This window comes from Lissotriton helveticus, chromosome 1_1 (genome assembly GCF_964261635.1).
Source record: "Lissotriton helveticus chromosome 1_1, aLisHel1.1, whole genome shotgun sequence".
Lineage (NCBI taxonomy): Eukaryota > Metazoa > Chordata > Amphibia > Caudata > Salamandridae > Lissotriton > Lissotriton helveticus.
Window position 1 is genome coordinate 904,741,036 of NC_136057.1, and position 72,089 is coordinate 904,813,124.

Consider the following 72,089-nt stretch of genomic DNA (forward strand, 5'->3'; position numbering starts at 1 on the left):
CATTTACATTCCATGTCATGATTTTCAGAGATCTAAGATTAACTTGGTCTGCCATTCCCAACACTTTTTTGAGTACCTCCAAATCAAAAAATACAGCCAAAGCATATCAACCTAGAAAATAAATTATTAATGAAATCTGAGGACTTTTTTTGTTTTTCTTCCACATCCTCCCCCACCCTTTGCTTAAAATTTTTTTTGTTGCTTTTTTATACAGTTTAAGTCTATAGCCGTGTCCCAACCCACCCTCCCTGGGGAACCCTCCCTGACATCTTGAGGTATACTAGTAATACCTCTTTTTTAAGCTCTCCTACGTCTTGATGGACTTTATCATATTACTTGTTAAATCTGCATGTGCTCTAATCTGATTGTTTGGATCCCGGAAATTGTACATCTTATTATTCCTCATTACTCCTAGGGATGAGGGAAACCGAATATTGGCGGTAGCGCCGAGGTCTCTCAATTCTTGGATATACTTGCCAAGCTCCCATTGTCTGTCCAGTGTCATACGAGATACATTGGACCTTATGCAAAATGACCAGTCGTTTTTCTTGTAGGACCCTGCTTTTAGTGCTCCTGTAAGAATATTTTCCTTCAATGAGTATGTTTTAAAGTTTACCAAGATCTTCTTGCTGCCTTTCTACCTGTACGGATTGTAAGAGGGCCCGATGAATTCTCTGTATATCCTCCTCCAATGATCCTCGATTAAGATCTTTGTTATGCTCCATTATTAAGGACACTATGAAAGCTTTGATATCCCCCCCCCCTTCTGAACCCTCTGGGACATTCAACATTCTGAGGTTGTTACGTCTCGCATTATATACAAGAGTTTCTAACTTCGCTCTCAATTCTTGTTCATTTTTCTTTCATTTCAAAATCTCCTCTTGATTGTCCGTCACCTTCGGTAAGAGGTGCTCGTGTGCAAGTTCCATAGCTCCGACTCGTTCCACTAAGCCATTTATATTTTCCTCCATTGATTCACAGTGTCCCTGAATTTTTTGTTGATTATTTTCAGAAATGACGAACCTCTGCTTTATTTCAGCAAGCATTGTTGTCATTAGCTTCTCTATATAGGGGGTAATTGGGAGGGCCAGCAGTAATTCTGTTTCCCCCTACATACCAGGGTGCTCTGGGGATGGTTGTGAAATGCTTGGACTCCGCTCAGTGCTAGGATGTATACTATCCGAGCACAGGTCTGGAGCATTCTCAAGGTCTACTAGTGGGTCAAAACTATTTTTTGGTGTAATTTGAAATATAGAAGCTTCCTCAGATCCCTATAGCTGTTGCAGTTATAGTATTCATACTCTCTGCCCCCAACTTCCGATTTTTTAAGTTAGCTTTGGGGGTTTGACTTGGTACCGGGTTATGTTTAGGATTAGGATAATCTTTTGTTCTGTTTGACTCCTATGTTTTTACCTTAAAATATGAGCTCAACGAGGGGGTACATTTTATTTTCTTTGGCTTCCCCCTCTGTCCTTCTTTAGAGATGTTATGCCCTATAGCCCCTTTGTGCACATCTAGTGCAGCAACAGAAGTAGTTGGGTTATCTAAAGAAGACTCAATTTGCGTAGGAGAGATCACCTGGATTTTTATTTTGGAAGTTACAGCACTTAATACGCGATCCTTCTCACCCCAAACGCCTCTGCTCCTTAGGGTATATCTCCTTATTGTGTTTTGGTTGGTCACTAATTCCTTAGGTTTTACACCCTTGCCCTTAACCTCCTTTTTCCCCTTATTCCCTGTATTAACAGTTTTTTTTTGTCAAGAAATTCTGCCCCTTCTCGAAAACACCCACCTCTGGTAAAGTCTGCCCCTGTCTCCTTACCGGCGTTCTTTCCCTGCTTATATCACCCAGCTCCTGCTCCTTTGGGGTAGAGTCTCGCTGAAAATTCTCATTTGTGTGTTTAAGGAGGTTTCCCTCAGTTTTGGTTTTTACCACCCGAATTCCAATTAAAATTCCCGTCACGTCAGAGCCCCTGCACGGGAACCCTTGCTGCAGCGCGGCAAATCCTCTCGAGCCACGCTGCTGCTTCTGCCCACAAACATCCCAGTGTCTTCGCAGCGGCTCTCCTCTACCGCATAGCCCCGTAGCGTTGGGACCAGCGCGGGAAGGAGAGCAAGAAGGCGCTGAAAAACCACAGAAAACTGCCAATAATGGAGGAAAATCCCCCCTCCTCTGACTTCTAGTTCCTTGCATGCGGTAGGCACAAAACAACTGCTCCTAACTATGCACGTCCGCCATCCAGGCAGGAGAGCTCACGGCCGTTACCAGTTACCAGTTAGCGGCTGTCATGTTCCCCCTTGCAGTAATGGTAGCAATTGTTTTCATCCTGTGACTCCCATTAACTATTGCTAAGCAGTCAACATCTTGCCAACTGTCTACTGAGTACTGAGCATGTGCTCAGTGTTGATATGAAAGGACCGTACACCACAATGCAATTCCCTGTGACACCAATTGGTTTCTCATGCTCCTCGGCAAACTCCAAAACCCTGGTTTACTCTAACAATTCTGTCTACTCTCCTGTAGGATGTGTGTTATTAGAATTCCATTCAAAACTTCCATTGGGTTTAACCCTCCACCAATGTTAATAAAGACATGTTAAATCCAAGATCTTGAAAAGGTTCAATCTTTTCGGGAATGTAAAAAAAAAATCAGTATGGGCTATTGCTAAATGTAATTTTTTGACATTATTTGAAAATTAACCAAATTGCATGAAATGTTGCAAAATTCATTTTGTCGTATCTTTTGTAAAAATTAAAAGTGAGGGCATATCTCATGTTCAAAAGGCATGCAAGTTATGACAAAGGAGCCTAGTTTGGGGAAAACCTGTCTCCTGCATGATATGTTCTGCTCAAACCAGTTTCCTGCTGAAAGAAATTGAAAAATATTGTGAGAATTTCAAAGCCACTAAATTTGCGTGTTTTGCAATGGCATGTGTTGACCAAGGCGCAGCGGGCTGACCGGCGTTGCCGAACAACGCACTTTTTTGGTTGAGACTATTTGTAATTTACTAATTGTGTGTGCGAACCGGGAGACACGCTGGTTCGCTATATGCAGTTGACCATACACAAGACTGACATAAATTGAGTAGTGTTGGACCTGGGACTGATATGACATTGCTGCTTGCAAATTTTACTGTTACCAGCATAAGACTCCCCATTCTTTGCCCTGAGGAAGCCCTTGTTTGGGGGCGAAATCCATTGGTTGCGTCTGTTTGTTTTACTGTTAAGACTGAGAGGAAATAAAAAAAAATATTTAAGCAACATTGGACTCTTCAAATAATCTTGGAATTAACTTAGTTGGTTAATTTGATGTTAAATTGACCTTGCTTTCTTATGTGATGCCTCTCATTTTTTGTGTTTCTTCAAATTTGCGAGTTTCATGCATTTCACAGACATATTAAAAATGTCTATCAGACCTAATTACTCCAAGATATCACTTAAAACACCACCATCTTACTTGAGCAGAAGGCTCGCTGCATTTATGTATTGTTTCAACGAATATTAATTGAAAATGATTTGTTTAACCAAAAATGAAATTTTTCATACTCTGTTCGCTTTTGATCAATTTGGACAGGATGGGCTTAATTAGCTTTGTACACTCATGAGTGGCTTACTGGTGCATAGTGTGAAGAATATTGCACTGTTATTGACGATTTTAGATTTTCGTGCTCTTAATCTGTCACCTTTCACACAAGAAAGAACATTTGAAGTTCTGGGAGATCTTTGGTTATTAGGGCTGAAAAAACTCTAAACCTCATTATTTGTCTTCAATAAAACAGTGACAAGAAAGGCAATGATTTGAACTATATGGTTATTTTATATAGCACAAAAACCCTAAAGCAGGCTTTGCAGCGAGATTGTACAATTATCGTATAATTGTAGGTGAAAATATCAGTTGCAAACGTATCGTTCACGTACAGATAAAAAAGATAGACTTGGATAATACAATGAGAAAAATAATACATGTAATTCTGATTTTAAACTTGCATACACACACAAATATATTTATATATATAAATGTACATGTATATACATATATGCATATCCAACAGAGAGAAGATTCCAATCCCATGCGCTCTCAGCAAAAATAGGACCGCCAGCTCAGATCCATTTCGAGGGGGTTTATTCAGAAACAACATGTTTCGGCTTGCGAAAAGCCTTGTTCGTGTTACTGAAGTGAAATGCACACAAGCCTAATAAAGTTGCAGGCTGACAGGGTTGAACATGAAAAGAGGACTGCATTCAGGCACCAACACCATCTATTTCAGCCGCCAGGTTTAAATGTGCAAAAGTAGTGTCCATACATCGAATTGCAACCGTAGAATTGAACAGTTCATGCAACGATGATTCCCAGTTAACACAATGGGTGTACAGTCATAATATCGAGTCAATTATTTCGACTGGACAGAATATCGAGTAAAAAATATAGAATGGACATAATATCGACTAGACATAATATAGACAACAAAAATATCGACTAGAGAAAATTAATATCGAATAGAATGGACATAATATCGAATCAAAAATATAGAATGGACATAATATCGACTAGACATAATATAGACAACAAAAATATCGAATTTAAGGTAAGTTAATAATAATTTTTATTTTTTGTGTAATATAAGTCTGTAGCGGGTTGTGGGTTTATAGGGGAATAGGGTGGGAAGTAATTTAATTCTAATTAATTAAATATGTTAATTTATTTATTGATATATATTTAGAATTAATTGTTAATTAATTATTAATTGGTAATTAATTAAAATATAATTGGTAATTAATTATAATTGATTAATTGATAAATATTTTAATTTTAGTAATTTATTTTCTGTAGCGGGTTGTGGGTTTATAGGGGAATAGGGTGGGAAGTAATTTAATTATAATTAATTAAATATGTTAATTTATTTATTGATAATAATTTAGAATTAATTGTTAATTAATTATTAATTGGTAATTAATTAAAATATAATTGGTAATTAATTATAATTGATTAATTGATAAATATTTTAATTTTAGTAATTTATTTTCTGTAGCGGGTTGTGGGTTTATAGGGGAATAGGGTGGGAAGTAATTTAATTATAATTAATTAAATATGTTAATTTATTTATTGATATTTTTTTAAAATTAATTGTTAATTAATTATTAATTGGTAATTAATTAAAATATAATTGGTAATTAATTATAATTGATTAATTGATAAATATTTTAATTTTAGGGTTCAGGGTCAGTTTTCAGTTTTTGGGTAAAGGGGTATTTTTAGGGTTCAGGGTCAGTTTTCAGTTTTTGGGTAAAGGGGTATTTTTAGGGTTCAGGGTCAGTTTTCAGTTTTTGGGGTAAAGGGGTATTTTTAGGGTTCAGGGTCAGTTTTCAGTTTGTAGGTAAAGGGGTATTTTTAGGGTTCAGGGTCAGTTTTCAGTTTTTGGGTAAAGGGGTATTTTTAGGGTTCAGGGTCAGTTTTCAGTTTTTGGGGTAAAGGGGTATTTTTAGGGTTCAGGGTCAGTTTTCAGTTTGTAGGTAAAGGGGTATTTTTAGGGTTCAGGGTCAGTTTTCAGTTTTTGGGTAAAGGGGTATTTTTAGGGTTCAGGGTCAGTTTTCAGTTTTCGGGTAAAGGGGTATTTTTAGGGTTCAGGGTCAGTTTTCAGTTTATGGGTAAAGGGGTATTTTTAGGGTTCAGGGTCAGTTTTGGGTTTTTGGGGTACAGGGGTACTTTGTAAAAATAAAGTAAAATTACATTTAAATTACATTTATTTAATAAAATTAAATTATATTAAATTATATTATAATATTTTTTATTAATTTATATTCAAAAAATTATTATATACTTACCAATACTTATGTTGTAATGGTATGCGTTGTAAAGGTATATGCGTTGTAAAATCTTGCGTTGTAAATGTATGCGTTGTAAAAGTTTTTGCGTTGTAAAAGTTTTGTTGTAATGGTAGGCGTTGTAAAAGTATGCGTTGTAACGTCATACATCCCTGGAGTGGGAATAGTAATTTTAACCTCTACGCTATCCAGCGCTTTCCCTACTGTTGCACCCACTGGAGTGGGAGTAGTAAATTTTACCTCTACGCTATCCAACACTTTTGCTAATGTTGAACTCACTATAGTTGTAACAATAAATTTTAAACATTTTCTAAAATGTTATATATGTTTATTTAATAATATGTTTAAATATATATATATATATATATATATATATATATATATATATATATATATATATATATATATATATATATATATATATATATATATATATATATATGTGTGTGTAATTTTTGGTGATGTAATTTTTTTAATTAGATAAATTATTTATTAAAATTATATTTTTTTAATAATTATTTCTAAGTTTATATTAAATATATTTATTACTATATTAGTTTTAACTTACTTTTAAGACATTTTAAAAAATCGATATTTTGACAGTCTATATTTTTGTAAGTCGATATTTTGGAGTCGATATTTTGGTACTTACCTGTTTGAAGATAGGGAGTCGATATTTTGTCAATCGATATTTTTGACTCGATATTTGTGTATCTCGATATTTGTGTCGTCGATATTATGTCAGTGATCCAACACAATGATATGGGGCAGGTCATACAATTCGCGTGTATACAATACATGTAAGTGGTAACATCCAATATCAGTAAATGTAACAGCTGTCCCGCTGCTGTGAATTAAAGGGCAATACCCCGTCAACTCTTGTGCACTGCCCATTGTTGACAACACTTCCTCGGTATGGGAAAATGCAAAAGATACGGTGAGTATTTATCACCGGCCACCAGTTAACACGTACAATACATGATGGCGGACCCAACTCTCTCACTATTGCTCACAATTGCATGATTCAGGCTGATCGAGAGCTGTAGAACATAATAATTGTTCTTCTGACCTGGGTCCCCAGTTACCACGTAAAATACATGATGGCACTCTCAGCCAGTTTATCCCGAAGTACACAATTCATTGTAAAAGCATTTGGATATGTGAAATACATCGTAAATACTGTGAACCTGTGCACTATTTATTTACGGCTCATTGACACTTTATCAGTCATTCTGGCTGAACCCAACATCCTTCTGTGGCATTCATACCAATGTAGATAGAAGTGCAACATGGGGCAACATACTGCTGTAACAGGCTTGTAGCTGTGGACTATGGTGCAAATGATGTTAAAGCGCAGTCTTCCTATTCACATAAGTTCAACCCGTGCTAAACAGTGCTGACGTGTTCATTGGTGACATGATAAGAAGAAGGTGGGTTGCCCGTGAAAATTGAGTGAAGTGAATGGGCCCCTTTCTCTTCTCATGAAACAAAATAAAGATACATATTACTAGACAATTAAAATCATTAAAACACAAGAACAACTGCTAGTGCACATCATCATATGGGAGGAAAAAACTGACAAAATAAAATGCAGGCTTGTAAATAACCACTGAACATCAGCCATACACAGTGTAGTGGGTAAGATTGTAGCTGAAATGTACATATCGAGTGTTAATTGTCCCTAAGGTGTATTGACAGCTCCTCATCTTGGTTGAGGCCACCCGGGTGTTTCGATTGGAAGTCCACAATCAATTTTGATTCCCTCTGTATCAATTTCAATGTCCTATTGCCCCCTCTGGGGCTTCAGACAGTTTGCTCAAGAATCAAATATTTTAACTGCGATGCATTAGAAAAGTGTATGTCTCTAAAATGGCGTGCCACTGGGTATTTCTCATCACAGTGGATAATTGACCTACAATGCTCTAGCACACGTTTCTTAGCAGGTAGAGTGGTGCTTCCGATGTACCACATTTCACATGGACATATCAGTGCATAGATGACATCAGTGGTACTACATGTTAAAAACTGTTTTATGTCCTTGGTGACCCTGTTGTACGAGACTTAATTGATGAATGAGCTGCTCTTGCACGCTTTACAATGGCCACATGGGAAGAAACCCATGAGACCGTGTTCGTGACCTGCAGAGTAGGTGGTAATGTCGCTATGTACAAGCATGTCCCTAAATTTCCTACCTTTTCTGTACCTGACACTCGGTCTACTGGGGATAGGTTCTCCAATGACATTGTCACATTGTAAGATGTGCCAATTTTTGGAAAGTATACCATAGATTTTTTTGGATTCTGTATTGTAGGTCATGATGAGCCGCATATCGTTCTCATTATTCTCATCAACTCAATGCTTTTTACAGATAAAGTCTGTGTTCTAGGTATCGCGTCTGCTCTTTCCCTTGCCTTACGTAGAACCGAATTGGGATAGCCCCTGATTTTAAAACAGGCAATCATTTCTTTACATTCTAGTTGGTACGCTGTTTCAGTGTTGCAGTTCCTTCTAGCACTCAGCAGCTCTCCGTAGGGAATACTCCATTTAAGAGTTTCAGGATGGCTGCTGAGGGCATGGAGGATGCTGTTCCCTGCCGCATTTTTTCTGAAAAGTGTGGTAAACAGTTGATTTTCTACACTTTTCTAATGCATCGCTGTTAAAATATTTGATTCTTGAACAAACAGTCAGAAGCCCCAGGACATAGGACATTGAAATTGAGACAGAATGAATCAAAAATGATTGTGGACTTCCAATCGAAACACCCGGGTGGCTTCAACCAAGATGAGGAGCTGTCAATACACCTTAGGGACAATTAACACTTGATATGTACATTTCAGCTACAATCTTACCCACTACACGTGTATGGCTGATGTTCAGTGGTTATTTACGAGCCTGCGTTTTATATTGTCAGTTTTTTTCTACCATATGATGATGTGCACTAGTAGTTGTTCATGTGTTTTAATGATTTTAATTGTCTAGTAATATATATCTTTATTTTGTTTTAGGAGACGAGAAAGGGGCCGATTCACTTCACTCACTTTTCACGGGCAACCCACCTTCTTCTTATCATGTCACCAATGAACACGTCAGCACTGTTTAGCACGGTTTGAACTTATGTGAATAGGAAGACTGCGCTTTAACATCATTTGTCCACAGCTACAAGCCTGTTACAGCAGTGTGCTGCCCCATGTTGCACTTCTATCTACATTGGTATGAATGCCACAGAAGGATGTTGGGTTCAGCAGAATGACTGATAAAATGTCAATGAGCCATAAATAAATAGTGCACGGGTTCACAGTATTTATGATGTATTTCCCATATCCAAATGCTTTACACTGAATTGTGTACTTCGGGTTAAACTGGCTGAGAGTGCCATCATGTATTTTACGTGGTAACTGTGGACCCAGGTCAGAAGAACAATTACTATGTTCTACAGCTCTCGATCAACCTGAATCATGCAATTGTGAGCAACAGTGAGAAAGTTGGGTCTGCCATCATGTATTATACGTGTTAACTGGTGGCCCGGCGATGAATCCTCACTGTATCTTGTTGTATTTTCCCATACCGAGGAAGTGATGTCAACAATGGGCAGTGCACAAGAGTTGACGGGGTATTGCCCTTTAATTCACAGCAGCGGGACAGCTGTTACATTTATTGATATTGGATGCTACCACTTACATGTATTGTATACACGCGAATTGGACATGGACTGGGAACTGTGTGATCCCAGTGCAACAGAAGAAAAAGTAACCCAACGCCATCACAGAGCCGCTGCTTGCATTGTGACCTGTTGGCACAGCACGTCGCATCGCCTCACTTCACTTCGCAGCCCTGGTATCACCGATGACAACATTCCAAGCTGACATCAATGATACTGCCTGCACCATGGCCTCTGGACACAGCTCGCGAGGTACACAAAGCATCCCCCGCCACACTGATCTTCCGACACCAGCGCCATCGACGCAGTACGCTGTCACTGAACTGCTGCCTGCACCATGACCTGTAGGCACCGCATGTCATATCGCCCGACTTCGCATCGCTGCTCTGACGCTACCGCCACTGGTGCTCCTGACTTCAACCCCAGGGAGTTTGATCTACAATGCACGTGACTTCAAGGGCCCAATGACTTCTATACCGTCCTCCGAAGCCGACACCTGCCAAAGCCTGCTGACAACACTGCATCTTCAGATCTCATCGCAAGGTCCTCGACGCCCTGCATCACCAAAGGTACCGTTTGTAGGCCTTCATGACACCATAGCTCGCCTGCCATCTCACGTTGGCATGAACTGTTGGTTTTGTTGTGCACCGTGCTGTGATAGCCTTGAACAGATTTACTGACTTCAAGGAACTGAATTCTTAGTTTGCCTTTGTAATATTTGCATTTTTATTGCTGTATGTTGGATTTTTATCGTTTTGGTCTTGTTTTACACATTGAAATATTGGCAATTTATCTAAACCTGGTGTGGTGTCATTTTGTAGTGTCTTCACTGTATTACTGTGTGTTATGTGCAAACGCTTTACACATTGCTTTTGACATAAGCCAGACTGCTCGTGCCAAGCTACCAAGTGGGCGAGCAAGGGTTATTTTAGGGGTGTAACTCCCTTATCCTGACAAGGAAGGGTCCCTATTGTACAGAGTAAAAACCTGCCAATGTCCATGTTAAGCAGATTAAGTTGATGTGCCTGAGACTTCCAACAGGAGGCAAGCTCTACCTCAAGTCCTTGGAGAAATTTTAAAAGCAGTATTCAAGAAAGTTCAGTCCAGTCCTTTCACTGATCAGGACAGAAGCAGCAACTGCAGGCCAACACAAAAGTAACACCACAATCTTGCAGTCCCTCTTCATAGTTTCTTCTTCTTGGCAGGTTCCTTCATCCAAAGTAATCTAAGAATCTGAGGTTTTAGGTCCAATCTTTATACCCCTTTTGGCATTTGAAGTTTGGCGAACTTCAAAGAAAGTCTTTTTTTTTTTTTGGTCCTCATATATGCCGCCAGTAGATGTAACCTCTAAGTGGGATCACTCCGCGCCACTTACACATTTAATTTTTTCTTCGATTCTGCCAACCCAATGTGCACAGCATACAGAGATCGCCCAGAGGCAGGCTATTTCTTAGTCCAACTCCCCCTTCGAGACGTTACCTGGGAGGACCAGCCCAATAACCTCTGGCATAATCATTGGACTTTGATTATTTTTTGACCCATGCTCTTAAAGCTGACCACACTTTGCTAGCAGTTTCACCACCACACATCATGTCTGACTGACTTACTATCATGATATTTCTCAAGCACTCTGCGAATTTTGGAGGGGCCACCGACTTCCACTCTCTACATATTTCTCTCCTTGCAATCACAACTACATAGAAGATAAATTGAGTGGCCGGGTTGTTGAGCGAGTAGCCAGGTGGGAGCCCAAAAAAGATTAATCTGGGACTACAGGTGATCGATGTCAACAACACCTCTTCCAAAAATCTGCATACCTGTCTCCAATAGCTGGTAATTTGTGGGCATAAAAAAAACATATGAAAGTCGTCTGCTGCTACCAACTTACACCTTGGACAACAATATCTCTCTGCTGATATCCCGGAGAGCTTAGCCGGAGTCCAATATACCCTATAAACTGTGAACAAATGATTCCTTCTAAGATTTGCTGGTTTTATTGTCTTTTGTGATATTAGAAATGAATCTGTCCAGATTTTCCTGCTCTCTTCCGGATTATCAGGTAGATCTCTACTCCAAAGAAGAGATACTTCAGAAGTTAATGTGTCCTCTGCCCCAATCAAAGTGTTGTACCAAAAGGCTACCTCACGTTTCCAAAGATTACTCCTTTCGATAAGATCTAGGAATTGGGGTTCCTCCCGCAAGTCCCATTCTTGTCTCCCCCACCAAGCGGACAACTGATAAAACTTAAATCTTGTGAGGGAGCCCCCCGTTAAATTTGCTAATGATTCCCAATCAAGCAATTGTGAATTCTTACAAACATCTGCCCACTTTTCAAGGCCCACCTCTTTTAACGGAATTGCCAATCTATCTAGCAGGCAATCAGGGGTGCCGGGTGATTCCCAGATGGGGGCATGCATATTATAATAGGGGATTTGCGAAATTTTCATGAGATACATCCAAGTTTTTAACGCTGCCTGGAAAATTTTCAGGCGGACTTTTTTGTAAAATGTTTGGTGGCCAAATTTATAAAGGAAAAATTCCGAACTAAGTGACTGATCAGATAACATTGCATGAAATAGGCGACCACGCAAGGAGGAGTCAAGTCTGTTCGCCAAAATTCTAAAGTTCTTAAGCTAGAAGGCATAACAGTACATCAACAAATCTGGTAAAGCAAGGCCACCCAGCTTCAGCCCCCTTCTTAACATCCTCCAAGCAATTCTAGGAGAGTTTGCGGCCCAGATAAATGAACCTATTTTCCCTTGTAGGTTGGCAATGTCTTTGATACTGAAACATAATGGTATATTATTAAACAAAAAGGTTATTTTAGGGAGAATGGTCATTTTTATAAGGTTTACTCTACCATAAATGTTCAAAGGTAGAGACGCCCACCTTGTTAATAGTTTGCTGACTTCTTTTACTACCATGTGCCAGCTGGTTTTGGCGGTGTCTGCTAATTTCTGTGTGATTTGTATTCCCAAATACCTCATTTTTTGTTTAGCACCCTGTATAGGGGGAGTGCTGTTCCAACTCATGATTTCAGTCTTCTCCCTATTTATTTTGTATCCCGACACCCTCCCAAATTCTTCAGACAGTTTAAATAATACGGGAATCGATTCTTTGGGGTTGGTAGTATATAGGAGAAGATCATCCGCATATAACGCAGTCTTAAGTTCGACATCCCCCATTTAAAAGGGCAGGATATTGGGGTCTGATCTTAGGGAACACACAAAGGGTTCAATATAGACATCAAACAATAAGGGGGACAGGGGACAACCCTGCCTTGTACCCCTTGAGATGTCGAACCAGTCTGTCATGGCGCCATTAATCAAGACTCTAGCACGGGGGTTCTTATATAGAGTTTTAATTTCCTCAACAAACGTGGATGGAATCCCAATCTTAGCCATTGTCTCCCATAAAAAAAAACAATTTACTAGGTCGAACGCCTTAGCAGCGTCTATCGCCACTATTGTGAGGGGAAGACGTCTTTCTTCTGCAATATCTATAGCCCCTGACACCTGGAATGTAAGCTCAGTAAGTTGTCGACCTGGTATGAAACCTCTCTGATCTTGATGTTTTATTGATTTTATTACTTTTGCTAACCTGGAAGCTAGTACCCCCGAAAAGATTTTCAGATCAGAATTCAAGAGAGAGATTGGCCTGTAAGATTCTATCCTCTGGGGTCTTTATTTGGTTTTGCAATTAATACAATTGTAGCTTCGAGCCAAGAGGGGGGTGTACTTTCTCCTTGGATGAGAATTTTGTTAAAAAGTGATACTAGGGTGGGGAGAACCAATTCTAGATTGTCTTCGTAGACTTCTATTGGTAAGCTGTCAAGGCCATCCGCTTTCCCTCGACTCATCTTCTTCACTTGCATTCTAACTTCCCCTTCCGTGATCTCGCTAGCCAACAGGCCCCTCTCCTCCTCGGATAGTTGGGGCAGAACAATCTGACCCAACCATGAATTAGCTGCCTTTGATTCGATATCTCCTACCTCCTGGTATAGGTCTTTAAAGAAGTCCCTTGCCTCCTCCCTAATCAGATCTTCTCCTGTTAGCATGATCCCAGATATTCGATGGATCTGTGAGTCTATGTTGTTTCTACTCTTCTCTACCCTCGCTTTCCACGCTAGCAAAGCCCCACATTTCTCCCCATACTCGAAATTCTTCATTTTGCTGACCTCCCATCTGTCCTTAATGATTTTATCGCTTTTTGCTTGAAATTGCGATTGAAGATCCAGGAGATCTTTTTCTAGCCTTGGGATACTTTCTCTATCTAACTGGACTGCAAACTGCAGCTCCAATTCCTTCTTTTTTATCCCATCAAGATCAAGAGTTTCACTTTTCTTCAAAGATTTTCTCTTAAAAGACATTAGAGAACTGAAAGTTCCCCTTAAATAGGCCTTAAAGGAATCCCATACAAGTTGTTCCATACCAGAGCCTATATTGAATAGAAAAAACTCAGATATATCTTCTTTGACCCTGGACTTAATCTGGTTATCCAGCAAAAGAGTTCTATCCAGAGTCCATCTGCGCACTATAGGCTTAATCCTAAAGTTCAATATAAGCTCTATCGCTGAATGGTCAGAGAGGTCGACCGGTAGATGAGTTACTGATACCAGGTCCGGAATTAATGTACGATCTATCAAGAAAAAGTCTATTCTTGAATAATGTTTGTATTTCTTGCTTTAAAAGGAATACTCTTTAACAGAACCATGGTTCGCTCTCCAAGCGTCCTGAACATTAAAGTCTTTCATGATATTTTTTAAAGCAAGGAGAGAGTTTTTGGGAGTTGAGTATTTTACTCGAGATGTACGATCCAATAAGGGATCGAAAACTAGATTGAAGTCCCCTCCTAATATTACTGGAGCATTATACTGTAATAGTAGACTTTCTTCCAGCTTCCGAAGGAACTTAGAGTTATCCTCATTCGGGCCATAATATACTGCACAGATATAGGGAGCATTGTCTATTAACAGATCTGCCACTAGCCACCTTCCAGATTGATCCGTTTCCCATTTCCGAACTTTTATTCCCTTATTGGCCCTTATGATAATGGCAACCCCTCTTGATGTCCCTGTCTGCCTTGAACACAGTACCACTTCTGCCCAGCTTAATTTACTGAAACCTTGTTTACACAGTTATGCATCTAAATGCGTTTCTTGTAATAGATAGACTGATGCCTCTGAGTTTTTTAAAAATTCACATACCCTTGCTTGTTTCTTTGTACTCCCGATACCATTGAGGTTCCATGACAGAAATGTTTTACTATTTAGCCTACTATCAGCCATATTGGGCTTTTTAATGAAAAAACCATTCCTACCATCCTATAGACTGACTGATTTACTGGTTTTATATTATATGAGGATTTTTCATCCCCCCCCCCCAGAAACCATCCCTAACCCACCCCCAGGGAACCCTCCCATTATACAGGCGCTGTTCTCGCCTATATGGGCCCCCCGCTCTTGCAGCACTGAAGACTCTGATTATGTATGAGGCAGGATTTCGATAAATTTTCTCCTTATCCTCCTCCTTCCTTTCTCATGTTTATTCATTTATTGTTGATTTATTTTATATAATTTTTTCCCCATTACTGAAAATACCTTAAACCGGTGTATGTGCCTTTTTTTTTATTTTTTAGCTTAGTTTACACTATCATACCATTGTCTACCATTGTCTTGTGCATCTATATTTTTTATTTTTTCTATTTTTTTTTTTTTTAGGAATTTACTCATATCCCAGCCCCTTCTACTCCTTTTATCCTTCCATAGAATCACATTCCCATTTCAGTAGCTATTTTCTCATTTTAATTAAAAGGTCATCTACCTCCTCTGGGTGGTTACAATTATACATTTTATTGTTCCACATAACCTTTAATAGTGCTGGGAACTTCATCTGGACCTGAGCCCCTAGTGACCTGAGTTCTGGCATTCCGGATCCCAGTTCCCACTGCCTCTGAGCGGTGCGACCCCCTATGTCAGAACGAATCAGATATGGATTGGCTCGATAGTGTAAAGAAGTTCTAGAAGGCACCTGCTTAAAATGAGTTCCTTTATGCTATAAGTTTGGAAATTAACCAGTATTTTCCTTGGGGCCTTCCGATCTGGATGTAGCCTAAAGGGGTCTCTATGTACCCTCTGGATTTCAGATTCCAGGTCAATATCCAGTCGATCCTTCATGACACCATCTCGTAAAAGCTTGCACACGAAACCTTTGATATCCTCGACTTCCTCTCCCTTCGCGATTTTCAGAATTCGAAGGTTGTTCCTGCGTGTGTGCATTTTGAGTTTCTCAATGTCCATCGCTAAGGATCGATTTTGTGTCTTTAACGAAGATATGTCTTTGGTGTTTCCACATGAAGCCTCTGCTATATGGGAGACCTTAGATTCCAGTACAGTTGTGTGAGCAGAAATATTTTCTAATTTTGCCTCTAATTGGTCGAATCTATCATGGAGACTCTTCTGGTTACTCTCTGACACCTCAAATTTCTTCAGGAGATCCTCTCTGAGAGATTTAAATAGGGAACCGATCATTTCCCCCTCAGACTGGACTTTTACGAGACCATGTTGTGTTTGTGTTTGAATTTGAGAGGCCCTGGAATCTTGAGAGGGAGCAGCTGAGGCTTGAACCTGCATAGACAGTGATGACTGAGACAATGCCGGGAGACTCTGCACTATATTTACTTCGGACTCAACAGACTCTTCCCTAATATTTATTGTTAAGGGCGCAGACTCAGCATCTTTTAAGGCGCTGTCTTGAGAGCTGTCCAGGGGTACACATTGATTTTCTAGTGTAATAATCGCTGACTCAGGCGCAGATACAGAGGTCGATGCGAGCTGGGGCTGGAGCTGAGACTGGCCCGGCCCGCTCACCTTTTCCTTTGGACCTGCCACGCGTTCCATGATTTTAAAGTATGCCTCAAGTGAGGGGGTACTTCTCAGGGGCTGCTGCTGCGGACCAGTTACCATAAATGCCCCTGCTTTTTTGACTCCTGACTTATTTTTCTTTTTGATCTGGGTTACCGGGGATGGACCGTCTCTCACAAAACTATCGGCAGAATTTAAGACCCCCTTTAATTTTAGCTCCTGCTTGGATCTCAGCTGATACCTATTTCTGTTGCTGCTAACTTGTTTCTCTGAGTATATACAGAGACTGTCCTCAACCGGCAGTACAGAGGTGGATTTTGCGCTGGACCCACTGAACCCCCCCAGCCTCCTCTAAGGACGACAGCGTTTTACTCTTAGTATCTGACAAGGACAAGGACTGGGCTGATTGAGCAGATATCCCCTGTTGAAATTCCATACAGCCCCCCCTTATCGGAAACGCCTTACCGGTGGTTAGAGAGCCGGCTTTACTTGCTTACTGTTCTGTTATTTCAGTACGATACTGATACCCCGGTCCACGAAACTGGAAAGTAGAGAGTGCTGCTTGTGCACGGCTCCACAGCCGCTCTCTAACTGACCACGCTGACTTTACTGAGACTGTTCCTGGTAGCGATCTTCCACTGCAGGGCTCAGCTCCCCCGCCGGCGCCGCCTCCCATTGATCCTTAGGGTCCTAGTGCAACCGAGCGCTATAATCCCCTCTCTGCAAGCAATAAAACAAAATTTGTCGAAACCGCCCGGAGAGGAAAAAATAACGAAACATAATTCCCTCACCGCATCCGGAGATCGAAACACGCGTCCTGCGATTCCACCATTCCGCCCGTCTTGTCTACAGTGCCGCTGTGCTGTGGGGCTCCGCGACGAGCGTTAGCCTGCCGCCGCCATGTTCCCCCTTCGTCAACCCTAACTTCAAAGAAAGTCTTGGTTGTTCACAGGTTCTTGCCTTGCTCAGCCTTGGCTCCAGACACAATCCACGGGGGTGGAGACAGCACTGTGAGACGACAGGCGAAACCCTATTTGGGTGTCAGTAACAACTCCTCCCACCACTCTAGCCCAGAAAGTCCCATTATCCTGCTGATGGCTCTGCAGAATTTGCAGGACACACCTCAGCTTCCACTGTGTGACTGTCTTAAGTGAATGCACATACAGGCCCCTGTCAGTCTAAGCCAGACGTGGACAGGCAGGCACAGAATGGTTAAGCAAGAAAATGCCCACTTTCTAAAAGTCAAAGACAAGAAAATGGAGCCTCATCAGGTTCCAAACTAAACTGCACTGCCCAAAGAGAGTAGCTTCAACAAATTCATTCTGAACGTTTTTCAATTTGATTTAATGCATTTTTATTTTATCCAAATTTTCACTTTTAGCCATACATAATAACTTGTTCCACATACAACAAATGCCCATCCAGACTTTAGTCAACACCAGGGGATTCACCTCTCCTTGTAGCGTGACATTAAAAATAGATGTTAAACCCAATGTCTTTCAGGCAGCCTGTGCCCTTCATCAGGGGTAAACAGTATCTAATAAAGTCAACAGTCATAGGAATAATCATGGGAATAGATCAATCACTGTTCCTGTTTAGTGCTTTGATGTAATCCAGTAGGTCTGGATTACATTAAACTGCCAAGTCGACCTGGCAAGTGCACCCACTTGCCAGGCTTAACCCTTCCTTTTTTTACATGTAAATCCCCCTAAGGTTGTCCACAGCAGCCCATGGGCAGAGTGCAGAGTATTTAAAAGGTAGGGCATTTAGTTGTTTTTCACTGGTGCAATGCTATCTCTTCTATAGGTTAACATTGGGTCTGCATTGAAACATCTTTCAAGGGCAGATTTCCATTGGAAGATGATAGAAAGTTGGAGTTTGGGATCTCTGAACTCAGAATTTAAAAACACTTATTTTAGGGAATATGGTTTTTAAATTGTAGGTGTGAAAATGGCACTTTCAGAAAGTGCTTATAGGAGAGACTTGTGCACTCCTAGTTATCAAATCTGCTTATTATTAAATTTTTGATTTTTACATGGTTACGGCGTGCAGCTCTGTAATGTGCGTTCCATCAAAGCGCACAAATTGTAAAGACAAAAAAATGGAGCCTCGTCAGGTTCCAAACCAGACTGCACTGCCCAAAGAGAGTAGCTTCAGCAAGTTCATTCTGAACGTTTTTCAATTTGGTTTAATCCATTTTTATTGTATCTAAATTTCCACTTGATGCCATACCTAATAACTTGCTCCACATACAACGAATGCCTATCCAGGTCTTTCGGTCAACACCAGGGGCTTCACCCCTCCTTGTAGCATGAAATTAAAAATAGATGTTAAACTCAATGCATTTCAGGCAGCTAGTGCCCTTCCTCAGGGGTAAACAGTAACTCTTCAATCTAATAAAGTCTACAGTCATGGGAATAGAGTGATCACTCTTCCTGTTTAGTGCGTTGATGTAATCCAGTAGGTCAGCAAAGAACTTGTAGCCACCCTTGAGTACACACAGAGTCACAATATGATGACCTCCCATGTCCTTCATGATATCCCGAGCCAGCCTGTCAGTCCTTTCCATTATAAGCCCATGAAGAATGTAGACTATTTCCAAATCATTAGCATAATGTTTAGGTAGTCAAAACAAGTCCAGATCATAACCTGTTTATCATCGCTCAGCACAATGCAGGGACTCGCCATGTTCGCTTCACATGCCTGCTACTGGACTTACTAGTACATTAGGGACTTACTAGTAAATTAGATATGCCAATCATGGAAATACCAATCCATAACAACTTTTACAGGGGTTCTTTAGCACTGATCAGCAGTGGTTAAGTGTGCAGAGACAACAAACCAGCAAAAACGAAGTCCAGTGTACCATCAAAAACAGGTCAGTAAAGTAAATTGGTTCAATAACTTTTATAAGGCACAAAGGCTTGGTGATATATTGGGCCACGGTACTAACACGGTATACCGCAGTACACTGCAATGACAAAACACAATATTATTGGTTAAGAAAAGCCCTTCCAAAACGAAAAGGCAACCATGTTGATTACACCACACTTTTGCCATGTTGTGTCTTTCAGTGTGAAATATAGGTGATTACAGATGATGTCGAATAGAGGAAGGAATCATCCGATCTAGCTAAATCTGGAGTGGCAGGTTAAGTTGGTTTATAGATTTATTGTTTAATAAAACATCTTATGGAGTACTGTGGTTCTATTACAAAAGTATCTAGAAATTACTGGTGCTTTAAGAAATAAAAAAAACACCTTATGGGGCCGTGGCTAAGCCGCGAAAAGAAATGGCCGCTACTCCGTAGAGCTCCGGCACCCGTGTTCCCCACCTGACGATCCGCTACAACTATCCGGCTCCAGAAGCATTCTGAAAGGCGCACACAAACTCAAAGACACGGCCCGCACCGGCACAAAGATCAGTGAGCGGCGTTGACCGCTGCGTTGCGGGCAGAAGATTAAGGCCTAGCGACCCTTCCTGGCTACGGGAGATCGGGACGCAGCGCGCTGGGTGTGACTGCCTGATCCCGCAAGCTGTCGCCTACGAGAGGCTGGGGTGGAGTCCTGCTGCCCGCTTGGTGGAATACTATGCCCACGACCCGCAGGAGGCGGGACACAACTCTTGGCAGTAGCTCCGGGCATGGAAGAGACCCCGGGCCATCGACTGCAGTGTAGAAGGTGAGGTGCACAATTCCGGTGGGAGCGGTGGCTGAGACGCTGGGGCCTGGCTGCTGGTGCCCCCCACCTATGCCTCGTGACTGCCCGATACAAGTGGCAAGTGAGAGATTTCGGTATTTGGGCATCTTTATTGCAGCCGACCCTAGGCTTCGCTATGAGCGTAACCTACTCCCCCCTTTGATGAGGCTTAAACAAGATGTCGGGGTATGGAGGAAACTCCCACTCTCGCTCCGGGGGAGGGTGGCATTATTCAAAATTATGTCTTTACCGTGCTTCTTGTACACCCTGGACAATTCCCGTGATCTTGTCCCGGCCAGCTATTTTAAAGAAATAGACGCCCTACAGAGGAATTTGCTTGTGGGAGGGTAGGCCTCAGGTAGCACTCCAGACGATGGCCCTGGGTTGGTATGATGGGGGAATTGGTCTACCAGATATAAGGAAGAATTTTTAGGCAGGGCATCTGGCGGCCATAAATCATTGCATCTACAAACCTGAGGACGACCCTGATTACAGGATGAATAAATGGTTACTTCCTGGGGGCACATATCACAGAGCACTATATTCCAGACCACGCCAATATCATCTTACGGGCCCGACCAAACACTCAGTGGCCGTGTGGCACACGGTGAATAAAAGCCTGGGGTGGGATGGAAAACTCTCTCTGGCAACCCCTCTATGGTTTTCGGAAAAATTGGGCAAACTCTGCACTTCGAAATGATTCAACAAGTGTGATCTGTTTGGGCTCTCAACTATAGGTGACCTGTGGAAGGGAGGGGGAGTGGTACCTTTTGCAGACCTGCAGCAAATTCAGGACCTCGCAGATTCAGAGTACTTCTGTTATTTACAAGTCAGGCATGCATTACAGTCAAATATATCTGTTAGCACCTCCTTAACAGACGCCTCACCGCTTGAGGACAAACTGTTGGATGGCTATTTACCAGATAGAGCCATATCTATGACGTACAAGAAGCTGGTCAACAACACGCCCAACCCCCTGCTACTCCTGAGACAGGGCTGGGAAGGCGATGGGCTTGAGATAGATGATGATGAATGGCAGGAGGCCCAGGCCTCACCTAAGGAGGTTGACATCTCATCCAGATTACGTCTCGTGCAGTTCAAGATCCTACATAGGATATATATCTCTGGTCCAACTCTGGTTAAAATGGGTTGGATGGAGGGGGGTGATTGTATGCGTGGATGTGGATAGATTTGGCTCCTTCATGCACATAATCTGGGAGTGTCCTCTCATCTAGTCCTATTGGTCAAGAGTGCTTGAATGTATGATTCGGGTGACAGGGGTAGTCACACTACCATTGGCAAAAAGGTGCCTCTTGAATATCTGGGAGCCCACGGATCTCAACAGCAGAGATAAGTTATAGGTTACGTTGGGACAGGTGATAGCCAAGCGAAACATAGCACAGTTGTGGGGAGCAAGGGAGCCACCCGTGGTGATCTCCTGGAAAAACAACATGGACTTGTGCATGATCAGGGAAAAACTATATATTTCCTGTGGGTGCCCCAGGAAGTGGTCCGCCATCTGGGGCAAATGCAATGACTATCGAGGGGGTATCTGTACTCTCCCCCTGGACCCTGGTTCCAATGACTAACTTACGCCTTAACCACCGTTACAGCATAATATATTCTGTATGTTTGTACCCGTGATTGCACCAAGACTCGAAGCATATATATCTGTATTTTAATCTAATGCTTTGTACTGTCGACTTTGTTGATAATCAATAAAACAGAAATATAAAAAAATAAAATAAACCTTATATATCAAAACATTAAATTACACATATTACATGGTGGCTCTTAAAAGAGCCTTTGTTTTGAAAACTAAACATATTTAAATATGTTGGAGTAGCCAACTTTTGTGGTTTAAAAAGAAAATATTGTTTCCACAGGTTGGATACCATCTGGACAATACAGTGCTGCATTGAAATACTTGATATCCAAATGAAAAATGGAAGACATTCCATAGTCTCTAAGGAATGCTGACACTATCGTGTTGACATGTTGTTTTCAAACTTAGCAGCATTTAAAGTAGACTACTTCCACTTTTGTTTTTAACAAGTGTTGGAGAAGACAAACTGTGTGTTTGGAAAAATGAACTTTACAGTGGAAAATTTCTCCTTCATGTCAATTTCTAGTCCCACTCCAGTTAAGTAGTCTACATCATTGCCACCACAATGGATAATCATAAAGTGGGGAAGGTTACATGCACTAGCATCGGAAAGTAGAGGGAGTAACTGAGTCCATCTCATATATTTCTCCCCAATCCAGGTAATGTCTGCTCCTTTCACATCTAAATTTGCTTCAAACTCTCCTGTTTTTTAATGTTCTCTGGCTCAAACAATTAAACTTTTTCCAACAAGCCATCTTGCACCTACAGTGACATACAAGAATGAGGAACATAGAGCCAGGCAAACAAATATAGACAGTGCTAGATGAATGGCCAGTAGGAAAGTACTTAAAATTGACAGTTTGGAAAACGAGGACAATGATTGGATTACATTCAAATTGGGCAGCAAACGTAGCACAATACTACAAAACAGTGATGTAAGAAAATAAACGAATCTGCAGCAATTCAGTTTCACAACTATTACAAAAGCTTTAGAAACTACCATTTCTGATCACAGTACACAAATAGACAAGAAACAATACACAATGCACAAATGAATGAGAAATACAATGAACAAGTAAAGCATTATGTGATCGGTTATTAACACAAAGTGGGCTATAACTACTGTCTAATACCACAAAACACCTATTTCTGGTCACGTAAGTATGATAGGAAATAGAAAACTAGATAACAAATATAGAGAAGAATTAAAGCAATATGTCATTGGTTTATAACACAAAATGGGCTATAAACACACCCTAATACTGAATAACTGAAACTACCACGACCACTCTGGCGAGCAATATAGTTCAATTTCTTCCACAAAGATATTACAGAGAATTTGGAAATTATACCTCATCACCTCCACCTACATATTTGTTTTTAATAAAACTGGTATGTTACTTTATGGAATACAGTTTGAAAAAATAAAGAAAAATAAAATAACCAAGTTACCTTTTGTATTAGGACAATAAGATATACTTATTTATGTATTTTTCTAAAACTAACTTGCAACAATATCTGCAGAAGAAACAATTGACATTCTACAGCATAGAGAGAAGAAAGAGAATAATGGAACAGACAGAGTGACACCTACAGAAAACAAATTCTACTGGTAAGACTACAGCAAAAGTATCTAATATTTCTACACACCATAATATTAATAGTAAAAAGGTTAGTGGGAAGCAATAGCCAAAGAGATCACAATTAACACTTACCCATACCAACCAAAAACGTTCTGCCCCTTCAACACAAATATAAACTTTCACAAGAAGAGACAAGATTAGGAATATAACTGCATAGAGTATAAAACTTGTGTTCTAAAAAATCTGCTTCAAACTCTTCCTTTCATGAGGAAAAAACAGATAAAATGCACAGAAACTATATGTTCAACATCATATTATTGAAAAAGCAGTTACCTTATATTAGTATATTAATTTCAAATCTATTGTTCAGGTACCTATACAATATGGTTACTATTAGCACAAGATCTTTATTATTGAAAATATTTTGACAATTTTTTAAATAACTTTATGTTGTCTTTTTTTTAATACAAGTTGCTTCTTGTAGGTCTAAATGACCAACAAAACAAAAACAAGGTGGAGAGGATAGAAATGGACGGGGGTGGTGAGGGGGGGGGGGTGTTCTGGAGGTTTCCACCCCAAGAGGTGTTTGGAATTTCCTACCTCCCTGTCCTGGTCCCAGCTTATCTAGTGCCACAATAGACTAGTGCCATACCCTTTGTGAGTGAGCTCAGGCACAGCCTTTGTGATATACACATGTGGTAGGAGATGGCCAATCCTGCCAACATCTATGCTCCTTTCTCTCACTGTCTGGGCGCAATACATAAAGACCAACTGCCAGCTACACCGAGTCTTTATACACAGGATGCAGGCTGCATTTACTAAATAGTTAGGACGGAAAAATGACAACTTTCTAAAAGTAGCATTTTCAGAATTGTGACTTAAAATCTGACCATTAAATGGGGTTTTAAGTTACAATTCTTCAGACATCAAACTTGACATTCCTATCCACTCCCAATTGAGAGCAATCACTTAATAAATCTAATAGGTTAACACAAAGTTATTCTATGCAAGAGGCAGGGCTTGCAGTAGTGATAAACGAATTTTAGAGTATTTTTACTATCAGGAGATGTTAAAGTTAAAAGTGCACGTTCAACTTTTTTAATCCACTACACACGACCCAATGGGTGGTTTAGGGCTTGCCATAGGGGTGACTTGCATGTATAAAAAGAAAGGTTTGGGCATGGCAAAAGGTCAAAATGGCAGTTTAAACTACACACAGGCTGCAATGGGAGGCCTAAGACATTTTGAAAAGGCTACAAAACAATTAACGGACAAAACCCATTGGCTGGACTGAATGAACAACTCCTGTATATTGAAACATTGCTCAAAGCTGGATTTTAAATGGACACACAAGACTCCCCAATGATTGCATCGTATTAAATTACCGACATAGGATATGTTTGGAACAGTCAAAATCTGCTGATTAACAGAGTGATACTCTTGTTTTGTAACTCTACGCTCCTTTTCAGTTGCTTAAATTGTTGTATGTGGCTTCTAGTCAGTGGGGTCACACAAAGTAGAGTGTACTTGAATTATATACTAAATTAACAATACACTAGTGTGCCATTATAGCCCACACTGCTGGTGTGTACATACTTTTGTACTATTAAAAGGCTCCTTAAGTGGGTGGCGCAATCAGGGCTGAAAGCCCACCCGTAGCCTTTAATTTACAAGCCCTTGGCAAATATAGTACCACTTTACTAGGGACTTACAAGTAAATTAAATGTGCCGATTGGGTGAAAGCCAACTCTACCATGTTCAGAAGAGAGAGCACAAGCATGTTAGTACAGGTGAGCAGTGGTGAAGTGCTCAACATCCTAAAAGCAAACAAAAACGGGTTCAGAAAACAAGAGTGTGAAGGCAAACTGTTTGGGGATGACCCTGCAGAAAAGGCCAAGTCTAACAATCTGCTTTACATAGGTTGCTGTGTTGATCCCCTACTAAGGCCAGTAGGCCAGTCTTTTATATTTTGGTGTTCTAACCCTTAAACAAGCTAATAGGTCTACCTTACCTAAAAGTACCTCTTTGTATTGTTACTTTAGCTACAAAAAGCCTCAGAAATTCACAAAAAAACAAAGGTTAAATTGACATTATAGTTAGGTATGTTAGTATTAATGTACTTTACCTTTAAAACAGACCTCAGAAATTCATGGAAAAAACAAAGATTAAATTCACGTTGTAAAGGGGAGTGGCCATGTCCGTGTCCAAGATGGCCACACGACTGTGAAGCTCCAGAGTCAAACACCTGAATAAACCCCTTTTCTGACAGCATCTGACTCCATCTACGAGCCTAAGTGATACTAGTTTCATGGTAGAAACCTGAGAGACAGATCGGCCTGATTACTATCTGATGAATGCCTCATTGCCGGGGGTAAGTTGTGGACTGTGGGGGCGTGTAGCTATGATGCGCCCTCCGCTCAGAGGATAGCAAACTTTCTGATTGCTGTGTTGCCTCCTTGAGTTATTCTGGGATGCTCCGTGGCCTCTCTGACTCCTGGTGTGGGGGTGGACTGGCCCACCCCCTTCACACTACTCCCCTCCCACCTGAGGACCATTGTCTACCCAGCGCAATCCACCTCTTGAGCTGTAAGCCTTGGGGATTCCCCCCACAAAGACCCCGGCTCTCTTCACTAAGGCACCCTCCTCCTACAAAGATTACTGTATGCGCTGTGGGAGCCTGGGCTCTCTGCTCCATGACCTTCTTGCCAGCCATTAATGCCTGAATTGGGGCATGATGCCTCTATACAATCAACCCCAGCTGCATTTTGTGCCTCTTGCTGCTTGCAGAGCCCTACACTGACACCGGGTTTGTGGCACCTGGGCTCCCCTCCAAGTCCACCTCTGCTTTCACCATGGAGAATGCTGACCTTAAACAGAGAAACTCTTCTTTGAGCATCCCAGCGAGTGCAAGAGGACATCACTTACTTTCTGACTCTGAGGAGGCCCTGCCTGGGGACAGTGTGATGGCACCATTGGATGGTGCTTCAGCCATCATGGCAGAACTTTGCACGGGAGTCAAGTCCATTGATACCCACTCTGACACCATGACATGACTGACCATGTCATGAGTGATGTAATATGTGACGTCAGCAGCAGTGCATTGCGGGTGCTCGAGATATAGTTAGCTTAACTAACTATAACAGGCGAATTTCTCTGATTTTATATGAGTGAAATCTTAACCTGGGGAGAGGAGTTGGCCTAACGGCTAGGGCGCTCGACCTCGGACCTGGGGATCTGGGTTCGAGTCTCGGTAACAACGCCAAAACTTCCTGTGATTCTGGGCAAATCACTTAATCTGCCCGTGCCTAAAATGAAAGTGTGTCCTCATGTAACGTAACTGGAAAATATGCAAAGCGCTCTGATACCTGATTCGGTTCGGGTCTAGTTCGCGCTATATAAAACTCTGCAAAAAAAACAAACAAAAAAAAACCTAACTATAACATCCCTGAAACCTTTGCTTTTTTAGTGAATTTCAAATTTTTAAAAAAATGATAATTACTAACTATAACGTCTGCAAAACCTATGGTTTTTTCAGTGAATTTCGAAGGTTTTTTAAATGTTAATTTAATATTTTATAGTGTGTGGGTAGGCCTAGTGCCCGGATATAATGGAAGGATATCATCCTCCGAGATGTGCGGTGAGGATCAATGGGATGAAATGTGTATGTAAGCTGATTCGTGTTCGCCTTACAACCTCATTGATCAAATCATGTGGAATAGGTAGACTAAATCTGAGATATGCCAGGCACATATAGGACCAAATGTTATTTTGGTGGTAAACTACCATTATAATGATATTTCATGGGCACGTTGGAATACAAAGGACATTTTGCTCTGGCATAGGTGTATTTGTTTGAGAGAGGAAAAACACTTTTGGGTTGGAAGGAACAGGGGGCTTTAGGAATAATCTTATACCACAATCACCCTGATTAAGTACTCATCACCAACACTGGGGTTGATTGCAATGGAGAGTGGTGGTGCGGAAATTACCCTATGGTGTGTGCTAACCATTTGGGTGCTTGAGGATTTTTGAGCATCATATCATTTTGAAGAAGGAATGTATTCTAAAAGTACATAAAGTGAGGAATGTGCCTTTGGCCTTGGGGGGTCAGTTGAGGGAGTAGCTGGACTGATTGCGTGCTGTAAAAGTGATTGAGGAAATAGATTTGTCTGAGTGGCTCAGCACAGTGATTTTGGCAGCCAATTCCAATGGTATGCTGAGGATGTGTGTGCAGCTCAGGGAAACCTATATTTTCTCAAATTTTTGTTAATAATATTTTGAACCTCTATTATTTTTTTTAACTTTAAAAATTATGTAATGTTGTATATCTTAAAAAAAATATATGTATATCATTTTTCTTTTGTTGAGAAAACTAGAGTCCCTTACCGGTAGTCTTCTAAGCTCCATCAGCGCGCGAATCCTATCCGCCATATTGCTAAACTCGTAAATGATGCGCATTTCGTATCCAACGGGTTTGTGGCACTACGTCCCGCGTAACAACATATACGTATGAGGTTGTGCCAGCTGCTACTTTGGTATGCGACAGGTACACAGTAACAAGCCGCACATTATATCATGTACGCATGGGGTCGCGCCCGCTGCTCGTTGCGTATGCAACGAGTGCACGCCGCCAGGCCCTGTGTTACGTCATAGATGTATGGTGTCGTGCCGGGTACGCCATTCCCTCATTTTGTTTTATTTCTCAAAACTATATCTAAGTAACTTTAAAGTGTAAATGAGAGCAAGCGATGATCTAAAATATTTTAAACATTTATATATTTCTAACTGTAATAAACTTATATTTTAGTAAATATATTTTCTCAAAATCGCATTGGGTGCGGTCTCCTTGCGCCCTGGGTGCTCGATTGCCAAGTGACCTTTAAAAAAAAAGCATTTGATTAGTTCATAACATTTCCCGTTGTAGCAGTTGGAAAACGCCACCCATTTTAGTCATTCTCTTTACAGCATTTGATGAGACACAACTCATCTGCTTAGAGACCTTTTTTGAAAACTTTTTGCTATGTACACATATCTTAAACTACACACATCATAAAATAATAATTTCAAAAAGGGGGTGGTGATGGACAGAAATTATTTTGGCCACCACAAGGGTGGAAGGGTATGCTCAGATGTGAGTCCCTTGCTCACTGCACCATCAGGATTCAAGCAAGCCGGGCCGAAGACGGCTGTAATGCCAGAAACCGGTCCCCGGAAGCTTGTTTCCTTACCAGTAAAGAATTGGCTTGGTAGTTTGGTCTGCCCTGTTCCCATGATGCACTGGGCAAGGGTCAGACTAATTTGCATGTAGCCAGGTTCTGAACTGGGATGGTGCAGTGAGCTAAAAAACGGTGATGGATCAAGCCCTGATCTGTTGACTGGGTAGGAGTGTTCTGCTTAATTCAGACACTCTGTCCATCACCATCCCCTTTTTGAATCGGGATACAAAGTTGGTCCATGCCCGTAATTTCGTTGTGGAAGACAAGTGTGTTACGAGTTGGCACATATATATATATATATATATATATATATATATATATATATATATATATATATATATATATATATATATATATATATATATATATATATATATGTATATATTACCTACTAGCAGTCGCCAGTAGGTAGTTATAGTTAGGATTGGCTCCCATAGGAAATCCGCAACATTCTATTGGGAATAACTCTAGCGCCGGTTGAGGAATTTGTGTGTAATTTTCCAACATTTTGGCCAGCTCCACTGCGCTCCTTCCCTGAAAGTCTTGGGGGGATTCGTGGAGTGGGGGCTGAGAAAAAAGGGGGGTCCCAAAACGTGTTTTCCCCATGTTAATTTCCATAGGTCGGTCTGACAAGTCTACAGCCCGAACCGCTGAACGGAATTACGCCAAACTTGGCAAAATTGTAGGGACTGGTACGCAGATGTGCCTTTGCTATGTTTGGTGAAAATTGCTCCAGTGTTTTTTTTTTTAAATTAACTTCAAAAACACATATATATCTATAGGCGCGCTCCGAGCGCTCTCCGGTACGATTACCAGGGAGCGCACCCGGCACGCTACGGGAGTGCGCGAGCGGAAAGCTGGTTGGCTGTCGGGTGTCTGTCAACATTCTAAACAGTCCGGAGAGTCCGCCATCTTGTGTCTCGGTAGAATCGAGACACAAGAGGTGAAAAATAAAGGGGGAAATAATTAAAAGGGGGCAGAGTAGACACCCCCTGACCCCCTAGGTTTTCTGAGGGGGGCCTACAAGGACCCAGAAGGGCAAAAAAACTATTTTTTTTGTTGAAATTTTCGCGGGGTAAGCGCTGGGTGCGCTCCCAGGTGCGCGCTCCGGTACGCGCACCCTGAGCGCACCACAGGGAAAAACAGTGTAAAAAAATACAGTAAAAAAATAAAGTAGAGTGTTTAGAGGAAAGTGATGCATTGCTGGAGTGTGTCACAAAAATGATGCAACTCCAGCAATGGGGCCAGTCCCATGTGAAAGGGCCTGCGTCAGTCTTATGCCTGCTGTGAGGCAGGCGCAAGTTTTAGACGCAACAGCTATCTATGAGATTTCACTGCGTCACTTCTACGACCCTTCCTTACGTCAATACGCCCCCTTTGCATACATTACAGCTGGCGCAGGTATAATGTGGCGCATAATGTGGCGCAGGGGTTTACAAAGTAACGCATCTACCTAGATGCGTCACTTTGTAAATATGACTCAACAAGGTGCATTTTTTACAGCACTGGTGCGTCACAAAAAGTGACGCTCCGGTGGCGTAAAAGTGACGCATGGTCTTATAAATGAGGCCTTCAGTCTTCTACTCTTATTTTTTCTTTCACTTTCTCTGTTTCTTCACTGCCTTACTCACCTTGTTTCACACTCAATTGTCTTTATCCAGTCTGTATCTCCACTCTTTCCTAAACATCACTGCTCTTTTCTTACCCTTCCACACCCCTGTTCTTGTACTACATTTTCTTCACTTATGCACATTCTCCATGTTCACTCTCCTTCTCCTCACTCTCCTTCCCCACACTCACCTTCTTTCAGTCCCCCACTTCACTTCCCTTCCCCCTCTCGTCCCTTTCTTTGCTTTCTCACTCATTTTTGTCTCCTCTCTCACTGCACTCCACTTTAGTTACTCTTTTTCATTTTTTTAAGAATACAGCTCTTTGATGAGAATTGGAGGTAGTTCTGAAAAGAACTTTTTTTTTCTTCTTTTTTCCTTTTTTTTTTAACAAAAACAGGGAATGGGAAACTGCTCAACAGGAGCAAAAAAAAAATCGCAATTAGGACTGGGGACGGCAGCGGTGGTTCTCTAATGCTCGAACCATGAGCATAACACTTTGTTCTCCATAACAAAGTAGCTGATCACATTTTCTGCATTTAATTACGGCTTCATTAAAAGCAGGCTGAATATTAGGGATCAGCTCTTCTGGTCGCCCCCTCACCGATGTAGTTGGTCCTCCGGTTGAAGTAGAGGCACCATCCCTGGGAGCCTCTCATGCCAGAGCCCTGACACTCTCCTGGGCATAGTTCTGGGGATGCCTTCTCTCGACGTGGCGAATCATGGTAGAATTACCAAAACTGTACTTCCTTGTGGGGTCTCCTCTGGAAAGCACAGTATGGCAGATCTTGCACTCCACCTTTGCAGCATTCACTTTCTTATGTCCCTCAGGAATGTCAAAAAATTTCCAGATAAAATGTTCCTTAACTCTAGGCTGAGGAACCTCTTCATCAATGAATCCATCAGAGTCATCATTGCTGCTTGATGCTCTGGCAGCCATGATAATCCAACAATAATCCAACAAATATTCAAGAGCAAAAAGACAGGTCTTGCAGTCACAAAAGTGAAAGAAGAAGTGAAGGAAATGGGTGGGGATTTCATTCTTTGTAAAAAAAACTGTTAGCAACCAATGAAAAGAGTTATTTTTAGGTCACATGACTTGACGCGCTTACGTTGCGCGCACTGGAGTGCTTCCGGGGGCGCTTACGCGGCGCAAATGTAGTCGCTTCCGGGGGCGCTTACACAGCGCACCTGAGTGACGTTTTGATAGCTTTGCGGAAATGCAAAATCATTTTCATTTCGTAAATCAAAAAATACTGCTTTTATAAGTATGGTACTAAATGTCTTGCATTATTATTTACTTTTTATACATATTTTTTTTTATGAAAGCAGAAATAGCGCTCTCGGTGCGCTCTCCGGAGTGCTTACCGGTGCGTGCACGCTGAGCGCACCAGAAAAAAATGTAAAAAAAAATATATTCATTGTACAAATAATTAAAAAAATATATATATATATAATTAATTGTTGTAAAAAACAGCTAATAAAAAAAAAATCGTAGGTTACAAAGTCGATATACAAAGTAATTAGCTTTTAAAAAAACTATGAAATTCACTGAAAAAACCATAGGTTTCAGAAACGTTATAGTTAGGAATTAGTTTTTAAAAAACCTTTGAAATTCACTAAAAAAAACCATAGGTTTCACAATCGTTATAGTTAGGAATTAGCATTTAAAAAACCTTTGAAATTCACTGAAAAAAACATAGGTTTCACACTCGTTATAGTTAGGAATTAGCATTTATAAAACCTTCAAATTCACTGAAAAAACCATAGGTTTCACACCAGTTATAGTTAGCTGAACATTTTACTCATACAAAACCATTGAAATTCCCACATTATAGTTAGTTGGACTCACTATAACTCGCGCGCCCGCAATCCACTGCTGATGATGTCACATATTACATCATTCATGATATGGTCAGTGACATCACTGATGACATCACTGATGACGTCTCAAATGACATCACTGATGACATCACTGATGACATCTCAAATGACATCACTGATGACATCATCCAGTGTCTGTGTGTTTCTGTAAAGGTTAAATATGTTTTACATGTTGAAGAATGAGTGGATGTATAAGTGTCTGGATGAAAGATTTAGTAGGTGCGTGACTTACTGTATAAGTGAGCGATTAAATGTGTCTTAGTGAATGCATGGGTTAGTGACTAAACTGTCTGAATGTGTACATCATTATGTTTGTTGTTGTGTACGCTGCCGAAGTGTTGATCAGTACCTATATGAGTGGCTATATGAGTTATTGATTGGTTGCCAAAGTATTTGTATGTGAGTCTGAGTGTGTGTGTGGGTGGCTAGGAGGTGTGTAACTCTATGCATACATGTGTGAGCAGTTGATTCACTTGGTGTTTGGGTTGAAGAGTGCATGTGAAAACAACTGTATGGGCGGTTGGCTGTGTGCAAGGGTGTGTTGGTGAGTGAATGTATATCTCAGTGCTACATGTCCAAGTAAGTACATATGTAAAATACAGTGCATGTGAGAGTTGGCATATATAAATGACTATACATGAGAGCCTGTGTTTGCATAAGTGACTGTATCTATCAATTTGTACTTGTATCAGTGATTGTAAAAGAGAGTAAGTATGTGTTAGTCTATGTTTGAATAAGTAAGGTTTTGTATGTATAACTGTATAGATGAGGAAATGGGAGTGTGATTGATTCTTTGCATGACTGACTAGGTTTGTGAGGACTCCATGGATGAGTGGCAGTGTGTGAGTGTCTGTATAGGTGTATGTGTGCATATGATAGTAGTGTATTGAAGAGTGTCTGTATTTATGAGGGATTGTATGTGTGAATGAGTGGATGTGTGTAGACCTTGGAATCAGTGAGTGCGTATGTAGTTACTGATATTGGTGTGTCAATAATTTCAGGAATGGTAGTTTGTATTTATCACTTGGTGTATCAAAGGTTAGATTAGAGTGTGAGCAGGTGCATCGTATTATCACATGGATGATGTCATCAGTGATGTCATCAGTGATGTCATTTGAGATGTCATCAGTGATGTCATCAGTGATGTCATTTGAGATGTCATCAGTGATGTCATCAGTGATGTCACTGACCATGTCATGAATGATGTAATATGTGACATCATCAGCAGTGGATTGCGGGCGCGAGAGTTATAGTGAGTCCAACTAACTATAACGTGGGAATTTCAATGGTTTTGTATGAGTAAAATGTTCAGCTAACTATAACTGGTGTGAAACCTATGGTTTTTTCAGTGAATTTGAAAGCTTTTTTAAATGCTAATTCCTAACTATAACGAGTGTGAAACCTATGGTTTTTTCAGTGAATATATATATTTATATCCCATACCAAAATAAAGTCGCGGCACACTTCTTGGTTATAAGCAGTTATTTATTCCAAACGTGACAACTCCTACGCGTTTCGAACCGTAGTTCCTGTTAACGGTAGTGTTAGTCAATTGTCCCTTTTCAGTTTCTGTTTTTATACCCTAACAAGCACACATAATGCCTGGTGCATTCTGGACTTCGTAGTATTCAAAATATTCCAACTTTATTAAGAATGCATGTTCGCGCTATTACATTGAAGATGGTGTTGTGCTACGGGGTATAAATTACGTTACTACACTTAAAGCGGTTTCCTGTGTTTAAGAAAAAAACGCTTTAATTCATCCGTGATTTACACGAATGTCCTAGATCAGAAATCAGTGTAACTGATAAATGATCCTGTATGTAACTTAGGACTAAGTGCCATCTCAAATATAGGGCTGAGTGCCCTGGTTCCCCATTGTGTTTTACCACCCTCCTGTACATTTTCTACTTGATTATCTTCTAGTCCAGATAACCAGCAGTATGGGTCTATCATTTGAAGGCAGTAACCAGAAAAACAAAACTAGTTATTTACAATATTCAAATTATAAGGCTTTATTTAGCTTTCTTGATATAAATCTGTGAAATTGCATAAGTGAACATACAGTTCCTGGTCTCTATTCAAGCCTGCCGGCTATTTGGTTTTGAACCTTATGATTAATTTAGATTCAAGTCGTCTCAATTTTTGTGTCCGATTCCCTCCTCTCTCATGCTGTTGGATAACTGCCAGTCCAAAATATTTCACATCCAGCCATGTTTTTCCTTGGTGACTGGCCATATGTTTTGCATATGTGAGGTCACCATTTTGAATGGCACGGATATGTTGTAGTATACGTATTTTGAGGGGGCATGTGGTGCTGCCAATGTAAACTTTTCCACAGAAGCATTGCAGCATGTAGATGACATACGATGATTCACATGTAATGCTCATTTTGATTTCAAAGTTTTTTCCTGCTGGATCTTGAAGATTCTTGATATTCCGGCCTATTTTACATGCTTTGCATGTCATGCATTTGCTGAAGCCTCTTTTTCTCGTGTCAAGCCAAGACACAGGTTTTTTAAATTCAAAGTGGCTTCGAACTAGATGGTCAGATAGGTTGGGCGCTCTTCGGTATGAGATCAACGGACGATCCCCAATGTTACTCCCTATGTCTGGGTCCTTTTGAAGTATGTGCCAATACTTTGTTAAAGTTTTTTGTATTTTGTAGCTTTCTTTACTGAATGTCATTACCATCCGTGGTTGTTCATCCTTGGCAGTTATTTGATGCAGTTCGGTGGTCCCAGCTCTTGACTGTTGTTGGATTTTTGTACGTTCGTTTTTTTCTTCCCTACTCAGGAGAGTATCCGCCCTCGTTTGTGTTCTTGCTTTTGTTTCACTTCTGTTAAGATCAGTTGTTTTGTAGCCCCTTTGTTTGAAGCGTTTTTTTGTTTCTGCGAATTTCCTCTCCATTTCGGCGTCCTCTGAGCAATTTCTTCTCATACGTAGTAAGTCTCCGTATGGTATGCTCTTCTTTAGTTTCTGTGGGTGAAAGCTTTATCCGTGTAGGAGATTGTTGGTAGCAGTTTTCTTCCTATGGACAGTAGTTTGTATCTTGTCTTCAGCAATGTAAACTTTCGTGCCCAGGAATTCTATCACCTTCGCACTTATAGTACAGGTGAATTTCAACCCAACATGATCATCATTGAGGACAGCAAAGAATGTGTAGAATTCCGTCTCTGTGCCTTTCCATAAGAGGAACAGATCATCGATAAATCGCAGCCATTGGGCCACCTTCATCTGATTTTCAAGTTTCTGCTTATGCTTAGGATTGCCTATGATGGGGTAAGGAATCAGTTGAGGTTCCGGTAGATCAGAGGGGTCCCTATGTTACAGCACATGTTTTGGGTACTACTGATCAGTTTCTGGTTGATACAGGAGCTACTCGTAGCGCCTTATCTAAACAATTGGCTCCAAGGGCTCCCCTGCCTGGCTCAACCATTACATGGATAGGGTTCGATGGAACACACTCCCTTAGCCCATTGTCACAACCACTTGCATTCCATGTTGATAAGTTCACTGCTCCATGTCCATTTTTGCTCTCTCCGAACACACCAGACAATATTGTGGGTCTTGATATGCTCAAGTATTTCAGGGCTATGATACGATGTTCTCCTGAAGGAGTACGTGTTATTTTGAATGACAATTACCCCACAATTGAGAGATCTTGTCTTGTTAAAGAGGATACTGCATTAGCTTCACTCCCTAGTACTTTGTGGGCTTCTTCAGACACTGATGTAGGGCAAATGGTTATTCCACCAGTACATATTAGTGTCAAGCAGGGCCCTTCATTGCCATGCTTGCCTCAATACAAAATTTCACAGGAAGGCGAAGAAGCACTTATATGCATAGTTCATGATTTAATTAAAGTGGGGGTTGTGGAGGAAGTCCCTTACAATGTTTGCAACAGTCCTATTCTTCCCATTTTGAAAAAAGATACTGACACTAGGATTTACAGATTCATTATTGATTTGTGAGAAGTTAATAAGATTGTAGTTCCACAATACCCAGTGGTTTCTGACATAATGACACTTCTTACTTTGGTTCCTCCGACAGCAACTACTTTTTCTGTGATTGACCCGAAGAATGCTTTCTTTAAGATTCCTATTCATCCTGATAGCCGATATTTGTTCGGCTTCACTTTGAATAATCGATCGTTCAGATTTTGTAGAATTCCTCAAGGGTACACTGAGGGTCCAAGTATTTACAGCCAAGCATTGAAAAGACAGCTTGATTCTTTTGCTTTAACTGAGGGAGTGGCTCTCATACAATATGTCGATGACATTCTGTTGGCAGCCGATAGTCCTGAACAATGTGAAAAATGTACTTTGTCTTTGCTTTCTTTCCTTGCATCGCACCATCATAAAGTGTCACGGAAGAAATTGCAATATTGTAGACCGAAGGTAACCTATTTAGGTCACCTTCTGTCCAAGGAGGGCCATGCACTTACACCAGATTGCATTCAAGCAATTTTAGACACACCAGTTCCTTCCACTCAGAAAGATGTCTGTGCATTCATTGGTCTGACTTCGTTTTGCAGGCAATGGATATTAGGATTTTCACACATTGTTAAACCCCTGTTAGCGCTTTTGACTAAAGACACTCCAATGCCCCTTCCATGGACAGATGAATGTCGGAATGCTTTTCATCAGTTACGTCAAGCTCTTTGTTCTGCATTAGTGTTAGGTACTCCAGATTATACGAAGCCTTTTACACTCTATGTACATGAGAAAGATGTATGCGCATTGTCAGTTTTAGTGCAGACACATGGTGATAAGGAGCATCCCTGTGCATATTTTTCAGCAGTACTTGATCCTGTTGCTCGTGCGTTACCTGGATGCTTCCGTTCAGTTGCAGCAACAGCTGTGTCCATACGTCAGAGTGAAGGGATAGTTTTGTCACATAAATTGTTGGTGCTAGGACCCCATGCAGTAGATGCCCTTCTAAACCAGACCAAAACGCAGCACTTGACTGGAGCTCGTCTGACAGGCTACGAATTGACAATGTTGGCCCCTCATATTGCCCTAAAGAGATGTGCAACGTTAAACCCAGCCACTTTGTTGCCATATCCTGTGACTCAGTATCAGTCACAGGAGCCTCATGATTGTATATTCCTTACTGAGGAACAGAAAAAGGGTCGCGTTGATTTGCAAGATACGCCCCTCTCAGATGTAGATGGGGAACTGTGGGTTGAAGGGTCCTGTTTGAAGTTACCAGATGGCACGACTTCAGCTGCATATGCAATTACGACACTTCAGATAGTAGTGGAAACAGCTCGTATACCTCAGAAGTCAGCTCAAGCAACTGAACTAATAGCTTTAACACGAGAATGTGAACTTAGCACTGACTTGCGAGTGAACATCTATACAGACAGCCGCTATGCTTTTGGAGTGGCCCATGGTTTTGGCCTGCTTTGGAAGGAAAGAGGCTTTCTTACGTGCCACGGGATGTAGATAATGCACGGAGAGTTAGTGCATAATCTCTTAACTGCACTAACATATCCAAAGAAGATAGCTATTGTGAAGTGTAGTGCACACAAGAAAGTAACTGATAAGACAGGACAAGGCAATGCCTTTGCAGATTGCGTAGCTCGTGAGACTGCAATGCAACGAAGCACTACTTCTATGTACGTAGTGAAGTCTCAAGCTGAGCGATGGCATGATGCTAGACAGGAAGTGTTGGATTTACAGAGATCTGCTTCTGTAGCAGAACTTGAGCAATGGGCCAAAGAAGGAATATTGGACGATGAGGGTTGTTGGCGCAACAAAGACATGGATAAATGTAAACTACCTGCAGCCTATTTACAACCTATGGTTCAAAGGGCACATGGGCTGGCACATGTTGGAGCTCTAGCAATAACAAAATTGCTTACGCGAGTTTAGGAGCATCCTGAAATTGCCAGCACAGCTAAGAGAGTAGTACAGTCCTGTTTGATCTGTTGGCAGTATAATCCTGGTAAAGGGACACAGACTCCTACAGGAGGGTTTGCTACACCGACTGCACCTTTTGAAGTTTTGCAGATGGATTACATCCAACTTGAACACTGCAATAACTTGAAGTATGTCCTAGTGGTGGTATGTGCCTTCAGCAAATGGATAGAGGCATACCCAACAAAGAATAATACAGCTCTCACTACAGCTAAGGTGCTTCTAAAGGAGTTTTTCCCAAGATATGGTGTTTGCAAACTTTTGTGAAGTGACAACGGACCTCATTTTATTGGGCAAGTTGTTGAGTATGTTCTGAAAGGATTAGGAATCAAACAGAAATTCCATGCAGTCTTCCACCAACAATCAGCAGGATTAGTGGAGAGGTACAACGCTACTTTGAAATTGAAGTTAGCGAAAATACTGGCTTCCATGTCTCTGAAATGGCCTGATGCACTACCTTTGGCATTGTTGTCCATACGATCGGTGCCACATTCACGATCTGGGCTTACACCATATGAGGTGGTGTTTGGGAGACCGATGAACATTTGGGGAGTTCCTAAGCCACGCCCCATTCATGATGTTCCATGTGTTCTGATGAATGATTATTTGGCACAGTTAACTGACAGTTGGATCTCTATTCATCAACAGGTTCGAGAAGCTCTTCCTGACAGATCTACAGGTGAGGCCCATGAACTCCGTTCTGGTAACCACGTGATGGTCAAGGTCTTCGACAGATCGAACAGCTTGGAGCTGAGGTGGCGAGGAACAGAGCAAGTGCTTTTTTTGACAATGACTGCAGTTCGAGTGACGAATCTAAAGAATTGGGTCCATACTAATCACTGCAAGAGAGTACTACCTACCTTGGTGGAACCTGCTGTGTTGACCGACCATCGAGAGATTTTGGAGACGGAGAAAGGTCATGCTATCTCACCTGACGAATCTGCGAAAGTCTTCCTGGACCACACGATCGCTGGAGAATCCCGATATCAGCTGAGACCAAGGAAAGAATCTGCTTTGCCAAAAAAGACTGGTTGAGCTACCGCCCTGGGTTGGTGAAACGGAATGCCGATGTGGCAAGGGGGGGATCAGTCCTGCATAGTGTAGTGACACCCGTCTTGACCCTCGGTGAAGAAATCAACAGTGGCCCAGGGATAAGAGCTCCAACAATTGTTTTTGATGATGAAGTAAATATGTCTGTAGAAAGATCAACAGTTGCTAAGATCTGCAATAAGAAAATAATGTGTGCTGTAGGGTTTGTTGTTGCTATGGTGGTTATGGCAATAATAGCTTGGTTTGCTGAGAAAGTGGCACCTGCTCGACAGCTTTTGATCACCACTACTCCAGTGCCAGTTGAACACCACTACTTTACGCTTCCCTACCATGAGCAGAGGCATCGACAATCCTACCTAAATAATACATTCGTCCAGATGTTGCATCATACTCATAATGCCACAAATACTACCATTTGTTGGGTGTGTAGGATGATACCTGCGCACCAGAAAAAGGGAGGAACACCTTTCATTCCTCTTCCATTCTCGCAAAATGGTTCTTGTCAAGCTTGGTATGCGCTTTTGTTTGCATCTGGAAAGCCTTCAGTAGGTGGGATTAACTTTTACCTCAATAAAGTATGCTATCAAGATAAAGATGGTTATCCTCAAGCTAAAGGGACCAAATGGGAATGGGAAGAGTATCAACCTGACAATATTTCGACACCATATGTCTTCATGAATATGAGAACTATCAAGAACAATGGACCATTTGTGATTTCTGTTACTAGAGCTAAAGCAGATTTATGTATTAGTAGGGTTGGGAGAATTTTAGTGGGGAGAAGTGAATGTACTGTAATTCTAACCATTGAAGGTGCCAATAACAGCAGTTTTACAGCCTCGCATAATACTTAGTTTGTTTGTGGCAATAAGGGATATTATCAACTACTTGGTGGGTGGTCAGGGGTCTGCAACGTGTCCTTTCTGTTGCCCCCTGTGTTTTTGGCACCTGCATCGTATCATCGTGATTTCCAACTGTACAATGACATTTCCAGAAGCAGGAATAACAGGACAATAAGTACTGATGAAGTGGACCAGACTGACACCACTCTGCAACAATACGTTGATTTCAATTTGGGTTTGTTTTTCTTCGTGGGTGCTGAATTGAACAGCAGAAAGATAAGGCAATTGACCCGTGTAGTGGAAGCTGTTACCAATCAGACAGCTCTGGCACTTGGGAACATTACAGAGGAGCTGCAAGTTGCGAGGATTGCAGCACTCCAGAATCGCATGGTGCTAGATGTGATTTTGGCTGATCATCGGCAGCAGCTGTTGTGTTTTCATTCTGGATCACTCGCCTTCAGTATATGATGCAATCTCTAAACTGCATAAGATTGCTGCAGGGATTCACCCAGAGACTGGTACATGGACTTTTTCGAACTGGATGTGGAGACTCTTTATTACTTGGGGCTGGAAGCTACTGACTATTCTAGGTATACTATTGGTGATACTATTTACATGCTGCATATTGGGGAGGTGTGGCGCCGCGGCTAGGGCGACTGACGCTGGAATCTGGGGATCAGGGTACGATCCCCGGCTCCGGCGGCAGGTTAGCCCAGCACCATGTGACTCTGGGCAATAGCTCGCTTAATCTTCCCGACGGCCCCCAGCGCCTAGAGACCCTTACGGGTGATTGTGCGCTTTACAAATGTGGATTATTATTATGATACAATGTGGTTCCATGCTGTGCTCTATTTGCATCACTGCTTGTACACCTGCCAAGAGAAATGTTGCAGAAATGAAAGCCCAACAAATGCTAAATAAAGAGGTCACTGAACTGATGAGCATCGATGTATAGGATGCATATCTAAATTACCCAAGATGAACGACTGTCTTCAGCTAATGCTAAAAGGGTTGTCTGTTTTAATTTGGCAGCAATTGGGTTAGCATTAGCAGAAGCCATCCTGTATTTAGAGGTTATCTTATCCGTTTTGTGGAATCCATTTTGTATTTCTGGCAGCCATCTTGTTTGCCATGTGCTACCACGTGCGTACCATGTGCTCTGTCCTTCATTGCTGTTGTCTGCTCTTGGAATCTGCCTAGAGACAGGTTATATTTAGTTTCTTCTGCTTCGCACATGCTCAGTTGAGCTTGCAGCTGTCCATGCAGCTGCTGTTAGTCTGTAACTGTCAGGATGTGTTCACCAGAATTAGCAACTGTTAGCTCCTCCCACTTGTTTACTGTGCATTTTCTGTATGACTTTATATGTACCTAAAACCTTCTTCTTGTACTTGTACCGCCTTCTTTTGAGCCCATGTGTGGGTATAAAAGGACCAAGCTCCTTCCATTCTGTGTGCTACTTCATACATTATTTAGGGGTTCTGTGTGAATGTAATTCCACCTCATGAGGTTTAATAAATCTTGTATTTTCTATTCCAGTTTCTGTGCCAACTTCTATCCTATTGGTCTGAGGACTCTGTGCAGAGAAGAGCGAACCCCTAGCACTGGTAGGCCTTGCTGAGGCCCACTACTACAAGCCGACACTCCAAGTGCAGCTGCACGCGTCATACGGTCATCCCGAGAATAGGGGTGGGTGACGCTGGCGTAGTACCTTTTTTTCAAACTCCGTGGGGCTACGCATCACTCCGCTCCCTCCCTGCTCAATCCTTGCCCCCTCCCTGCTCCCAAATGCTTTAAAGTGATAAAAAGAAGGCACTTACCTCTGTTTCTGCCACCTCCCATGCCTGGCCGCTCTCCTTCCTTTTCCTCACCGCCTCACGTCCTTCTTCATTGAAAAAAACACTATGTGGTACATCTTGCGTGTGCGCATGCACACTCTTAAGATGTACAATGTAGTGTTTTTTTAATGAAGAAGGACGCAAGAGGAGCAGGAAGGAGGGCGGCCAGGCAAGGGGGGGTGGCAGAAACACAGGTAAGTGCCTTCTTTTTATCATTTTAAAGCATTTGTGAGGGAGGGAGGGAGCGGCTAACTCCGCTTCACCATGGAGGCAGAGTTTTGCCTACCTTCGCGTTTCTCCGCTAACGGAGTGGAGTTACCCACCCAGGGTTACCCAAGAACAGGCCTGGTCATGGGCCACTAAGGGACCCATTAACAGATCATAATCCGGGTCTGTGCATGAAGTATTGGAGAAGCATAAATCCAAGGCCCGCTGGCAGTAGAACACAGGTTGCACACAAGAGAAGTAGGCAAAGTGAAAAGTTAGTCCAGAACTCACACTAAGCGTCTCTAATGGAAAGCATCCAAACATTTTTTGCATTTGGTCATGGTACAGTTGCAATTGGCCAGGCCTGTGCAGTACCACAAGATGGGCAGCCATTGCGTAACAGGAGCAGAAGTATCAGCACGCCAGCTCCCAGTGCTAGAATTAAGGGGAACCCTCCATAGACGCTGGGAAAAATAGAATGTACACAGGCCGTTATTACTCCAAAAAGTGTCTGAAAAGAAGTCAAAAGGCTGGATCCCACAAATCTAAAAAAATGAGCAAGGCCTTCTGTATCAGATGCATTAAATATTTGTTGTAAAAGTTCCTCATAATTAAGTGGGAGATTGGTGTTCAGCAGTGACTGAATCTCACTAGATGTTCTACCCACCAGCAATTCGAAGGTCTCGCAAGCCAAAGTGAGAGCCACTTCTTGTTGAAATAATAGTGCATTGAATCTGCTTAATTTAGTGAAATCTGTTTTCAGAGTCGGAATGGAAGGCCAAACGGAACTATCTACATTCCCAAGCGGGGGTGGAAAAAGCACATTGCTACAACAAGTTACCCGTTGTGAAACTGCTGCTATATACGGGATGCCTGCCCGTAAGCCACAGCAGTCATGGTTATTCAAAATAGGATAACTGTCATTCGAAAGCAACTGAGAGCGGGAATTATTACCGGGACAGGCGTCCCTTTCAAGAAACAAGCCAGATTAGGTATGGACACATTACAAGCGCCAAGCAACTTAACTTGTTTGCAAACTAATAAGTGTCCTACTGTGGAATCGCAGTCCTCCCCTGTTAGGAATACTTCCTTACCCTCCCGTTTACATCTGTAGGTGAAGGGCATGGACCATAATTCATGCAGAAAGGCACTACCCAAGGGGTCAAAGTGGCCAATTGGGAAATGTTTCATGAAGATTTAAATTGAAACAGCAAAATGGCGGAGAGATAATGCCATGAATTAACCATACAGCCGAATCGGTCTCCACTACAGAAAATGGCATGTGTCCTAATTGTTCAATGTGTAACAGAGTGTATGTCTTTCATGGACATGAATTTCTGTTTGTACGTTAGATTAAATGGTAAAAACAAAGCAGAACCGCTCAAATGGTACTTTTCCCATTTTGAGAGTCTGTAACGTCCATGCAAATTGCATCACAGATCGTAATTCAGTTTGACCATAATAGAACACAGATACATCACTTTGAACAATATCAATAACAGATGAAATAATATTATCCAAAATATAAATGCGGGAAGACAGTGTATTAATGCTATTGATGACTACTGCAAGAACTGTCTCCAAATTTGCTTTGTCAATTTGGCGCAGACGGAATGTTGCCTCTATCTGCAATAGTTTACATAATTTATTGCAAGCTGCATACATGAATCTTTTTGATCTGGGTGTTTTAGGACCCAGGATAAAATCAGCCAAATTGATGTAGCTTGATAAGAGAGGCAGGTGTTGTTTCACCGACGACAGAGTGGAGTGATCCAGCCATTGTTGACACAATTTTCCCACCGAATACGTGGGGACTGAATGAGAATGTGGGTAACGGGGATCAGGATTAGTTTATAAAAATGCAGTTGACAAGCATTAGAATTAGTTTGCCATAACAACTTCCTGAGGGGTCAACATCAGAGATACTGAAACTGTCATTTCTAAACAGTGCTTTGAAGTGTATCGATTGTATGATTGGTGTGTTTACGCCAATTATCATACTCAGCCAATGAAGGAATGGACGAAAGGTTCAGATTTTTTGCAGTTGCCAAGCCAAAACAAGTAGTTTGTTGAACCATGTCATTTAAAAATAATATTTAAGCCAGAATTAGACATGCGCGATGCAAAGCTTCGTTCCCCTGGACCTGCCAAGCTTTAGTCCCCCAAATCTTTCCAGTGATCATAACCCTGTAAGGCCAATTCAGTTGTAAATGAATTTGAATATATTAATTTCATATGTGTAAAAATAAATTTAGATTGAGACATCAATTTTAATTTAACCCCTTCGCCGCGGCACTAATTTTGCTGTGGTGCGGGGTGAGGTGGGGGCTGAGCACTGTGCTTCTCTGCTCGTGACGGAACCACGCCATCATGAGTCACTCATTAATTCACCCGCACAGGCGGGGAATACATTCCGCATTGGCGGAGCGGCAGCCGCATGACGGAACCACGCCGTCATGAGCACACGCCGCACGAGGCTCATGGCGGCCTGGTTCCGTTATGCGCACACAAGGGGTTAAAGAAATATGATTCCGGATTGGACATGTTGTACTTGTAATCAGTGAAATAGGTGAACTTATTTTAAGAGTTTTTGAACTCCCCAGTAAGGGAGTTGGACAATGTTCCCACTGCGTGTCATTAAAAACAGGTCTTAACATATTTGTTTTGTGCAAGAAATGATGGCTATAATGTTGATAACAGAATAAATCAGCAGAATTGGCAGAATTTAAATACAAATTTTCAACATCAAATGCAGTATAATACTTTACATCAGAAAACAATTAATGTACTGCTTGTACATCCCAATTATCAGAATGTATGTCCTGTGTTACCACGTCCCCTAAGGAAACAGGAAACACGTGTGGTATCTTGAGGGCTTCTGTCGGGCCATGGATTTCGAAAGCAACCTTATAGCAAACGATGCCATCAGCAACAGGGAAAGCCAAAATGTTCACAAGGGCCTAAGCATGTTTCATGATATGGGACGATGAATGTGGAGCAAGAATTCCATCGACCAACCTCACAGCGGAGCGTGCTCGCAAATAATGGCAATTGATGAGCAAGAAGAATACTGTCACAAACCCAATCAACATGAAGAGGAACATCAATATAAGCATCAAAGATATGTAGATCCAGGGTGGAACCAGGTATGTCTTTTTGAACCAAAAGAGGAAAATACTTTTTTTGTCAGTGGAGGTGCCACAGTGGAGGACGAAGAGGAAGAGTCATAAGAGAAGCTTGTACAGTCCCCAAAATAACTGCTTGCTCCCACGTTCATTAACGGAGGCAGCGCAGTATCAGCTTAAAGATGTAAAGGACTGTCCAGTATTTCAATGAGGGACTCATCCGCAGGATAAGCATACTCAATGTCTGCATTGGGGGAAGATGAAGGCACAACAGGCAAAATGTCAATAGGAGTCTCCATCTCACCCTCAACTACACAGGCAATAGTGGAAGAGGCTCAAGGCATCAGATTCATGGAAATAGGGGGTACATGAACACTGGAAGTCATACTATTCAGAATCGGACAGATGGTATAGTATGACATTGCAACCGAAATGTATCAATTTTTCTTTGCGACGAGGCAAAGGTGGTAGTATCACTGTATGCGTACCCTTCAATCCAAGAACTGGAACTGGTGCACGATAAGAGGGACCAAACTCTTTTCTTTTCTCCAGCTTTTCTCGTAACAGATCTCTAATCTTAGGAAGCCAGCCGGCGACAGGGATCAGCGTTGTTGTGTCATTGGAAAAGGGTATATGTTCTGTAGCATAGCTGTCACAGGTCTTTTGTAGTTCCTGTAACATAGTAGAGGGGTTATCTATGTCAAATGTTGCAGCTGCCGCACAACGTCTAGACCATCAAGGTCTGGCACAAACATACTAATGCCAAAGAGCATTTTGTATGAGGTCTGCCCAACCAGAGATCTTCTTGGGAGATTATTAACTGCATGTTGCACTCCATACAAATGGGCCAGCCAGCTCCTGCCAATACTTAAGACTCTAGCCGTCAAAGATTGCTTTAAGTAACGGTTCATTCGCTCCACTATTGAATTACCCTCAGGCCTGTATGGAGATGAAAACTGCTTTTTGATTTTGGAAAAGGTGATGGACAGAGTTTCTGAATGATGCAGAATACTCTTACCAAGTCAATAGATCATGGTTTTAATCCATCACTGTTTTTTAGCTCACTGCACCATCCCAGCTCAGAACCTGGCTATATGCAAATTAGTCTGTTCCTGTCCCAGTGCATGATGGGAACAGGGCAAACCAAACTACCAAGCCAATTCTTATACTGGGAAGGAAACAAGCTTCCGGGGACCGGTTTCTGGCATCACAGCCTTCTTCGGCCCGGCTTGCCTGAATCCTGATGGTGCAATGAGCAAGGGACTCACGTCTGAGTATACCCTCCCACACATAGTGTGGATAAAATCGATTTTGGAAAAGGTGATGGACAGAGTTTCTGAATGATGCAGAATACTCTTACCAAGTCAATAGATCATGGTTTTAATCCATCACTGTTTTTTAGCTCACTGCACCATCCCAGCTCAGAACCTGGCTATATGCAAATTAGTCTGTTCCTGTCCCAGTGCATGATGGGAACAGGGCAAACCAAACTACCAAGCCAATTCTTATACTGGGAAGGAAACAAGCTTCCGGGGACCGGTTTCTGGCATCACAGCCTTCTTCGGCCCGGCTTGCCTGAATCCTGATGGTGCAATGAGCAAGGGACTCACGTCTGAGTATACCCTCCCACACATAGTGTGGATAAAATCGATTTTGGAAAAGGTGATGGACAGAGTTTCTGAATGATGCAGAATACTCTTACCAAGTCAATAGATCATGGTTTTAATCCTTCACTGTTTTTTAGCTCACTGCACCATCCCAGCTCAGAACCTGGCTATATGCAAATTAGTCTGTTCCTGTCCCAGTGCATGATGGGAACAGGGCAAACCAAACTACCAAGCCAATTCTTATACTGGGAAGGAAACAAGCTTCCGGGGACCGGTTTCTGGCATCACAGCCTTCTTCGGCCCGGCTTGCCTGAATCCTGATGGTGCAATGAGCAAGGGACTCACGTCTGAGTATACCCTCCCACACATAGTGTGGATGAAATCGATTTTGGAAAAGGTGATGGACAGAGTTTCTGAATGATGCAGAATACTCTTACCAAGTCAATAGATCATGGTTTTAATCCATCACTGTTTTTTAGCTCACTGCACCATCCCAGCTCAGAACCTGGCTATATGCAAATTAGTCTGTTCCTGTCCCAGTGCATGATGGGAACAGGGCAAACCAAACTACCAAGCCAATTCTTATACTGGGAAGGAAACAAGCTTCCGGGGACCGGTTTCTGGCATCACAGCCTTCTTCGGCCCGGCTTGCCTGAATCCTGATGGTGCAATGAGCAAGGGACTCACGTCTGAGTATACCCTCCCACACATAGTGTGGATAAAATCGATTTTGGAAAAGGTGATGGACAGAGTTTCTGAATGATGCAGAATACTCTTACCAAGTCAATAGATCATGGTTTTAATCCATCACTGTTTTTTAGCTCACTGCACCATCCCAGCTCAGAACCTGGCTATATGCAAATTAGTCTGTTCCTGTCCCAGTGCATGATGGGAACAGGGCAAACCAAACTACCAAGCCAATTCTTATACTGGGAAGGAAACAAGCTTCCGGGGACCGGTTTCTGGCATCACAGCCTTCTTCGGCCCGGCTTGCCTGAATCCTGATGGTGCAATGAGCAAGGGACTCACGTCTGAGTATACCCTCCCACACATAGTGTGGATAAAATCGATTTTGGAAAAGGTGATGGACAGAGTTTCTGAATGATGCAGAATACTCTTACCAAGTCAATAGATCATGGTTTTAATCCATCACTGTTTTTTAGCTCACTGCACCATCCCAGCTCAGAACCTGGCTATATGCAAATTAGTCTGTTCCTGTCCCAGTGCATGATGGGAACAGGGCAAACCAAACTACCAAGCCAATTCTTATACTGGGAAGGAAACAAGCTTCCGGGGACCGGTTTCTGGCATCACAGCCTTCTTCGGCCCGGCTTGCCTGAATCCTGATGGTGCAATGAGCAAGGGACTCACGTCTGAGTATACCCTCCCACACATAGTGTGGATAAAATCGATTTTGGAAAAGGTGATGGACAGAGTTTCTGAATGATGCAGAATACTCTTACCAAGTCAATAGATCATGGTTTTAATCCATCACTGTTTTTTAGCTCACTGCACCATCCCAGCTCAGAACCTGGCTATATGCAAATTAGTCTGTTCCTGTCCCAGTGCATGATGGGAACAGGGCAAACCAAACTACCAAGCCAATTCTTATACTGGGAAGGAAACAAGCTTCCGGGGACCGGTTTCTGGCATCACAGCCTTCTTCGGCCCGGCTTGCCTGAATCCTGATGGTGCAATGAGCAAGGGACTCACGTCTGAGTATACCCTCCCACACATAGTGTGGATAAAATCGATTTTGGAAAAGGTGATGGACAGAGTTTCTGAATGATGCAGAATACTCTTACCAAGTCAATAGATCATGGTTTTAATCCATCACTGTTTTTTAGCTCACTGCACCATCCCAGCTCAGAACCTGGCTATATGCAAATTAGTCTGTTCCTGTCCCAGTGCATGATGGGAACAGGGCAAACCAAACTACCAAGCCAATTCTTATACTGGGAAGGAAACAAGCTTCCGGGGACCGGTTTCTGGCATCACAGCCTTCTTCGGCCCGGCTTGCCTGAATCCTGATGGTGCAATGAGCAAGGGACTCACGTCTGAGTATACCCTCCCACACATAGTGTGGATAAAATCGATTTTGGAAAGGTCTGGCACAAACATACTAATGCCAAAGAGCATTTTGTATGAGGTCTGCCCAACCAGAGATCTTCTTGGGAGATTATTAACTGCATGTTGCACTCCATACAAATGGGCCAGCCAGCTCCTGCCAATACTTAAGACTCTAGCCGTCAAAGATTGCTTTAAGTAACGGTTCATTCGCTCCACTATTGAATTACCCTCAGGCCTGTATGGAGATGAAAACTGCACCAGCACCCCCAAAGACTTCATCGCGTCCTTGTACACCTTAGAGGTGAACGCTGGACCTTGGTCAGAATGGAAGGTGCCACAGGCAAACGTCCCGACAAAGACATGCAAATCTCTTATGACATTTCGAGCATCAGCGCTGCATTGTGGCCAAACCCATAGGAATCTAGTGTAACAATCAACTGCAGCAAAAATATACTTATATGCAGTATAAAAAGTCAATGGACCACAGTGATCAAGATATATACAGCCAATCGGCTGATTTGATACATATAGCTGTGTTTTTGGTGGTAGTGAAACTGTAGACGGTTTGGTTTGTTGACAAATGTCACAAGAAAGCACATAATTAAGGGTTTGTTCATGTAAACCACGCCACCAATAATGTTGCTGTAAACATGAAACAGTTGCAGACACTCCGCATGTGCAGAAGCCGTGCCTTCATTTGCGGCTATCATCAAAGGAAATCTCGGGGCCCTGTTGGGAATCAGCAGATCCCCAACTGACAGAAAAGTAGCATAAAGAACTTGTTTGGGAGATAAATGGTTAGAATACTTTGAAGGAAATCCCTGTGGGTAAGCAGTTGCATCCTTCGTAGCAGCAATAGCTGCCATAATTTCATTATCTATCTTAGACATGGATCTTGTAACTCATGCAAAGGAGCATGTGTCTACTGCAGATTTGGGGCGTGGCTTGGCCACTGGCGAAAATGGACGTGTGAGCTCCGTGCTCCGTACCGGCCTTCCCTGATTATCCTGTTCTACTTTCTCCTGCTGACCCTAACGGACTGGGATTGACCACCTCCCCAGCCGCGGACATTGAAGTTCAGCCCGGAGCGGTGAGACCGGCCGGGCAGCAGTGCAGAGACACGCTGCGTCCAAGATCTTGTGGGCGGCGCCGGCCATCTACTGCAGCCTGTGCGCCCAGCTTCATCCCCGGCCTCAATTACTCAGCTGGCCGCCTTGCAGTGAGGGCCGGCCGGTCGCCGACTGCGATGAGGGTCGGGCCCCGGCTTCACGGCAGATCGACGGTGGCGGTGAATGGGCCGTCCTGGTGTGGAACTGACGCGGTGCCCAGTTGAGTGTGCCCACAGGTGAGAGGACTGCGTGCCTCCTGTGGCTGTGGATGCCTGGCGGACGCGGCACCAGGGGGACTCCCTGCTCGAGCTCTGGGGGCTGTAGGTGGCCCTGGTCCTGCCTGGCGCTGCAGTGTTTCAGCGGGGGTGCCCTGCTTGAACTGGGCGATCGAACTGTGGCGCTGGTGTGCCCTGCCGACTATGGAGGGCCTGTGAGGACGGCGCTGCGGGCCCCTGAGGCGGCCGCGACCTGCGGAGACTTGCCGGTTGCTGCTGGCGTGGGGCGCTGGGGGCCCTGACGGAGTGCCCGAGAACCTGGCGAGGCCTGATCCCGGGAGCAGTCATTTACTGGCGTGCAGGGGCCTGACCCCCCTGGGCTGGGGCCGGAGCCGTCTACCACTGGCGTTGCCGCGTTGAGGCGGAAGCACCTACCGCCACGCGCCTGATCGCCTGCTCATCGGTACGAGGGGGCGGCTCGACATCGGGGCCTGCTAGCGACATCTGCCCTGGGCTGAGCGGCATGCCCGACCAGTGCTGGGAGTGGGGTGCTGGACCCGGGGACCCACAGCGATGCTGCCACTTGCGCGACCAGGGGAGCGGACCTTGGTTTGCGGGATTGTGTTCAGACCCGCCGGCTCAACGTGGACTCCAGGTAATCTAACTGAGGGAGCGCCCAGCGCCTGTTGACCGAGGGCTGGGTCCGGCTGCCACCATGGGAAAGCGCCTGAAACCTCCTCCTGACCCTGCGGAGGACTCGGTGAGCGGTCAGGACTCTGCTCTGTCCGGTGGGTCGACGACGGGCCTGCCGCAGAGCCAACTGGATCAGATCTTGAAAGCCATCACTGACACCAGAGAGGCCTTGCATCACGACATCGCTCAGGTATCCACGAATTTGGGGCTCCTGCGGGCTGACCACAGCAAACTGCCAGACCGGGTCAAACAAGCTGAAGTTCGGCTGGACACACTGGAACCCACTGTCAAGGCGTCTGAGGCTTCTCTGGGTGAATTACAGCAACGGGTGCAATTGCTTGAGCAGAGGGCAGAGGATGCGGAGGGACGCAATCGCCGCAACAATATACGCGTGGTGGGCCTACCTGAAAAAATTGAAGGTTCTGACATGTTGGGCTATCTTGAAACCTGGCTGCGTAACGTGGTTGTCCCGGAGGGTCTGACACTGTTTTACACCGTGGAGCGCGCTCACCGTGTGCCGGCCCGGCCTCCTGCTGTTGGTCGGCCACCTCAGCCGGTGGTGGCGCGCCTGTTACACTACAGGGACCGGAATATTATACTACAGAAGGCGCGAGCTCTGGGGCCCTACCAAGTAGACAATGGCCATGTTTCCATCTACCCGGATTATTCCCTTGAGGTTCAGAGGCTGCGCTCCACCTTCCTGGCGGTTAAGAAGGCTCTCCGTGAGGAGGGTGTCCGTTACTCTCTCTTGTTCCCGGCCCGCCTGTGGATCATGATGGAGGGCAAATCCTCCTTCTACAATTCTCCTGACGAAGTGTGGGACTGGCTGGAACTGTACAGGGCTGGTGCGGATGCTCATCTGACATCTGGGGAGCCGCGGAGCGCCGCAACGAGACCTAGGCGGAACAGGAGAACCAAGAGACAACCACCGACTGCTCGGACCCCCTCCATATCACAGACTGAGCTGGAACGCAAAGAGGCCCTCCGGGCGGTCTCTACTATTTCCAAGACAGTGGAGTCGACGTCGGCGGTGGAGTCGGGCTCCCATAGGGGCTCTGAGGATGGGGCGTCGGAAGGTTCGGGCGGGGGCGGCCCCGCGCCACCTCATATCACTCCTGGGACTGCAGATGTCTTGCTAGACGAATGACCCCTGTGCCCCCCCCCCCCGAAGTGGTATTGTATATGCTGATGTGTTCCTGTTATGTGCTAGGGAGGGAGGCATATACCCCGGGCTGTGCCTCGTACACTTTATGGTTCCTGCCACTGACGCGGTGGGGATGTGGGACACCTAGGTAATACTGGGGGAGGCCGGACTAGCGGCATGTGTAGCTCGCGGTCTGTTGGAAGTGGTGCCGAACCCCCCCCCCCCGATCTCATACCTATTGTGAGACTCTGGTAGTTACCAGAGACTGTTCTTATTGGGACTTTTTGCATTTGGATGGGTTTCTGCGGTTTGGGGCCTATTCTGGGGATGGGTGGGACACAGGCTTGTTGGGTGGTCTTAGGACTCAGGTTTTTGGGGTGTTGTCAGTGTGCCTGGAGTTTTTTCTTTACTCAGAACTGTACCTGCTATTGTGAATGGGGACCTTACCTGAGCTGAAGTGTGTAACCTGGAATGTGCGGGGACTGAATTCCATGCTGAAACGTCACAAGGTGCATGCCTATCTTGTTCGCAGGGGGATCCAGGTAGCTTTCCTGCAGGAAACACATGTTGACCAGACGGAGGGGCGGGCTTTGCGGCTCAGGTGGCGGGGGCAGTTGTTTTACACCGTGTACTCGGCCTTTGCAAGGGGAGTTTTGATCTGGGTGAGAGCAGGGATTCCCTTCCAGCCCTTGGTGACAGTGATAGATCCTGAGGGGAGATTTGTGGCTGTGCAGGGCCGACTGGATGGGAGGGACGTAACGCTTTGCAGTGTTTACGCCCCGAATGTGGAGCAGCCTGCCTTTTTCACACGATTATCGGAGAAACTGGCGACAGTCCTGGCTAATACGGTCCTGCTAGGGGGGGACTTTAACTCTGTGTTGGATGTGGAATTAGACAGGTCTCACCCACCACTGGCACAATCTGCGGCTCACAGGCTAGCGAAGAGTAGGCGAGAGTGGCAAAGTAGCTGGGGCCTGGTCGATGCATGGCGCACTCAACACCCTGCTGAGAGGGATTTTTCCTTTTACTCCCCCCCGCATGCTCTGCATGTTGGCCTTGACAGCATTCTCTGCTCACCGGACGCTCAGTGTTTGTTCCGCCACAGCGAATACCTGGCTAAAACGATATCCGACCATAACCCTTGCTTGGTAGTGGTCCAATGGACACGGCAACGCCAAGCTATCCCAACGTGGCGGTTGAACCCGTTGGCGCTGGAGGACGCGGCGTTTAAGGCTGGTATACGAACCGGGGTGGAAGGCTATTTCGCTGCTAATGAGGGCACGGCATCGAGTAGGGCGCTGGAGTGGGACGCCTTTAAGGCGGTAATTCGGGTAGTCTGTATTTCGGCTACCGCGGGTGTCCGTGAGACCCTCCTGCAGGACGTCGCGCTGAGCGAGGATCGCTTGCGCGCGGAGGAGCGACGTAGTCACACGACTCCTGAGGCTCATGGAGCTGTTTCGGCTGCGCGAGAGGAAGTTGCGTCACAGATGGAGAAGCTCGGCTCCTTTGACTATAAGGAGTTTCTTGTTAGAGCTCATGCTGAACGCGACAAGGTGGGCTCCCTGCTGGCTTGGCTAGCTACTCCTGGGACTCGCGGTACACCGATTGTGGCTTTGGCTACCCCGGAGGGACACTTGGTTTACACTCAGTCGGAGATTAACGCCCAATTCTTGGCAAACTATGCACACCTTTATAGGAGCGCGATGTCAAGTGCGCCTGCGGAGCTTGACGACTTCCTGCTTGCGGCACGGCTTCCCCGGCTCGATCCGGATCAAGTGGACCGCTTAGGCGGGGAAATCACCGAAGGGGAGATACGCGCAGCTATTAAGCACATGGCTCGCCGCGAGACCCCTGGTGCGGATGGTCTACCGATTGAATTTTATGCAGCCTACGCGGATGTGCTGACCCCGCGGTTGCAGGCAGTTTACCGGGAAGCCTGGGACACCGGGGCTTTACCTGCGACCACTCGCGAGGCCTTAGTGACACCCTTACTGAAGCGTGGCGGCGATACCAGCTCTCGCTCGGCCTATCGCCCGCTCTCCATGCTCACGACGGACTACAAGATCCTGAGCAAGGTTTTCGCGACGCGGCTTCTTGCTCACATGCGAACTTTGGTGCATCCCGATCAGGCGGGCTTTATTCCCCAGCGCACCACCGCCACCCACCTGTGTGCGTCGGCTGCTTCGGGTCATGGGGAGCAATATTGAAGGCCTTCCTGATGCCGCTGTCCTTTCGATTGACATCGAGAAGGCCTTTGACAGCGTAGAGTGGCCGTACCTGCTCCGGGTACTGGAGGCCTTTGGACTGGGTGAGCGGTTTGTGAAGTGGACTGCCTTGCTTTATGCCGCAGCCACCGCTCGAGTCAAGACGGGTGCTACCATCTCCGCCGCGTACAGGGTTGGTCGGGGACGCGACAGGGATGCTCCTTGTCCCCTCTACTATTTGCGCTTGCTATCGAGCCGTGTGCGTCTCACGCCCGTATGGGCCGAGCTTATGAAGGTCTCTCACTGAGAGGTGATACCCATTACATCTCCCTCTATGCGGACGACTGTTTGATGTTTTTGGCGGACACCGGCGACTCCCTACGTGGTGCCGAGCGCTTGCTCTTAGATTTTGGCCACCTTTCGGGACTACGAGTCAACTGGGGAAAATCTTCTCTTTTCCCGATGGCGCTGAGGACGGATGACTCCCAACCGGAGGGCGAACTGCGCTGGGAGTACCATTGCCTCCCTTACCTGGGTACACATGTTTATCACTCTTCGCTGACCCTCCTGGAGGGTAACATTGAAAGAGCAATCAGGATTCTGCAAGGCTCCATGGGATTCTGGCGTACACTGCCTCTGTCGGTCGCGGGGCGAGTGGCGTTACTGAAAATGGTAGCGCTTCCCCGCTTATTATATCTGTTCCGCACTCTACCAATATGGATCCCGGCGTCGGTTTTTAGCAGACTCCGCTCCCTAACCTCCGGGTTCATCTGGGGATCAGGTAGGCGGCGCGTTGCGCTGTCCACTTTGATGCGCCCCAGGGCAGATGGTGAGCTTGCGGTCCCGGATTTTGAATGGTATTACCTGGCGGCACAGCTGCAGTGGCTTACCCAGGCAGTGGCTTTGGAGTACCGGGGCCCAGAGGGGATGCAGGGCAGACTGTTTCCCAGACATGTCATCTCTTTTATAATCCTGGGCTAGAAGCTGGACCATGCCCAGCTCACTCTGGAGGAACGTACTCTTTGTAGCTGTTGGCTTTGTTGCCATAGGCGCTCGGGTACCGCTCGCCCGTATGCCCCTGAGATTCCTCTGGGGATGTGCACGGCCTTCCCGCATGGGGGCGACTGGTCTGCGCTAGCAACCTGGGAGGAACTTGGTTTGAAAATGCTTGGTGATCTTTACAAAGATGGTACGCTGCTCACATTCCAAAAGCTGCAAGACTCTTACGACCTCCCAAGAGGTGATTACCTGCTGCACGCCGCGCTGGTGGCCAGTATTCGGAGACACTGGAGGGGGGGGTGGCTCGCCGAGCCACCGACATCCGTGAGCTGCCAATATGTGGTCATGGCGGCTGGTACTTACAAGGCTGTCACCTGCCTCTATCGGAGGCTCTCGGCTGAAGCCCTACTGCCCATGGATGGGTTGAGAGCCAAATGGGAATGTGATGTTGGGCGACCGATCCCTGAGTAGACGTGGCCGCAGCTGGTGCGCCGCACGTGGAAGGGCACTAGGAATGCCAGGTTCCAATTGGTCCAGTTCTTTACGCTGCACCGTGCGTACCTGACACCAGTTAAGATTTCGCACTATTTTGAGGGTGCATCGTCGCTCTGTCCTCGTTGTGGGATGGCTGGAGCGTATTTCTCACACATGTTTTGGTCCTGTGGTGAGCTGACTGGTTACTGGGAAGCGGTGCTGGCCTGCCTGAATGCTGTCACGGACCGGCAGATAGAAGTGGATATGGGCGCTTGCTTATTGTTATGGTTCCCTCACACCTCCCGTACTCGCGTCACTAGCAAGTTTTATGATTTGGGCCTGATTTTAGCCAAAAGAGAGATCACCATGCACTGGAAATCCAACCTGGGTCCCAGCTACTTGCGTTGGAGGGCCACTCTGATGCGATGGGCGAGGGCTGAGAGCGCATTGCGATTGCAACAGGCCAGGCGCCTAGACAACGACAAGGCCTTGGAGGTAGCTAGAGCATGGGAGGCCTTGGTGATAGCACTCCAGCTGCCTGAGAGTGATCTGAGTGAGGATGAGGATGGGGCGGCAACATAGGAGTGATATTTTAGTGGGTACCCTACTTCCAACGAAGCGCACGATTACTACCTGCACGACATGGGTTCTGAGAGGTCGGTTCCCCCATTGAATCAGATTACCTATTTGACTGGAGAGAGAATTTCTGTTGGTTATAACCTCACTGAGGAAGGACTTAGGGCACACTGACAGGGGTGGGTGGGACACAGGGTGGGAACTGTTTCGGGGATTATTATATAAATGGCTTCATGTATGAGAAGTGATATCATCCTGGATTGTCATTAATCATTGCACTCCTTTGCTGATTGTACCGATCTCTTGTTAAACCTGATTCCCAATAAAAATTGTTTTTACAAAAAAAAAATGTGGCTACTGCAGATTTGGCTGCCTCATCAGCCAAAGAATTACCAACAGCATGTGTTCCACAAGCTGATGGCCAAGAGTATGAATAACCTGTGTGAGTGGCAGACGTTCTTTAAGCTCTGCCACTTGAACCTAAAGCATGTTATGCTTTATTGCATGGCCCTTAGAATCTCGCTAATCATTCTGAGACCAAAAGAATAAGTTGTCATTAAAAGATTGGACACAGTAGTAAGAATCACACACAATAAGAGTATTCACATTAGGATCTGCAAACTTGAGAGCTAGAACAAGAGCACACAGCTCAGCCATTTGCACCGTACAGGCCCCAAGCACCTGTGAATGCACAATAGAAGACTTAAATTCCCCATTTACAATTGAACCAGCTACAATAGTGCAAGCTGCTGAATAAGCATGTTTATTCCTGATGGTCGGTTGAGCCAAGCCATCGCTATAAATGATAACTTTATACTGAACCAAAGGAAGCAACGACAACGGAGGAGGATGAACATGTTCATACTGTAAAAACTCCTGTGTCTGAAGAGCAGGCTCAAAGATAAATGTGACATCTGCCAATGTCAAAGAAGTAGCCCATTGTATTCAAAGGGGATACAAAGCGTTGGTACACTTGTCTTACTCACTGCCTCCAAAGCAGGTATAGGCGAAACCATAAGAATGAGTTTCCCGTCCGCCAGCGAGCGTTCTGTCAGAACCACCATTTGGACAGCAGTCAAAATCTTTTCAACATTCAAAAATTGCATTTCTGCTGCTGTGTACAAATGTGATTTTGTATGCAATGGGTACAGTGTCCCTTTTGTTGAACGTTAAGTAAGTGAAACCCACCATCCCCAGTACAATACGTATGACCAGGTTTGTAGAATTATCACGTGTCAACAAGAAGTTCATCGCTAGCAGATCTGACTGCAAAGATTGAAGAATAGAGGTATGTTCCAGAAGCCAGATGGCAGAAGAATATGTAGGTTACATCAACACTTAGGGCGGCTTGATATGGTGGGCATAATCGGGGATGTATGTCCTCCCGAATTTTAAAAATCCCAGCAAAGACTGAAGTTTCTTCAGTGTAGAGGGAGTTTGCAATTGTGCACATTTCTCTAGAAAGTGGGGGCCTAGCCCCTTACCTTCATTATTAAGCTCGTAGCCCAAAAAGGACAGTGCAAAACAAACGATCTGTGATTTAGCAAAGTTACATTTAGATCAATGGTCGGCAAATGATAGGATAATACGGTCGACTCGGACAAGATGTGGTATCAATTCGTTGTCCGTCAGATAAATATCATCTATGTACGAGAACGCATCAGGGTCTATGCTGTGTAACACAACACGTGCAGCAAAAGCCCCAAGGATGTTCTTATACCTTTAGGCAAACAGGTAATTTTTTTCTGATTTCTGACGGCGGTGAATGCTGTCATGTCACGGCTCTCAGGAGCCAAGTTGTGACTACTGAAACCATTGGGTATATCCAATGTCGTCTTATATGTTTTACGAACAATGCTGTTCACTAGCGCAGAGCTGTGGGTGATCTGTACCGCAAACGTACGACAATGACTATTCAAATTTCAATAATCTAATACAATGCGATATGAACAGTCCAGCTTCGATACCGGAAAAAGAGGATTATTCATCGGTGAAACACAGGATACAATTACACCTTGATATTCCAATTGGGTTAGAATGTCACAAACAGGAGCTTTAGTCTATCGTCAGATTCGATATTGCGATTGTGGCTGTGGCATAGACCGTAATGGTATCTCATGCGCCGGTGAATCCCTATTCCCTTTCACTTGATTATGGTACTCAGATGCATAAGCCTGTTAAGCTTCCTCAGGGAGTAAGCCCAGTCGAGAACTCCGCTCTGCCCGCAGAGTGTGCCGAGATTTGCCTCTTCCGCATTCATGGAGAAGGCAAATCTACGCACGCTCCGTAGTGGAGCAGAGTTGGCCAGCGCCCGTCTCCACCCCCCTATATTAACAAGTAATTTTACATTACTTAAAAGTAAATTAAAACCACTTACCTGTATTGAGGCGTCCTTGGGCTGCCCTCCACCTCTTCCTCGCCGTCTGGGTAATGCTTGAGAAAACTGTGCTAGCGCACCCGCATTTCTCTCAGGAATTGTTTTTTAGGTTGAGCTTGAGTAAAAGGCTTAATTCCCAGACTATTGCGCCCTAAGGCTTTGTAAGCTTTAGCAATATTCTTTGATAATTTGCACAGTTTTCTGTGTCAGCAACAGCTTCTAAGAGTTGTGCCACTTGTAATCTAACAGCTTCACCCTTCAAATTAGCTAGGATCATATCTCAAACAATGTTGAACACTCCCACCAGTCTCATTCCCAACTCCATGGCCGCCTTGGCCCCATGTTCATCCTGAACACGTTTTATCACGGAAGGGAGAACAGTCATTGAGGGGGTGCTGAAACATATGGAATATACCGCAGCAAACACCCTACCCAAAGTGTTACAATCAGCTAACTCGGAAACAAGGCCTTTAGGTAAGCTCATAGTCAGAATCCTGTGTTTCTCCATAAGTGTAGTATTTGAAAAAACATCTTCAAGTTGCCCAAATTTTTCAGCCAGCCAATAAGGAAGCTCGTCCTTATTTTGCGGACTCTTGCCCATCACCAAATTAATCATGACAGGACTAATAACTACACCACCGGGTCCTGGTGGTTGTGCAGCAACTCCAGGTGGTCCCACCTATATGTTGCGTGACATGAACTGTATAACAGCTCTATGTACATGTATTAACGAACTATGTTATACACTTAGCTCTGTGACTGGAACATTAAGATGATTCGGATGGGGGTATACCCAGCCAAAACAGGCCATGTGTCCCATTAATCTATAAGGGGCCTAAACGGACCACTGTCAGAGGGTATGGAAGGGCGCCATTAAACCATATGGTGTGATGCCAAGCTGCTAACGAGATCGATAAGGTTGATAATCCCGCGGAAGTGTGGTGGCAGAATATTTGTGAAAGAAATTATAATTTCCATTCACTACAGGAAAGGTGCCCCAAGGAAAAAATACCTCGAAGAGGTGAGCGGCATCCGCCTCAACAACAAAAATAAGATCAGCACCGGCATTAGGGACTCCATGTCGAGTCAAGTAAGCGGTAACTAGTGCGCTGTTAGGACCCACAATGGCCACCATCACAATCAAAACAAGAGGATAACAACCTATGTGTGGTAGAGCAAAAACGGGCATGGAAAGAAAAATACCTTTTAAAATTTAAGCTTGAAAAATCTATAAAATCTCAATATAGGGGGCTACACTGTTACAACTGTCTCCGGAAACATAAATGAGGGGATCGTGGACAAGCACAAGCACTACTGAGGAGTCTCACAGGTAAGTACCAGACCAAACGTTGGGCACCATGTTGCTGGGATTCTGCACAAACACAGAACTATGTACAGGAGAACGGACCTCAGTGTATAGGGGCTAAATATTCCTACCACCTCAGTACCCAAAATCCCAGGACCGACTAGATATAGTGTCTCACTCGCTCTCCTACATAGTCACGAAGATGCAAATGATTAGACACCCCAAAACACAATCCTCTCGACTCTCTCAGGAATCACGATAGCAAGATGTACCCTTTCGCTCACTCACTCGTACCAATCCACAACAAGAATGGACAAAGTCACTATTATAGTTTAAAATGTTCATTTTAAGTATAGTGCTCTATAATGCAGTATACAAGCCACTAGTAGAAGCAAAACACATAAACAGTAAACATTTAGCATTGTAGCAAGCCCTTAGATTATGTAGGGTGATGTCATCGTATACAGACAGTGGATAAAGGACTATAAAGCCTAACCACCCTCCCCTTGCTAAGAAGAAGTTTTATTATATAAAAGAAGATCTCTGGGCTTTGTCATCAGACCCCATACCTTAGTGCCTAGATTGTATTTTTACATCATAAGAATAGCATAGCTCTTCTCCCTGGAAAGGTCCTTCTGCAAGTGTGTGTCTGAACAACATGCATCCCCATAATATCAAAGCACGAGTTTCCAGCAATATCAGCTGTGTTAGCATGTTTGTCTAGGTGCTAGGAATGACCAGAACAGAATAACAAGGGGCATTGTTTATCGACCTTGCACACCGTGTTCAGACTAAACTCCAGGAACAATATGAAATTAACAGGGTTTGCCCACATCATTCTCCATTCCCTGGGCTAAGAAACTACACATTATACAAAATGGCAGTATGGGGGAAATGATATCAGTTAACTAACCATAGGGAACATCAAATTACCCTATAAATGGTACTTTTAAATTTCAAGAATCACACATACCACAGTGACTTCCTTTGGGAAAATGATTAACTATTTTGATATGTAGAAACTAAAACAAAGCCATTCACACATATATATATATATATATACATATACATTAATATATATCTTGTTTCCTGTACCCACATTTTTATAAGCCAGTGTTTGCACCCTCAATCAAGTCAATACACTGTTAGGTAATCCTATTTGCACATGAAGTTTTTACACCTCCCGAAAACATTTACTAAATGTGCCTCAAAATACAAGTCTTGATTTCAAGTGGATCCCTCTCATCAAAACTGTTGACGTGTTTCAGCCCCAATCCTTCTGGGCTTCATCAGGACAAGGGTAAAGGGAAACAACATGGACTTTACTTGAATTTCAGGCTTTGGCTTGTGATCGTCACAAATGTTTGCCTAAATTGGGAGCAGAGAAGCTTTATTTAACGATACTGCAATCAATATATTCACCAACCATGGAGTACACAAGCTTCCTCTGTTGCTCCAACACACAACATAATTCGGAGACAGCAGCAGGACCGTACGTTCGGCAAACGCGGGGTGACCGCAATGGAGGAAGCTTGTGTACCCCATGGTTGGTGAACATATTGATTGCAGTATTGTTGAATAAAGCTTCGCTGCTAATAGGAGACTGTGGCAGTTATTTTACCTCCCAATTTGGACAACCATTTGTATGGATCACGAGCCAGAGCCTGGAAATTAAGTAAAGGCCATTTTGATGTTCCCTATGGTTAGTTAACTGATGTAATTTCCTCCATACCGCCATTTTGTGTAATGTGTAAACTCAAGGAAAAGGCAGAGAACGCAGAAAGCAGACGGTTCTCATGTGACAGACACAAACAGTGTCTTGCAAAATAAAGTCATGTAGTAACGTGCGCAAAAGCAGCATCATGGCAGCAGAGCTCATGCTAACTTAGCAATGACGACAGTGACCCTAACAGCCATATGACAAGTGGCTGTATGTGTGAATGTGTGGGTGTGAGTGGTGTATGAGTGGTTGCATGAGTGGATGTGTAAGTGTTTCATGGATAATTTCATCAGCAATGCCATGAGTGATATAATTTGAGATGTCATCAGTGATGTTATCAGTGATGCCACTGACCATGTCATGAGTGATAAAATTTCTGAGCTCAAAATCAGAGCATCGCGAGGGCAGACGTTATAGTTAGCTTAGGTTAGGTAACTATATCTTAGCTTAGGTAACTATAACTGCTGAATTTCTATGAGTTTGTGTGTGCATAATCTGATCCTAACTATAACAGCCTTGTAATTCATGTTTTTTTCAGTGAATTTCACTTTTTTTAAATTCTATTTCTTAATTATAACGTCCATGTAAACTTTGGGTTTTATCAGTGAATTTCAAAGGTTTTCAAATCCTATTTTCAAAGTATTATGTCCCGATAATGTTTAGTTGTTTGAGATAATTTCTGGGGTTTATTTTTAGTACTAAGCATACTGCAATTGGTGTAAAGCAACAACACATTTAATACAGTAGGCGTATAACTCTAAGAGAGTGTGGGAGTGGCTGTAGAGGTCTGCAAGTAGGTGTGTCAGTGGTTTTGATCTTGTGTGAGTGGGTTTATAAGAGGCTGTATGGGTGTCTGACTGGGTGTGTGAGTGGTGGTATAGGTCACTGAGTGAGTGTGTGACTGAGTAGTTGTTTGACTGTCTGGATGGGTGTGTGTGTGAGTAGGTATGTCACAGACTAGATAGGTGTGTGACTGGGTGTGTAAGTGTGTGACTGGGTTGGTCAATGTCTGTGTGAGTGGTAATAAGGGTATATGAGTTGCTGTGTGAGTGGTTGTATGAGTTTGTGAGTGGGTGTGTAGTGGTGATGTGGTTCTGAGTAGCTGTGTCAATAGTTGTATGCATGTGTGAGTGAGTGTGTGAGTAGCTCTGTGGGTAAATGAGAGGTCATATGACTGGTTGTATGTGTGTGAAAGTAGGTGTGGGAGTAACTGTGTGGGTATGTGAGTGAGGGTGTGGGTAGCTCTATGGGTGTGTAAATGGTTATGCAAGGGCTGTTCTCACAGTGTGGCTGTGGCTGTGTAAGTGCCTGTGTGGGTGTGTGAGTAGTTGTATTGGTATAAGTATTCTTGTTTGGGTCAGTGTGGTTCTGTGAGTGGGTGTGTGAGTATGGGAGTGAGTCTGTGAGTGGGCGTGTGAGTGTCTGTGTACATCTTTGAGTAGGTGTGTTAGTGTCTGTGTAGGTTGGTGAGTGGGTGTGTGAATGTCTCTGTGAGTCTGTGAGTGGGTCTATGACTGCGTCTGTGAGTGTGTGCGTGAATATCTGTGTGGGCCTATGAGTGGGTGTATGAGTGTGTGAATGAGTCTCCGAGTGGGTGTGTGAGCGACTATGTTGTTGTAAAAGCTTTTATTCGACACTTTGTCATAAAGCCAACATGCATATAGTACACATAATTATCATTAAAATTTGTTCAATCATTAAACTTTACAAACATTCATATGTGCAAAAGTACAAGTAGGTGCAAGATTCAATTGTGAGATAATTAATTGATCATATATTTTAAGGAGATTATACATGCCGGGGTTTTTTACTAGACCAAGTCAATTATTAAGAACAATTATATACAATTATAAATATTTAAAAGCCAGAGAATTAAAATCATGTTGTTTCTACAGTAAAATTCCAAGTTTCTTTCTAATTATGCAAACACCATGGAGGTACCTACTCAACCCAAATACTATTAACCTACTGTTCGAGGATCTAAGTATACGCTCTGCCTCTTTGTATGAACGTGTTCCCAGGTTTTTACAAAGGGGTAATATCCATTTTTTGCGAGATGATACGTATAACGAACAAAAGAAGAGGATGTGAGCCTCGTCTTCTTTCGATTTTAGGTCACATGAAGTGCAATAAGGATCTTTACTTGTTCCTCCCCACCGGCACGTATTTGCTTTGATCTGTAGAACCCCATACCTAAATTTGAGGTAAACAGATTTAGCCAGGGGTGGCTCAATTTCGTCCATAAAATGTTCGAATGAGGGGTGGTCCTTAAAATGCAAAAATGTGTGCGTTAGTGTACCAGTAGCACGTTCGTATACATGTGTGTTTACATAATTCCAGTAGGCAGTTTTTACTTGATTTTTACAAATATTTGGCGAGCTAATAGATATAGCTGGTGTTTCCCAGAAGTGTGATAGGCCTATTTTTGTGAACCAGTAGCGTACGTGTCTCAGCCACTTAATTGAGTTAAAAAAGTCCAACTCCCTAACTTCCAATAAACCAGCTCTATAATCAGCAAGTTCCATAATCTCACCCAATAAAGCAATGGCCGCATCCAACATAAGAGGTCTGTACGCTTTAAGTTGATGTCTAGGTAGACTGGCACTAAAGGTGTTCTTACAGGCAGTCTTAGTAGACGTCTAAAAAACATATTTTCGTCAACATCAAATGTTTTTTTACAGTAAGGCCCCCAAATCTCAGCCCCATACAAGGCAGCAGATTGAGCTTTTGCTTTGAACACTTCTATCGCAGGAGTTATAGCTTTAGATGTACTTCCACCATGGATCTTTAAAATGGGGAGTGAATTCTGTTTAAGTGTTAACCTGCTTTTATCAAGTTGGTTTGTCCAAGACATTCTACTGTCTAGCCTAATGCCCAGATAATCAAAAGAGTCTACATACTCAAGTTTGGTATTATTTAGGGCCAGGTTCTTCTTGAATGATTTGGAGGGATTGATTGCCATATATTTCGTTTTGGATGAGTTAATTTCTAACCCCTTCTTTACACAATAGCTGTTGAATTTGTTAATTAGATTTTGCAGGCCTTTAGGGGTTTGGGATATTAGGATGGTGTCATCCGCAAATAATAGTGCTGTGACTACCTCATTGCACAGTTTAGGTGAATCATGATTGCATTGAGCTAGATAGTGGGGAATGTCATTTACAAACAGGGAAAAGAGGGTTGGGGCCAATACACACCCTTGTCTCACCCCCCTTTTCACTGGAATAGATCGTGTAAGTTCTCCGTTTCTTCCCCACCTTACTTTAGCAAAGTTGTCAGTATGCAATTTTATAAGATTAATCAACAATTCATCCGGGACACTCATCTTCTGTAAACATTCCCATAATAAATGGCGAGGAACAAGATCAAACGCCGAGCGTAGGTCCATGAATGCAACATATATACTACACTTCTTTATCTTAACATATTTCCAGTATATACACATGAATCTGTACACTTGATCCACAGTGCTAGTCTTAGATCTAAATCCTGCTTGGAATTTGGAAAGGATCTCAGATTCATCAATCCATATTAAAAGTCGATTTAAAATATGTCTGGCAAAGATTTTTTGTAAAATATCAATTAAACTAATTGGTCTGTAATTACCCGGGTTGTAGCGATCCCCTTTTTTAAAAATAGTTACTTTCTCAGCCCCTTTCCACGTTTCAGGGATCGGGGTTCCTAGTAAGATTGAATTACACAAATAATTTATGTAAGGGCACCATACCTCAATATTATGGGTAAATAAATCGCCGGGTAATTTGTCCGGACCTGGGGCTTTACCTGCCTTTATTGATTTTATAGCACACAGAGTTTCTTTGGTGCTAAATTGCACAGGATTGGTACACTGGATGGAAGGCCCGGGCTCATTATATTCAACAGGAAACCCTACCTGATCATACAAAACCACAAAATGATCAAACCAGACCTTTTCGTCCAAAAAAAAATCCCTATTGGAGCTACCTGTTTTGTTTTTTTTGGCTATTAAATTCCAGAAGGTACATTGGTCACGTCTATTGGCGGCACTCAGGAGCTCTTCCCAGATTTGCTCATCCCATTCCCTTTTTGCATTTTGTATAAGGTTTTTATATGCTTTTCTACATTCTTTAACCCTCAACTGGTCTTTAGATTTCACAGCAATAATTAGATTTGTTTTGGCTAAGAGACACTGATTGTTATACCATGGCGTCTCTAGTTCCAATTGCCTGTTTCTGTTAACTTTTTTGTTTGTATAACTTTTACTCAGGAGGGGAGTTAGAGATTCCATTAAGTGGTAGTGCATATTCAGGACATCTTGGGATCCCAACCTTACGTTTTCATATTGGGGGATGATATCTGAGAAGGTATTATAAATTCCCAAGAGTGTCTCTTCTTTTGCTAGGATATGGGCCCATTTAATTGCCTTCCTATTGTTAGAGACAACAACCTCGGCTGCCCCACTCTCACTTTCCATCCTGCTATCATGTTTTAAAAAAGGGTCAGACAATAGCCCTAGCTGTAATGGAAAGTGATCACTCTCTGGTCTGTTCCCGACCTTGAAGTCCAGTAGTAAATACCAGAGATTAGTTGAAATTAGCATGAAGTCGATCAAGGATTTAGACAACCCCTTGCTAAAGGTGTTATTAGCCGGTTTATCCGGGTCTAATCGACCGTTACATGCCCGTAGTCCATGGGATACAGTTAATTCGTATATTTGCATAGCAGCCACTGTACATTTTACATACTTTACATTATCTAAGGAGGGGATGTCAAGTGCTCTGTCTTCATTTCCCAATAGTTTTTCGAGCCCATTTATGGGCTCGAACTGGCAATTGAAATCCCCGCCTATATATACTTTGGAATCAGGCTCTAAATTAACTAGATAGGAACTAAGTTGTTCAATAACCATTGAAACCTTATTTTGTGGGGAGGGTCTATTATAGACATTTATCATATGAATGTCTCCCAAATTCCTAGTGGTTAGCCTAACACCAAGTAAATCATTAGAAACAAAATGCAGGGGCGATACAACAACATCCAGAGATATGCTTATCCAAATTATTAGGCCCCCAGAGGGTCTACCTCTTGCTGATGCAATTGCTCCCTTGAAGAACGTTTTAAAGCCAAGTCTATGTACAATGTTAGTAGCCCATGTTTCTTGCAAAAGTATAATGTCATGTTCCTCCATGAAGGAGCTCCAATTTCTATCGCACAGGTTTCTAGTCAGCCCTGCGATGTTCCATGACAGTATCTTTAAATCACGGTTGGGCTTACAAGGTTCTTGGTTGATTGGTTGGCTTGTAATCAAAAGTTCACCCTCGTTGGATATGTTCATGGGTGCCAGCACAGGTTTCTGGTTCCGTTGTACTTTGTTGAGCAATGATGATGTTAGTGAGCCATGACCCTCAATGCTGCCTTCAGCAATTAAAGCTGGCCCTTGTTGGACATTTACTTTTCTTCTTGATATTTTTCCTATTTGTTCTAGCTGGAGGTTTGTGTTCTCAACATACTTATCCTCACTGAAGGAATGGGTAAACAAGCCTTTAGGTTCGACTTCATCATTTATTTGTCAATGGCCCAACCATGACCAGTTGTTGTCCGATCCCGGATTTATTGGGGGTATTCTTCCAATTGGGGTTGGAGGGTCAAAAAAGGAATATTTGTTGGCCAATGAGCCTGGCTGTTGTAATACTCTGCTATCTTGTTTCCGTTGTATTGGGTAAAAATAACTAAGATCGCAGGTCCCAATTCCTCTATTGTTACTTCGTGACTGTTGGCTATATACGAGCTGAGCAACAGAGGGATCTTTAAAATTGACCAGAACACAATCCCCTTCAATGTCTTTTGATCTTGTTCCCACCCAGCTAACTCTTCGGACTTGAATGACTTGACAATTAACTGTATAGGGTAGTGGTCTATTCTCCTTAAGCCAATATAAAGTCTTGTTTTTTAGTTCGTCATAAGACTCCCTTTTATTCGGTTTCAATCGTGGAACCCCAGTGAGAACTACCACGTACGGTTGGCACCCTGGTGGAAGATGTGCATTAGGAACCCTTTTAGGCACCTGAGGGTCAATGCTGCAGTCAGATGTTTGAGCATTGATGTTGTTACTAATGGCTGTAGGTATCATTCCATTAGTTGGTTTAGTAGGCACCCTTATTTCTAAGGTGGTAGAGTTTGAAGATTGATTTATTTTACGTGGGGCTGGTTTTGGTGGAACGGCCAGTCGCGATATATCACTGATCGGAAGATCTTTCCGGGACTCCGTACTCGGTTCTCCCAGTACAGTGTTAGACCTGCTTGGATCCCCTGCCTTATTTTTATTGACTGGGCAAGGTGGTTGAGCTGGTTTAGCTGTTACTGGGCTTTTCACAGTTCTTACAGATTCTTGACCAATCTTTGCATGAAGTTTTACCAGCGTTTTTATGGCAAAGAAATTATCCAGAGATGTTTGTTCAAATTTGTCCAAGCGGTCTGATAACCCTTCCAATTTTTCTGTTACTGGCAACAGTAGAGATATCATGAGGGATTGAATCCGTTCCATCAACATTTCAGAAGCTGGTAAGTCTGTAAAGTTGTTAACTAAATCGATTGTCACAGCAGTATCAACAGGATCTCTCGATTGATGACTCTCCGGGTGTTCACCGAGTTCTGTCCCATTGTTCGTAGGGTCATTGGCTACTGCTTTACAGGAGGCTCCCACATTCGTGTAGTTTTTGCGAATTCTTTTCAAAACTTTTAGTCTATAGGCTTTGCGTGGTGTAACCAATTTTCTCCTTTTTGCCACAACCCTTCCTGTCATTTTTGGGGGTGATTGGACGGTATGGTCTGAGGGAGCATCATGTATCATTATTAGGGGCAAGTCCGATGGTGCTGTGGTTTCAGCATTTGAAACATTTCTGATTCCGGCATTAGTTAATGTTTTATTTTGGGGTGCCGGGTCAGGTACAATCTCCAAAAAGTCACTAGCCGATCTTGAATCGATGACACATGGTTGTTTATCGCTATGGTTATGTGGAGTATTAGAATCAACTGGCATAACATTGTTGAGAGGAGATTTAGCCTGTGCAAGAGACCCCATAGAAGATCGTTTGTGTGCCAGGTATTCGCATGACAATCTACGTTCCGCAAGGATAATCTCCTTCTCTACCACGGAAACCGCACGGGTAATAAAATTATCCATTGTCCCCAGCGTGGTGTTCCCCCCTCTCCTTGAGCATCTACCTGAACGGGTAGCCATTGGGGAGTATGTAGACATACACAATTTCTTAGCACAGCTAAATATATTAATGTGATCCCTCTACACAATGATCCGCAGGCTTACCAGAGGTGTTATGGGGATGGCCCGTCCCGGCCCCTGCTGGCCCCGGACGGCCACAGACGGCCCGCCCTTTGCCCGGGCTTCGCCCGGCGTCCCGCTTGCGTCCCGCAAGACGGACTCTCGCTTGTTGTTATAGGCGAGGCAGTGGTGGGCGGGGCACTCAGGGGGGCGCTGACCAGATGTCACGTGGTCATGCAGGGACTCCTGGGATAGTGAGTCCCTGCCGCGCTACCCCTGCAGCCTCCTCAGGTCGTCCTTCCACCCGTCAGCAGTCTCGGCAAGCAGGCAGACAAGCACGGTCAGCGCACTCAGGTTGGTGGGTCCACCCACAGCGAAGCGGCTCCCGCGCAGCGGGAGCGGCGAGCAGCAAAGTTCAATCTGGGCAGCAAACAGCGTCACTGGGCTCAGCAGAAGGGGCACACGAAGCAAGCAGTTCTGCTTCCTTTTACCGGTCTGCCGGTGGTGGGCGGGGCACTCAGGGGGGCGCTGACCAGATGTCACGTGGTCATGCAGGGACTCCTGGGATAGTGAGTCCCTGCCGCGCTACCCCTGCAGCCTCCTCAGGTCGTCCTTCCACCCGTCAGCAGTCTCGGCAAGCAGGCAGACAAGCACGGTCAGCGCACTCAGGTTGGTGGGTCCACCCACAGCGAAGCGGCTCCCGCGCAGCGGGAGCGGCGAGCAGCAAAGTTCAATCTGGGCAGCAAACAGCGTCACTGGGCTCAGCAGAAGGGGCACACGAAGCAAGCAGTTCTGCTTCCTTTTACCGGTCTGCCGGTGGTGGGCGGGGCACTCAGGGGGGCGCTGACCAGATGTCACGTGGTCATGCAGGGACTCCTGGGATAGTGAGTCCCTGCCGCGCTACCCCTGCAGCCTCCTCAGGTCGTCCTTCCACCCGTCAGCAGTCTCGGCAAGCAGGCAGACAAGCACGGTCAGCGCACTCAGGTTGGTGGGTCCACCCACAGCGAAGCGGCTCCCGCGCAGCGGGAGCGGCGAGCAGCAAAGTTCAATCTGGGCAGCAAACAGCGTCACTGGGCTCAGCAGAAGGGGCACCAAGCGACTATGTGGGTCTGTGAGTGGGTGTGTGAGTGTTTGAGTGAGTGGGTGTGTACAACTAAGAGTGCTTGCATGGCTCTGTGAGTTGGTGTGTGAATGCCCTTATACGTCTGTGAGTGGCTGCCTGATTGCCTGGGTGGGTTTGTAAATGGATGTGAAAGTACTTATGTGCATGTCTGAGTGGGTCTGAAGTGTTTTTTTGAGTGCATCAAGCTTTGCAGATTCATCATGGATTTTATGTGGGGGGCTGCACTGAGCATCGTAGGGATCTGAGGCTTCCCAAAGTGGGAAAAAAACTGTATAACTCAATTTTGTACCCAACATAGGTCACTCTCACGCTCCACTAACACACCCATGGGTTCAGGGTACCTCTACCCTGACCCCTTTAATCACTTTGCAGAAAAATCTTAAGTCCCTAGGACCGTTCCCTGATACTTAAAATGGAGGCTGCACCATCCCAGTCAGGTTGTGGCCAGCCAATCACTTCATTGCCAGTGGTACGTGATTTTGCGGATCCACCGCAGGGGATCCGCAGAGGGTCAGTGTCCTAGATATGTATATTTATTTTTTCTTTATTAGCTCTGCAAACACTGAATCGATTAACACCAGATCCCAAAAAGGGCTCTTTCTGGCCCAAAAGCTGCATGGGTGTGTGAGTGGGTCTCTGCCTCTTGAAAATCCCTATGGGAAATGCACATTTTTTGACCCTCCTTTACTCAGCCCCTGCTTGACGGATTGTCACTTCTTTTGGAAAATTTCATGAATATTCGTCAACCTGCGCCAAAGTTATAAGCAAGTCAAAAAACGCTTTTCCTATGGAAACTAGGTCCTAACTATAACTATCTACTGATGACCGCACACACATATTCTGTGTATGTATTTTTTTTAACACGCATTTCCCGTTATGTATTTTTTATATTAAATGTTTATCTCAGGGTATACAGCTGTAAAAGGTGGATTTCTTCAAAGTATAGCCACCATGAGTGCTTACTGGACTTAAATATTTGGGTTCACCCCTCACGGGGAAATTGTTGATAAAACTATGGACAATAGCAAGGGCTAGCAGATGACTGTGATCATTTGGCTGCTGAATTTACCATGTAATTATGGACTTACCATATTTGCCACAACATTTCTACTCACAATTGGCTCATTTTACAAAATAATTGTTGTTACTGTCTCAAATGGATTAAAATAATACTGCCAGGGAACGTTCTCCATACATAGCCTTTTTTGGCTGAATAAATTAGATAACCTTGTTGCATAACTCTTGGTTACAACAGCAGCACCCAGCTTTAAAACAATTCATCATGCAAATAAAATGAATAAGATGGGTATGAGAACTATTTTGATTATGTTTGTGTAGGTGTGGGAGTGGTCATGGACTACATAACGCATATTGTAATTTCTAGCCCGGCTATACTACTCAACTGTCAGATTTTGGAAAGGATGTGCATGAGACAATTAGTATTCAAAAACATTATAAGTGGCACAGGAAAACAACTTTGAAATGATAAGTACGTTTTTGAATAGACTTTTATATGCCTATCACACATGGCCTCAACCTCTGCATCTCTGTGCACCGACATCCAATTCTGTGGCATTGACTGTAATTAGTTTCAGGGTCTTGATAACAGGTCATGAGTATGCTGCTTCTGCCCCCATTTTTAACTGTTATACCGTAGCTGTATTCCACGTGGTAACCCACCAAATGCTGCTTAGTGGTCCTGTAGTCTACGAGTTGGTCCCATTGCTCTCATGTACACCAGGTTCAAATGAAAGGCTTGTGCATTAAGTTCTTGTGGACCATTTGCCGCTGTGGAACTTTCAGATGAGGAATGTTGTCCTATTAGTTACCAGTAATCTTCATTATTGCTGGTCCCGTTGTCCTCATCCCATTAATTACAAGTGTGATAATCCTATCTCACAACAGAAAAAAAGAACAAAGGAATGCTGGACCCTAATCCTCACACCCTCCCACTGGAAGTACATAAACGTACTTACCCAGCATTCCTCCTTGACTACCAAGCCCCAGATAAAGGCCGGCCGACAGGGAGGGGGGGAAGGAAGTAATGAACGGGATGAGGACAACAGGACCAGGAGTAATGAAGATTATTGTAATTAATAGGGCATTACCCTTAGGTCCCTCCTGTACTCGTCCCATTCATTACAAGTGAGAATACCCAAGCAGCACACCCACATTCATCCGCAACACACCACCAGGACATAGAGAAACAGCAGCATCCAGTGATTTATTGGAATACAGAGGCATGAAGTCAGAAGCACACAGCCTACAACACCCCAACCCAAAACTAGCATCATCAC